Genomic DNA, 72,089 nt, shown 5'->3' on the forward strand with positions numbered 1-72,089 from the left:
CAAATCAAAATCACAATGAGATACCACCTCATGCCTGTCAGAATGGCTGAAATTAACAACTCAGTCAACAACAACAGATGTTGGCGAGGGTGCAGAGAAAGGCAAACAGTTTAGCACTGCTGGTGAGAATGCCAACTGGTGCAGCCACTCTGGAAAACAGTATGGAGGTTCCTCAAAAAATTAAAAAGAGAACTCCCCTAAGACCCAGCAATTGCACTACTAGGTATTTACCCAAAGGATACAAACATGATGATTTGAGGGACACATGCACCACAATGTTTATAGCAGCACTATCAATAATAGCCAAATTATGGAAAGAGCCCAAACATCCATCAATCGATGAATGGATAAAGAAGAAGAATGGAATATTACTTGGAGTTCAAAAAGAATGAAAGCTTGCCATCTGCAAAAACATGCATGAAACCAGAGTGTATTGTGTTAAGTGAAATAAGTCAGTTAGAGAAAGTCAAATATCATATGATTTCACTCATATGTGGAATTTAAGAAATAAAATAGATGCACATAGGAGAAGGGAAGGAAAAGTAAAATAAGATAAAAACAGAGAGGGAAGCAAACCACAAGAGACTCTTAAACATAGACAAGAAAACAAGGGTTGCTGGAGGGGAGGTGGTTTGTGGGATGGGCTAAATGAGTGATGGGAATTAAGGAGGGCATTTGTGATGAGCACTGGTGCTATATGTAAGTGATGAATCACTTAATTCTATTCCTGAAACCAATACTACACTATATGTTAACTAACTTGAATTTAAATGTTAAAATAGTGGCCCAGTTTTCCTAGCACCATTTGCTAAAGAGACTTTTCCATTGGATAATTTTTCCTACTTTGTCAAAGATTAGTTGACCATATAGTTATGGGCCTATTTCTGGGTTCTTTTCTATTCCTTTGATCTATGTCTGCTTTTGTGCCAGTACCGTACTGTCTTGATGATTACAACTTTGTAATACAGCTTGAAGTTCAGAATTGTGGTGCTTCCTGCTTTGGTTTTCTTTTTCAATGTTACTTTGGCTAGTTGGGGTCTCTTCTGGTTCCATACAGTTTTAGAATTGTTTGTTCCAGCTCTTTGAAAAATGTTGGTGTTATTTTGATAGGGATTGCATTGAATGTGTAGATTGCTTTGGGTAGAATAGACATTTTAATAGTATTTGTTTTTCCAATCTATAAGCATGGAATATATTTCCATTTCTTTGTGTCATCTTCAATTTCTTAAATTAGTATTCTATAGTTTTCAGAGTACAGATCTTTTACCTCTTTAGTTAGGTTTATTCCTAGGTGTCTTATGGTTTCAGTGCAATTGTAAATGGGATCAATTCCTTGATTTCTCTTTTTGCTCTTTCAATATTGGTGTATAGAAATGCAACAGATTTCTGTACATTGATTTTGTATACTGCGACTTTACTGAATTTGTGTACCAGTTCTAGCAATTGTTTGGTGGAGTCTTTTGGGTTTTTTATATACAGTAAAAAGTCACCTGCAGATAGTAAGATTTTGACTTCTTCCTTGAAGATTTGTATGCCTTTTAGTTATTTTTGCTGTCTGATTGCTGAGGTTAGGACTTCTAGTAGTATATTGAACAACAGTCACGTGAGTGGACATCTCTATTGCGTTTCTGACCTTTGTGGGAAAGCTCTCAGTTTTTCCCCATTAAGGATGATATTACCTGTGGGCCTTTCATATATGGCCTCTATGATGTTGAGATATGTTTTGTCAAGAGGGCTGAGTCTTTGTATCCTCACCTAGCGTTATCAATAGATGCAGGCTGTTCTGGAGACGAGAAGGGGGTGTGCGTAACATTGAGTGGGGAAGATCCTTCATAACAGGACAGTTACTGGCAAGGGAATAAGTTATGAGGCTGGACCCAGACCCACAATATTCTAGGCAGCTGTGGGAGAGTATTTGGGTTTTCATGGGGGATGAGGGTGGCACAGCATAGTATTATTTACTACATTTTCCATCCTTTAGATTTTGGTCCTCTCCCACTCCCCCACCAGTCATCCTCAAATGGTTTTTTTCACTAATTCCTTGTCTTACTCTTTGCACAATTAAGCTTATAGCAAGGTCCAGCAGATTGGACTCAATTTCTCTCATCTGTAAAACGGGAATCATAATACTGAGCCTAACTACTCCACGATGTTGAATGAGATAGCCTATATGTAAGTACTTTCCAAAGGCACTATGTAAATGCATGTGAAGGAGTTCTATTGATACAAGCAATTGGTTTCTTGCTTCCCATAATTTCAGGGATTATATCAAACTTAGAGCTCAAAACCTAAAATAAAGTTTATAATCATCTCAATTTCTACAGGAAAATTTTCCAGCTTTTGCTTTATCAGGCTTTGTAACTCCATAAAAATGTAAGCAAGAGAGCTAAATTCAAATTTGTCAATTCTGCTGCTAGTATCTTTGGTGTAGGTCTCCATCCTGCTTAATATTGTCCTTTGGTTTCCATGACCTCTCTGACCATGGAGAATATCAAGATCTTCACACATTTTTCTTTGTATCTGTTTTAGCACCTAGCAACGTGCCTGGCATATAGTAATGGCTCAACTAGTATTCGTTAATTGAATGAATGATTTCATAGTTCTGCAGGTGTGTGTAAAGAAGGCTGGATTTGAAGTCAAAAGACTGGGGTTTCTGTATTGGCTCTGCTTCTTTTTGGATATGTGATCCTGGACAAGTCACTTTAGGAAAAAAGAATCACACAGATATTATCTATAAATGGGGACTGGTAATCCTTAAGTTTTTTTTTTTTAAATTAAAATGAGAGAATGTATAGAAGCTCTTTGTAAACTACGACCCACCAAATTTTAGGTGTTATGATTAATCATTAGTGAATTGTGCTTTTAGTAGCATCTTAAATAACTAGATACATAAATTTGCTAATGATTATTGGTTAATATAAGTAAGCATATATGTGGGTATTTCCTATAAGAGTGAAACACAAGACACACTGGCAATTGTACTGTTCTAATTCCTATTCTGTGGCATTGTCAACAACGCCATTTGCCTGATGAGACACTAGACAAATATGACTACAGTGCAGTTTTGGTCTTGGAAGACCATTTTAAACACCATTTTAAATTCATTACTGCATTTCAATTACTGATAATGAAACAATAATGTACTGCAGTGTTTTCCTTTAGAGCACCCATTGGTAAAGTAGCCAGATTTGGCTTTGAAGTCCAGAGATGCTTTGAACTGCATTCTGTGCTAGGTGCAAAGATGCACAAGCTTTCAAAAGTGACTGGGATTATAATCCTAGGCTGCAATTCTTATCATCAAATCAAATTTAAACTCGATAATTACAGCTAATAGTGTACTGACCTATAGGGTCAGGAACAAAGGAGAGAAAACAGGAGTGAAAAAGAGGGAGAAAAATACCTTTAATACCAATACTGAAACAACAAACAAAAAATTGAAAATAGAGAGCCAGATCAAGGCTCAAGTCCCACCAAAGGCCTGCATATTCCTGTTGTCTGTTACTCATGTTACTCTGCATCTCTCATATGTTGCTTATGTTCCTCTGTGGAACAGGGAATTTTAAGAGTTGGTTTTTTGGAAGGCAAAATGGAATTATAGAATGTCAAGATTGTAAGAACATCCAGGGGTCAAATAGCTAATGCTTCTCACTTATAGATGGGGAAAGGCAAGTCCAGAGAGGGAAGGGGACTTGTTAAAGGCTGCTCAATAATTTTTTAGCAGAACTAGCAGGTTTCTGACTTTCGTGTTAGAGCCCTTTAAAAAGGGAGCCGGTAAATCACTCTTTCTCACAGAGCGTCATTTAAAAAAAGGTCCTAATTGCCAGGTTACTTGTTAAAAACAAAGATTCTTTGATCCCATCTCAGATCTACTCAATCAGAATCTCAAAGGCCATGAGAACTTGCATTTTAACAAGTATTACAATTGTTCCAATACACACTGGTGTTGAAAAGTACTGCCCTAGATATTCTTTCTCAAAAGAATTTAAAAAAAATGTCTTTGCAAGTACTTAAAAGAAGCTAAGTGGTTTTGGATCTGAAATGCTGTCAGGATCCCCATGGTAACTGAACAGTGTAGGTCCCAAGGAATAAAGACAAGGAACACTGTTGGTCAAGCACACTTAGGAAGCTGCAGTTTGTAGAACAGTCTAGTAGAGGGCAGGCTCTTCAGCAGCTTGCTAGGCATTTTTTTTACTTCCCCTTTTGGTTACAGGGACAAACTAACTGAAGATGCACTTACTGAAGTATAATCTCTCTGCCAAGACACACAGTCTAAAATCATGGGCCTTATATATGTAATCACTTTGTCACTCCACCCCTACTTTTTTCTGGCTCTCCCGCTCACCCAGTTTTGCATGCAGAATTCCCTAAGGGCTCCCGAAGACCCTGCAAGCAAACATCCCCAGCTTCATCCCATCTGCCTGGCTGAGGTCTGGGAACCCAGGCCGACTGCCGACTCAAAGGGTACGCTGGAGAGTGACAGGGAGAAAAGCCAATAGTGTTTCATCAGGCCGTACGTCCTGTGTGGGCGGAGCAGGGACGTAGCCCGCCTAAGGGAACCTACGGAGGCCTAGGGGTGAGAAGGCTGACCCGTGTTAGGAGTTTGAAAGTGTTACGGGGAATAGTGGAGCAAGTGAGCATCGGCCCCTTCTCCCTGCTCTCCTTTATCCTTAGGGGTCGGTAGCTGTCGGCCCAGGGCCTGGTGTATGGCCATGGACTTACGGGGTTCGGACTCCGTGCCCGGTCAAAACCATGAAGTAAATTCTGTCTTTACCCCAAGCTCCGAGCCGCTGCGACCTGGCGGCCGGATCTCAGATCAAGCCGGGGGAAACAGCGCTTCTGAGGCCAAGCCGACTCTCCCTACAGGGCAAGCTCATTCTAGTGAACCCGCTGAACGGGACCCTCAGGCGTGCAGCACAGCCAGCCTCAACTCAGAGAGCAAAGGTGGCATTGGCAACTGTGACGCACCAGCCGGCGAATCCCTCCTAGGGAACTACGAACTCTCCCAGCAGATCGGGACGCAGCTTAAACTGCTGCCGATGAATGATCAGATCCGGGAGCTGCAGACCATCATCCGGGACAAGTGAGCCGAGATCAGAGGGGAAAGGGAAGTGGAAGGTCTCTCGAGGCGAGGGAGGAGGGGACAGGGATTGGAAGTAAAAGGGCTAAGGGTTAATGTTTTTGGCCCTCGGAAACTAGTGTGTGATTAGTACCGGGCGGGGTGTCACGTGATTCAGGCCTCCTACTGCCTTCCCTAGTCCCAGGGTTTAACTGCGCTTTGAATAGGGAGGAATCCTTTTAAGTAGCCCCTGATTCCCTCTTTGTCTCTTCTGAGCGAGTACTAATCCTTAACCATTCCTGGCTGGTAAACGCGCCAATGCTATCAGTCCAGTACTCGTCTATAACCCAGAAATGGTTGTGACCCACAACCTCAGGCTACCACAAATCACCTCAGGCTCACAAATATAAATAAAGCAATTCAAAGGAAATTCCGTTGTGCTCAACAAGTTCTCTGACCGTTTACTGTTTTCTATCGCAAATAATGTCATTTTGTCTAAGGTCTTTTAGTCTTGGATTTTAGGTTTTGTTGGTCCCGTGGAAGCTTATTCAACTCTTATCAGGATTGATTTTTGTAAAGTTACAGAACCTCAAATGTTTCCTGTATAGTTAATGGAGCAAAGGGAACCTAAAGGAATCTTTGGCGCCCCCTTCTAATCCCACAAACCAAGATAGCCAAGAAATTAATGTTAAAATGCTATCTTAAGGAGATCTCAAAACTCATGTTGTAAAAGGGGGTTTTCAAGGGAAGTATGTACCATGATTAACTACAGCTGGTTTCTATATTGGCCGTACTTTAAATGAGTAGCTACAGCATGTCAAAGCACTCATTTTTCAGTGGGTGCCTTGATCTTTAAAAATGGCTACTGAGTCAAGATACCATTCTCCAAATCAGACTATAGTAACTTTTTCTTCATACTGTTGTTAATAGGCTCCCAATTTGTTTCCCTGCCTTCACTTTTTCTGCCTTCCATATACTTCCACACATTGCTGAACAATCTTAATATACAGCTTTGATTAGGTAACTGCCCTACTCAGCAGACTTCCTTGGCTTTTTAGAGCCTATCAAATAAAGTCCAGGATCCTGACCTTGACATTAAGTCCCCTGTTTATGGTTCCTAATAGTTCCTATAATAGTTCCTAGGAACTATTCTGAAACATCCCTGATTCTTCTCTCCTCTGAAATTCTCTTTACTCTTCTGCATTTTCAGATCCTACGTACTCTTCAAAGTCCAGCATTAAAGTCCACCTCTGCCAAGAAACTTTCCTTTAATCATTCTTCCCTGCTGATCATCCCTGGCTTTTAAATGCAAGATTCACCTTCTCTTTTATATATTGTTATCTGTGTATCAATCTTGTCTTACCTATTAGATTTTAAGTTCCTTGAGGGCAGAAATTGTGTCTTTTACATTTTTACATCTTTTGCATTACTTTCTGACCATGCCTTGCAAATAATAGATGCTCAATCACTAAAAGTTCTTTCTAGCTCTTAAAATTATATTTATGAAACTATACTATTTGACTGTTTTTAATGAATCAATATTGAACACTAGTGTCATGTGATCTAATAGATGGAAGTAGTGATCTTAAAAAGTCGGAGGCATAGGTTTGATAGTTGTGGTAGGGGAAGCTGAAATAAAACTCAACAGTAGAACAAAGAAAATAGGGTGGTGATTCTTGTTTCTGTAGATAAGGAGTTAATGACCTCGAGTCTTGGACACCACTGCACTTGTAGATGGGCTTCAGGGTCTTGGTGAACCGTTTGAAATTATCTGGGAAATACTGTTCATTATGTGCATTTTTATTGGTTGTTTTTTAAATAATATCTTTATTGAGATATAATTTGCATACCATATAATACACCACTTAAATTGTACAACTGAGTGGTTTTTAAGTATGCTCATAGTTATGCAATCATCACCACAATCAATTGTAGAACATTTTCATTACTTCAATAAGGAAGCCTGTACATGTGAGCAGTCACTCCTCATTTCCCCTCAAGCCACCCAACAGCTAATCTAGATAGCCACTAGTACACATTTTGTCTCTGTTAAGTTGCCTATTCTGAACATTTCATATAAATGGAGTCATACAACATATGGTCTTTTGTGTGACTGGTTTCTTTCATTTAGCATAATGTTTTCAAGTTTCATCCACATTATATCAGTACACCATTCCTTTTTTGGCTGAATGTTATTCCACTGTATTGATATACTACATTTTATTTATCTGTTCATCAGATGATGGATGTTTGGGTGGTTTCTACTCTTTGGCTATTATAAATAAAGCTACTACTAACATTTGCATATGTGCCTTTTTTTATGGGCTGAGAATTCCTTAACTTTCATTAGATTTCGCAAAGGGGTCTTCATGACAATGTAAAGGGGAACCATTGCCATAGGAGTTGGAAAAGGCATGAAGGTCAGAATTCATGTAGGACAGTATCAATACTTGATTTTACTGCATTGCTCAGAATATCGTGGCTTGTATAGTAAACCTGAGTGTAAGTGAAATCTTTTTTCTTTTGTGAGTTTGGAAAGAGACAGCTGGATCCAAAGTGATTTTAGGCAAGATGTTTAGCATCTCTGTGCTTCAACTTTACCATCTGTAAAATGAGGATGTTGGAGCTCTCATGGAGCTCCTGGGATGCCTACAACCAGATACTATCTGAACACTTGTTATAAACTGTGAAGGGCTGTGAGCATTAAAGGCATTTCATGCCTTCGTGTTTCGATTTGTGCATAGTTCTAATTGCATTCATAAGAGCTGGTTTCTTGAGCTTTCAGAAGACAGTAAAAGGAATTTTAACTCCGCATAGAACTCACATTCTTATTTTCAAAAGTAACACTGAGAGATCTTAGATCCTAGATAATTTGTATAGTATGTAGAAAGACTCACTAAAATTCTTGATAACTAATTTAGGCTGGAGACAGTGTTTTAGTTTTGTTTTTGTTAATCAAATCTGTTAACAAAAATTGGCATCCCCTCACACAAATAAGACCTGTTTCATCCCCTCTAGGGGGCCAGTTTAGTGTGCCTGTGGTAAGAGAAGCTATATTTACTTAGGTTAATTTATGGAAGTTGCCATCAGTTATCAGATCCTGTTTTCCTCAGAGTTTATGCTCTTCTCTGTTTTGATGTGACATCATGTATGTGCACTATGGAGCTGTCTGATAATAAAGGCGATTGGAGTACTTGATATTCCTTTATTGGTCCTTGTCCTTAGTATCTATCTATTGAAGGGATTGCTTTCTGAATTTGACATGGAGAAGTGGAGGTTGAGCCACCAGGACTGCATATTGTAAATATATAAAGCAGGCAAGGTTGAGAACATTAGACTGATCTAAAGTGTCTTTACTTTTTTTTTAATGTGCAGTATTTGCAATATAATATGTTGGTTGTATTATTGAATTTCAAGTAAATGGTTTTTCTCTCTGTGAGAGTGCAGTAATCTAAACATCGAAAGAGTAGATTAGTTACTCAGTCACATATGGGACGCTGGTGAACTTGAGAAGAGAAATTAGTTCTTCATTTTTAGTTTTTGTTGTTGTTGTTGCAGTGGATTAAACCACACATCCCTCTTTCTGCCTCCTTTATATACTAAACCCAGCAAAATCTCAGTGTAATGTACTTTTCCCTTGAACATTGTTCATGACCTCATTGTTAAAGCAATGCAGTGTATAAAGGATCATTTCCCCTCCCAGTTTTGTTCTTTTGTCTCCCAAAACGTTAAAGTAAAGCTGTTTCATGAGGTGTTGAATGTTTCCTTATACTTGTTGTTGGAAGGGCTTTGCCATGGCCTCAGCAGACAACTTGGATGAAAAGTGAGCTTTCTCAGAGAATTTTATTTTAGTCTGTGAAATATCACTAAAGAAGGAGCCAAATCAGCCTTGTGACTTTATTTTTTTAGTCACCTGGAGTGGAGACAACTTCAGGATGCATGAACATCCTGTTCAGCCCTATTGTGAATGCACCCTAGTGTGATTTAGTCCTCTGACTAGGTGATGTAATGTTCTTAACTAAGTCTGTGTGTCTGAATTGCCTGGGGAATCTTTTTTTGCCCCCCAAAAAAGTTTTTGGTGTCTACCCTTAGGGTGGTCTTCAATGGAACTTGAGCACCTGTAGCTTTACAAACACCACAGGTGTTGTGCCCAGTCTGGGCCACTGCCCCTGGGAGAATAGCCATTCTCCCTTGCATGGTGATTTGCCTGGCTTCTGATATGGGGTATTTATGCTAGGGATTCCACACACCAAACAGAGCCAACTTTAGAGAGCCTGGCCTGGTGTCACCCAGAGACTGGAGGAATCTCAGGTATTTTCCCTTTAACTTATACAAAACCAAAATGCTAACCACAGAAAAAGCTATGACCTGCAAGTTGTTTAAAACATGGACATGGTTTTGGTTTTACATGTGAATTTTCTAACTGGCCTTTAGGCCAGGAGGGGAGAAGTCATCTCTTTAAACTATGCATACCCCTGTTACAATATTTATTTGGCATATCCTAGTAATGGCTCACCAACTAGTTGGTAGGTACTCCAGGGATGCAGAAAGAAGATCTGGCTTGGCACAGTATCTGACACAGAAGGGATTGATATCTTGCCTGGCACAGTACCTGACACAGAAGGGAATTGATATTCAATCATTATAAAAAATAAACTCCTGAATGACTGAGGCCTGGGTTCTAAGGGAAAATGAAAACTTATCTTCGTTTCTACCTGATTTTGAATGTTTACGTTAAACTCTGCTTTGAGGTGCAAGTATATATTGACACTATTTTTTTACACTATTTTTTTTATGAAGTTTATTGTCAAATTGGTTTCCATACAACACCCAGTGCTCATCCCAAAAGGTGCCCTCCTCAATACCCATCACCCACCCTCCCCTCCCTTCCACCCTCCATCAACCCTCAGTTTGTTCTCAGTTTTTAAGAGTCTCTTATGCTTTGGCTCTCTCCCACTGTAACCTCTTTTTTTTTTCCTTCCCCTCCCCCATGGGTTTCTGTTAAGTTTCTCATGATCCACATAAGAGTGAAACGATATGGTATCTGTCTTTCTCTGTATGGCTTATTTCATTAAGCATCACACTCTCCAGTTCCATCCATGTTGCTACAGAGTGTCATATTTCATTCTTTCTCATTGCCACGTAGTACTCCATTGTGTATATAAACCACAATTTTTTTATCCATTCAACAGTTGATGGACATTTAGGCTCTTTCCATAATTTGGCTATTGTTGAGAGTGCTGCTATAAACATTGGGGTACAAGTGCCCCAATGCATCAGTACTCCTGTATCCCTTGGGTAAATTCCTAGCAGTGCTACTGCTGGGTCATAGGGTAGGTCTATTTTTAATTTTCTGAGGAAACTCCACACTGTTTTCCAGAGTGGCCGCACCAATTTGCATTCCCACCAACAGTGCAAGAGGGATCCCGTTTCTCCACATCCTCTCCAGCATCTATAGTCTCCTGATTAGTTCATTTTGGCCACTCTGACTGGCGTGAGGTGATATCTGAGCGTGGTTTTGATTTGTATTTTCCTGATAAGGAGCGATGTTGAGCATCTTTTCATGTGCCTGTTGGCCATCCGGATGTCTTCTTTAGAGAAGTGTCTATTCATGTTTTCTGCCCATTTCCTCACTGGGTTATTTGTTTTTCGGGTGTGGAGTTTGGTGAGCTCTTTATAGATTTTGGATACTAGCCCTTTGTCCGATATGTCATTTGCAAATATCTTTTCCCATTCCGTTGGTTGCCTTTTAGTTTTGTTGGTTGTGTCCTTTGCTGTGCAGAAGCTTTTTATCTTCATAAGGTCCCAGTTGTTCATTTTTGCTTTTAATTCCCTTGCCTTTGGGGATGTGTCGAGTAAGAGATTGCTATGGCTGAGGTCAGAGAGGTCTTTTCCCGCTTTCTCCTCTAGCGTTTTGATGGTTTCCTGTCTCACCTTCAGGTCCTTTATCCATTTTGAGTTTATTTTTGTGAATGGTGTGAGAAAGTGGTCTAGTTTCAATCTTCTGCATGTTGCTGTCCAGTTCTCCCAGCACCATTTGTTAAAGAGACTGTCTTTTTTCCATTGGATATTCTTTCCTGCTTTGTCAAAGATGAGTTGGCCATACGTTTGTGGGTCTAGTGCTGGGGTTTCTATTCTATTCCATTGGTCTATGTGTCTGTTTTTGTGCCAATACCATCCTGTCTTGATGATGACAGCTTTGTAGTAGAGGGTAAAGTCTGGGATTGTGATGCCTCCTGCTTTTGTCGTCTTCTTCAAAATTACTTTGGCTATTCGGGGCCTTTTGTGGTTCCATATGAATTTTAGGATTGCTTGTTCTAGCTTCGAGAAGAATGCTGGTGCAATTTTGATTGGGATTGCACTGAATGTGTAGATAGCTTTGGGTAGTATTGACATTTTGACAATATTTATTCTTCCAACCCATGCGCACGGAATGTTTTTCCATTTCTTTATATCTTCTTCAGTTTCCTTGATAAGCTTTCTATAGTTTTCAGCATACAGATCTTATACATCTTTGGTTAGATTTATTCCTAGGTATTTTATGCTTCTTGGTGCAATTGTGAATGGGATCAGTTTCTTTATTTGTCTTTCTGTTGCTTCATTGTTAGTGTATAAGAATGCAACTGATTTCTGTACATTGATTTTGTATGCTGCAACTTTGGTGAATTCATGTATCAGTTCTAGCAGACTTTTGGTGGAGTCTATCGGATTTTCCATGTATAATATCATGTCATCTGCAAAAAGTGAAAGCTTAACTTCTTCTTTGCCAATTTTGATGCCTTTGATTTCCTTTTGTTGTCTGATTGCTGATGCTAGCACTTCCAACACTATGTTAAACAACAGCGGTGAGAGTGGGCATCCCTGTCGTGTTCCTGATCTCAGGGAAAAAGCTCTCAGTTTTTCCCCATTGAGGATGATGTTAGCTGTGGGCTTTTCATAAATGGCTTTTATGATCTTTAAGTATGTTCCTTCTATCCCGACTTTCTCGAGGGTATTTATTAAGAAACGTTGCTGAATATTGTCAAAGGCCTTTTCTGCATTGATTGACAGGATCATATGGTTCTTATCTTTTCTTTTATTAATGTGATGTATCACATTGATTGATTTGCAAATGTTGAACCAGCCCTGCATCCCAGGAATGAATCCCACTTGATCATGGTGAATAATTCTTTTTATATGCTGTTGAATTCGATTTGCTAGTATCTTATTGAGAATTTTTACATCCATATTCATCAGGGATATTGGCCTGTAGTTCTCTTTTTTTATTAGGAATCAAAGGAATACTGGCTTCATAGAATGAGTCTGCAAGTTTTCCTTCCCTTTCTATTTCTTGGAATAGCTTGAGAAGGATGGGTATTATCTCTGCTTTAAACGTCTGGTAGAACTCCCCTGGGAAGCCATCTGGTCCTGGACTCTTATTGGTTGGGAGATTTTTTATGACTGATTCAATTTCTTCGCTGGTATGGGTCTGTTCAAGCTTTCTATTTCCTCCTGATTGAGTTTTGGAAGCGTGTGGGTGTTTAGGAATTTGTCCATTTCTTCCAGGTTGTCCAGTTTGTTGGCATATAATTTTTCATAGTATTCCCTGATAATTGTTTGTATCTCTGAGGGATTGGTTGTAATAATTCCATTTTCATTCCTGATTTTATCTATTTGGGTCATCTCCCTTTTCTTTTTGAGAAGCCTGGCTAGAGGTTTGTCAATTTTGTTTATTTTTTCAAAAAACCAACTCTTGGTTTCGTTGATCTGCTCTACAGTTTTTTTAGATTCTATATTGTTTATTTCTGCTCTGATCTTTATTATTTCTCTTCTTCTGCTGGGTTTAGGCTGTCTTTGCTGTTCTGCTTCTATTTCCTTTAGGTGTTCTGTTAGATTTTGTATTTGGGATTTTTCTTGTTTCTTGAGATAGGCCTGGATGGCAATGTATTTTCCTCTCAGGACTGCCTTCGCTGCATCCCAAAGCATTTGGATTGTTGTATTTTCATTTTCGTTTGTTTCCATATATTTTTTAATTTCTTCTCTAATTGCCTGGTTGACCCATTCATTCTTTAGTAGGGTGTTCTTTAACCTCCATCTTTTGAAGGTTTTCCAGACTTTTTCCTGTGGTTGATTTCAAGCTTCATAGCATTGTGGTCTGAAAGTATGCATGGTATGATTTCAATTCTTGTATACTTATGAAGAGCTGTTTTGTGACCCGGTGTATGATCTATCTTGGAGAATGTTCCATGTGCACTCAAGAAGAAAGTATATTCTGTTGCTTTGGGATGCAGAGTTCTAAATATATCTGTCAAGTCCATCTGATCCAATGTATCATTCAGGGCCCTTGTTTCTTTATTGACTGTGTGTCTAGATGATCTATCCATTTCTGTAAGTGGAGTGTTAAAGTCCCCTGAAATTACCACATTCTTATCAATAAGGTTGTTTATGTTTGTGAGTAATTGTTTTATATATTTGGGGGCTCCTGTATTCAGCACATAGATATTTATAATTGTTAGCTCTTCCTGATGGATAGACACTGTGATTATTATATAATGCCCTTCTTCATCTCTTGTTACAGCCTTTAATTTAAAGTCTAGTTTGTCTGATATAAGTATGGCTACTCCAGCTTTCTTTTTACTCCCAGTGGCATGATAAATAGTTCTCCATCCCCTCACTGTCAATCTGAAGGTGTCCTCAGGTCTAAAATGAGTCTCTTGTAGACAGCAAATAGATGGGTCTTGTTTTTTTATCCACTCTGATACCGTAAGTCTTTTGGTTGGCGCGTTTAGTCCATTTACATACAGTGTTATTATAGAAAGATATGGGTTTAGAGTCATTGTGATGTCTGTAGGTTTCATGCTTGTAGCAATGTCTTGGTACTTTGTCTCACAGGATCCCCCTTCGGATCTCTTGTAGGGCTGGTTTAGTGGTGACGAATTCCTTCAGTTTTTGTTTGTTTGGGAAGACCTTTATCTCTCCCTCTATTCTAAGTGACAGACTTGCTGGATAAAGGATTCTTGGCTGCATATTTTTTTCTGTTCAATACATTGAAGATCTCTTGCCATGCCTTTCTGCCCTGCCAAGTTTCAGTAGAGAGATTGGTCATGAGTCTTAGAGGTCTCCCTTTATATGTTAGAGCACGTTTATCTCTAGCTGCTTTCAGCATTTTCTCTTTATCCTTGTGTTTTGCCAGTTTCACTATGATATGTCGTGCAGAAGATCGATTCAAGTTACGTCTGAAGGGAGTTCTCTGTGCCTCTTTGATTTCAGTGCCTTTTTCCTTCCCCAGATCTGGGACATTCTCAGCTATTATTTCTTCAAGTACACCTTGAGCACCTTTCCTTCTCTCTTCCTCCTCTGGAATACCAATTATGCGTAGATTATTTCTCTTTAGTGCATCCTTAGTTCTCTAATTTTACCCTCATACTCCTGGATTTTTTTACCTTTTTCTTAGCTTCTTTTTACGTAATTTTATCTTCTAGTTTACCTATTCTCTCCTCTTCCTCTTCAATACGAGCCGTAGTTGTCTCCATTTTATTTTGCATTTCATTGATAGCATTTTTTAGCTCCTCCTGGCTGTTCCTTAGTCCCTTGATCTCTGTAGCAAGAGATTCTCTGCTGTCCTTTATACTGTTTTCAAGCTCAGCGATTAATTTTATGACTATTATTCTAAATTCACTTTCTGTTATGTTGTTTAAATCATTTTTGATCAGTTCATTAGCTGTCGTTATTTCCTGGACGTTTTTCTGAGGGGAGTTCTTCCATTTGGTCATTTTGGATAGTCCCTGGAGTGGTGTGGGACTTCAGGGCACTTCCCCTGTGCTGTCTTGAATAACTTGCGTTGGTGGGCGGGGCTGCAGTCAGACCTGATGTCTGCCCGCAGCCCACTGCTGGGGCCACAGTGAGACTGGTGTGTGCCTTCTCATCCCCTCTCCTAGGGGCGGGATTCACTGTGGGGTGGCGTGGCCTGTCTGGGCTACTTGCACACTGCCAGGCTTGTGGTACTGGGGATCTGGCGTATTAGCTGGGGTGGGTAGGCAAGGTGCACAGGGGTGGGAGGGGCAGGCTCAGCTTGCTTTTCCTTCGGAGATCTGCTTCGGGAGGTGCCCTGCGGCACTGGGAGGGAGTCAGACCCGCCGGAGGGATGGATCCGCAGAAGCACAGTGTTGGGCTTGAGCGGTGCAATCAAGTTCCTTGGCAGGAACTGGTTCTCTTTGGGATTTTGGCTGGGGGAAGGGCGAGGCAGATGGCACTGGCGAGCACCTTTGTTCTCCGCCAAGCTGAGCTCTGTCATCCGGGGCTCAGCAACTCTCCCTCCCGTTGTCCTTCAGCCCTCCCGTTCTCCGAGCAGAGCTGTTAGCTTATAACCTTCCAGATGTCAAGTCCCTCTTGCTGTCGGAATACACTCGGTCCGGCCCCTCCGCTTTTGCAAGCCAGACTCAGGGGCTCTGCTTGGCCAGCAGGCTGCTCCTCCGCCCCGGCTCCCTCCTGCCAGTCTGTGGAGCGTGCACCACCTCTCTGCCCTTCCTACTCTCTTCCGTGGGCTTCTCGTCTGTGCTTGGCTCCGGAGACTCCGTTCTGCTAGTCTTCTGGTGGTTTTCTGGGTTATTTAGGCAGGTGTAGGTGGAATCTGAGTGATCAGCAGGACGCGCGGTGAGCCCAGCCTCCTCCTACGCTGCCATCTTCCCAGGATCCCCCGACACTATTTTAATAGTTTTTAAAGAAGGTGTTATAGAGGGTCACCTGGGTGTCTCAGTTGGTTAAGCGTCAGACTTTGGCTTCAGTCATGATCTCACAGTTTGTGAGTTCAAGCCCCAGGTCAGGCTCTTTGCTGACAGCTCAGAGCCTGGAGCCCGCTTCACATTCTGTGTCTCTCCTTCTCTCTCTGCTACTCCCCTGCTCCTGCTCTGTCTCTCTCTTTCTCTGAAAAATAAATAAGCATTAAAAAAAATTAAAGGTGCTATAGAGCTGTGGCCTTGCTGACTTGTACCTGGCAGGTAGTAAAAGCAATATATATATATTTTGACTTTTCACATCAGATTAGTTTTGCTTCAAGTATTTCACTCGTTTTTTTTTTTTTTATGAGGGTGAAGGAATGAGGAAGAAAACATTTACAAAACATCTGCATACCATGACAAACTTTGGAATTATTCTTTATTTTAGTGATCACATAATAACAAAATAGCTATGGAAGTAGAGTTTATGTTTTCAGAGCTTTCACTAAACCTTAACTCTAAGTAAAACATTCCTTTGGATTAAACCTGCCAGAAAAGCTATTATCTTCCACCTAACCTTTAACCTGTTGCCTAAAAATCAGTATCAAAAACAATAACATAATAGAGCTGAATTTGAGTCTATTTAGTTCTTCATAACTTAGGTTACAAGGTAAAATACAGGACCCCCAGTTAAATTTGAATTCAGATAAACAATGAACTTTTTTCGTATATCCTAAACATCTCATGGGATATATTTCTGAAATAAAGATTTATCCTGTATTTTTATTTGCTAAATCTGTCAACCCTATGCTAATCCTAAATTCTCCCACCCCAAATGCTGAAAATAGTCCTTGTTTTTTAAATGACACCTAAATCAGTTCTACTGGGATTTGATTTAAATTGCACTGTTTTAAGTTATGGTTCTGAAGTTTTGATTTAATAAGTTTTGAAAAGGGTGTATTGTTGTATGCAATTAACCTTTTTACAAGCCACTTTATAATAGTGGCTTCTCCCTCTTCAGGACTATTTTAATGATGTTTTATTTGCCTACCAGACTCTATTTCATTGTTTGCATTGTATGTCCATACTAGTCTGATTTGCAGGGAGAGAAATATCATTAAAATACAGCTAAAACCTGACCTTTACAAAACATTCCCTTATTAGAGCAAAATATAAATAATGACTTTACTCAGGGACTTGGAATTGGGGAGATTCAGGCTGGGAAGTATCTTGAAGTATTTCATTTCTATAAGCCTCACTATTTCATCAGTAAAGTGGAAGTAATAAAATTTACCTCTTAAAGGTTATGTGAGGAGTAGATTAGATAGTGAGCCAAAAGTGTTTAATACTTGGCACCAAGGAAGCTCTTAATAAATTGTGACCTGTGGGAAAGAAGGGAGTAATATATGTATAATATTAGGTACCTGCTGTAACTTTCAGACCTTTTTAGAAAAGCTTTATAAGTAAATCTTTGTACACTTTGTGTGAGTGTGTGTGTGGTTGTTAAAATGGTTTTTGTTAAAAAAAATGTGGGGGCTGCCAAGTTTATTCTGAGCAGAGAGAAGTGGCAGAGAATGATCAAATGGCAATTTCTGCTGTAGAAATTGAAGTTGTAATTGTCCCAGGGGAGGACATCTTCCAACATACTAGAGGATCCCTGTAGTAATAGTAGTAGTAGTAGTAGTAGTAGTAGTAGTAAGTCCTAGAAGGAATAGGGGAGATGATCTCTTGGGGTTCTTGAGCAAATGGCTAAGAAGGAATTCTTGAGACATCTTTGGTGCAAAAAGGTTATTTTAGTAAAACACGGGGGAAGGACTCGTGGGCAGAAAGAGCTGCACTGGGGTTGTGAGGAGTGCCTGATTGTATATTTTTAAGTTTGTGGAGGGAGGGAAATAGAGGTAAATAAAGTAAGTTTCTAGGAAATTTGGAAGCAAGGCTTTCAGGACCTTGAGGGGCTAGTTATTGTTAAGATAAGGTTAGTTTTAGTCTTTAATAAAACAAAAACATTAAGGAAGTAAAGCAGCCATAAGTTGCTTGAGGAAGGTCACACTCTGCATGTTCCAGGTGTTTATCAGGGCTGCAAGCTATAAGGAGATTTAAGCTACATTTCTCTTGCCTTTGTTTTCCTCATCAATCTCTACTTGAAGTCTTAATTTTTTAATATTATAAAAACTTTACTCTCTTATAGTTCTGTCTTGTGGATGATAAGTAAATAAAGTTCAGTGAAATTCAAAAAGTTTTATCTTGGTTTGTGTTTGCTATGAGACATACATGTTTTTAAATATACATAATTGCTGAAGCCTCTGTGTAAATTTTAAAGTGCTTTCCAAGTTCTTAAGTACGGAAGAGTCAGGTTTACCAAGTACACATTAAAATGAGGATTTGACAGGCACCTGGGTGGCTCAGTCGATTAAATGACCTGACTCTTGATTTTGGCTCAGGTTGTGATCTTGCGGTCATGAGATGAAGCCCTGCATTGGGCTCCACACAGAGCATGGCACCTGCTTGGGATTCTCCCTCTCTCTCTCTTTGCCCCTCCCCCATTCATATTCTCTCTCTCTCTCTCTCTCTCTCAAAAATAAACAAACATTTAAAAATATAAAATGAAGATTTGACTTCCTGTATGATTCTCATTCTTTTGTTGTTTCATTGCGAAGGTAATTTTTTAAATGGCTGCCTTTGGCTTTTATGTTGTTGATACAGATGTATGTGTGACACATGTGTTGGGGGGGGTGTCAAAAATGTATTTTCGGATCTGATTAGGTCTGCATTGTTAATCATGTATGGGGTTTGTAAAATTTAAAAAATGCTCAGCTTGACACTAATTAGATATCCATGTTCTGAAGCAATCCTAAAATTTGTATGCAATCACAAAAGACCCTGAAAAGCCAAAGTAATTTTGAAGAAGAAGACCAAAGCAGGAGGCATCACAATCCCAGACTTTAGCCTCTACTACAAAGCTGTCATCATCAAGACAGCATGGTATTGGCACAAAAACAGACACATAGACCAATGGAATAGAATAGAAACCCCAGCACTAGACCCACAAAAGTATGGCCAACTAATCTTTGACAAAACAGGAAAGAATATCCAATGGAAAAAAGACAGTCTCTTTAACAAATGGTGCTGGGAGAACTGGATAGCAACATGGAGAAGAATGAAACTAGACCACTTTCTTATACCGTTCACGAAAACAAACTCAAAATGGATAAAGAACCTGAATGTGAGACAGGAAACCATCAAAACCCTAGAGGAGAAAGCAGGAAAAAACCTCTCTGACCTCAGCCGCAGCAATTTCTTACTTGACACATCCTTTAAGGCAAGGGAATTAAGAGCAAAAATGAACTATTGGGTACTCATGAAGATAAAAAGCTTCTGCACTGGTGCAGCCTCTCTGGAAAACAGTGTGGAGGTTCCTCAAAAAATTAAAAATAGATCTACCCTATGACCCAGCAATAGCACTGCTAGGAATTTACCCAAGGGATACAGGAGTGCTGATGCATAGCGGCACTTGTACCCCAATGTTTATAGCAGCACTTTCAACAATAGCCAAATTATGGAAAGAGCCTAAATATCCATCAACTGATGAATGGATAAAGAAATTGTGGTTTATATACACAATGGAATACTACGTGGCAATGAGAAAGAATGAAATATGGCCTTTTGTAGCAACGTGGATGGAACTGGAGAGTGTGATGCTAAGTGAAATAAGCCATACAGAGAAAGACAGATATCATATGGTTTCACTCTTATGTGGATCCTGAGAAACGTAACAGAAGACCATGGGGGAGGGGAAGGGGAAAAAAAAGAAGTTAGAGAGGGAGAGAGCCAAAACATAAGAGACGCTTAAAAACTGAGAACAAACTGAGGGTTGATGAGGGGTGGGAGGGAGAGGTGGGTGGGTGATGGGTATTGAGGAGGGCACCTGTTGGGATGATCACTGGGTGTTGTATGGAAACCAATTTGACAAATTTCATATTTAAAAAAATTTCCATATTCTGAATTAAGAGTATCTGGATATCACTATTTAAATATTTGATATTTGATCATTTGGCTGTATTTTAGAATATTCCAGGAATGTGTGTCAGTGTTTATTGCTGTGTGTTAATTTTGCATTAGATTTTATTTGGGACTGTTGTTAGATGGAACATGATTAGATAGAAGATAGAGCTTGGTTGGCTCAGTCGGTTAAACATCTGACTTTGACTTAGGTCATGATCTCATAGTTTCTGAGTTTGAACCCCACATTGGGCTCTCTGCTGTCAGCACAGAGCCTGCTTCAGATCCTCTATCTCCCTCTCTCTTTGCCCCTCCCCTGCTCATTTCCTTTCTCTTTCAAAAATAAACATTAAAAAAAGAAGGCGATTAAAATGTCTTTCAAAAATTGTTTCTAGCAAGAGAGACTTTTTTTAAAGAATGATTTTGAGGGGTGTCTGGGTGGGTCAGTCAGTTAAGTGTCCGACTCTTGGTTTTGCTCAGGTCATGATCTTGCGGTTTTGGGAATTCAAGCCTGGCATTGGGCTCTGTGCTGGCAGCATGGAGCCTGCTTGGGATTCTCTGTCTCCCTCTCTCTCTGCCCCTCTTCCACTCACACTGTCTCTGTCTCTCTCAAAATAAGTAAATAAACTTAAAAAATTAAAAAAATGATTTTGATACAAGTGAATAGAATTATAATTTGAAACAAAGTGTATAGAGTGAAGAAGACCTGGGTTTACATTAAAACTCCTTTATTAACAAACACTTTAGGGGCGCCTGGGTGGCGCAGTCGGTTAAGCGTCCGACTTCAGCCAGGTCACGATCTCGCGGTCCGTGAGTTCGAGCCCCGCGTCGGGCTCTGGGCTGATGGCTCAGAGCCTGGAGCCTGTTTCCGATTCTGTGTCTCCCTCTCTCTCTGCCCCTCCCCCGTTCATGCTCTGTCTCTCTCTGTCCCAAAAATAAATAAACGTTGAAAAAAAAATTAAAAAAAAAAAAACCACTTTAGTGCAGCATTGGACATAAAGTAGGGGCTCAGAGATTATGTATAACTTGCTGGTACAACAAGTATATATCTGTTTTATGAAACTCTAATGTTAACAGTGTTAGGGACTTAGATGTGAATATTGAAGACTACTGTGGTTTTTAAAAAATGCAATCAACTTACTGTATTCTAGCCGAAGTTTAATTTCTAAATTGATTTAAAGTACACAGTATGGGTCTTGAACAGTATGGGTCTAAAACAGCAGGAAATATGTTAGTAATTACTGTTTGTAGTGAGATGACTTACGGCAGTGAATGCTTTAATTGGGAGTCAAATAACTATCAAGAGATGACATTTCTCCTAGCGTGTACTTTTTGGAATGTAGAGAAGGTGATTATTACAGAAAATATATCAGTTGAGGCTGATATTTGGGGGGAGAGTATGAAAGATGTTAAAATGTCTGATTTTAGAGTAAAATACGTAAAACCTTGGATGGTGAGTAACTTGTTCTGTGAGTGTTCCACAAGATGAGCAAACATTTCTCATAAATTTTAACTTGATAAATAAGTGATGTCTTGCAACACAAGTAGTATGTGATGCCAAATGTCACATGATCACAACTGAGCCAATGGTTCTTGAAACTCAGTTTGATATACAAGTGCTTTGGATTACAAGAATGTTTCTGGAATGAATTATGCTTGCAAACCAAGGTTTTACTCTAATGGATTTTGGTGACTCTGATCACTTAACCAAATATAACTTTTCTATGTAATAAATTTCTGTGTAACTGTTCAGAAATTAAAAACAAATATTTCAGATGTGTTCCCAAGATATATTACTTAATACTTCTTTTAAGGCAAACCAGATTTTTCTTCCCTATTGAAACACTGTGTTCTGGCTGCCTAGATTGTATGTTTGTATATGTCTAGTAAACAGAAAGTAGTCTTCAGTTATTTTTTTGTAGTTCACTAACTTTTACTTCCTTGATGAGCATATTGTGAAGATTGATTCCAGAAATCAAAGATGCTACCGTAATAGTGTGGTTTTATTTGAAAACCACAGTACATGAAATAGTCTGTTTTATTTATTTATTTAATTTATTTTTTAAATTTGAGTATTGTTGACACACAATGTTACATTAATTTCAGGTGTACAACATAGTGATTCCACAAGTTTATATGTTATGCCATGTTCACCACAAGTGTAGCTACCATCTGTCACCATACAGTGCCATTACAGTATCATGGACTATATTTCTTATGCTTTGCCTTCTATTTGCAGGACTTATTCATTCCATAACAGAAAGCTTGTATCTCCCACTTGCCTTCACACATTTTGCCCATATCCCTATCCCCCTCCCCTCTGGCAACTATCAGTTTGTTCTTTAAATACAGCCTGTTTTAAATGGGCTCTGTGTGTGTGTGTGTGTGTGTGTGTGTGTGTGTGTGTGTGTGTGTGTAGGTGTGTGTGGATAGTTTTCTGAGTTTAGGGAATATTTATATGTAAAGAATACAGACCTGTATTCTTGCCATTGCTCAGTTTTGGTTCATATTTTAGAGAGTTATTATATGATAATATAATATGATAGAACTGTAATATGATAGAACTGTGGTTACTCTAAGAAACCAAATGCCATTTGTGTCAGGGATATTTCATTTCTTTTTCCTGTCAGAGAAAGTAATCGCAGCTTGGGAAAAAAGAGGTAGTGGTTAATGTTATACCGAGATAATATATGCTTGCATATGCCATTTTGATGCTGTGTTGGGGGAATATTTTAGGTATGCTGTGGATAGGCAGATGGGGATTTTTAAGTACATAAAGTGTAAATCAGTCTGTTCAGTCAGATCATTTAACTTATATTGGGTAGAACAATACTAGATTTTTACATACAGAAAAAAAAAGTCAGCCTTTTAATATTCCCCTTTTGGTTGGTCAGGTGGTCAGGTGCAACCCTAGATTATTATTAATTGGGCACCTCAGGATATAAAAGTGTTGACCAGAAGGGAATGTACAGGAAAATGGTAGAAAGATCTAGGGAATAAAGTATTTGATTGAGAAAACAGGTAAAAGGAACAAATTATCAAAATTTTAGAAAGAGGTCTTAGAAATTAGGTTATGCATTCTTGAAAACAATGGTAACATTAGAAGATTTGTTTGTGTCAATTAGCATTCCAAAATGGAATTAGAGAAAAAGTAGATGGGTTACTTATCTTGGTTACCTGGGTTTAAAAATTTTTTAATGTTTATTCATTTTTTGATAGAGACAGAGTGCGAGTGGGGAAGGGGGAGGGGTAGAGAGAGAAGGAGGACACAGAATCTGAGGCAGGCTCCGGGCTCTGAGCTGTCAGCACAGAGCCTGATGTGGGGCTCGAACCCACGAACCGTGAGATCATGACCTGAGCTGAAGTCGGCCTCTAAACCAACTGATCTACTTAGGCCCCCCAATTACCTGGGTTTTAGTTCAAGGTGAATGGAGGGGGAGAATGGGAAGAATCTGTTTTTCATACTGTGAAGTTTTTCTCTTAACTTGAGCTGTGGGCTTGCTGCCATCTTGCAGGGGAGCTTCATTCATCTCCTGGTTGAATAATATATACTTGGGCAGCTCAGTGGGAGAATGCATGATGTTTTCAATTCCTGTCTCTAATGTTGATATCAAGTAAGCATTTTCAACAGTATTTACTGAGTCATTCCATTTAGGTTCCTGTATGCAAGTGAAAAATATCTTGCCTCAGCAATAGTTTGTACATGTAAGCTTTTAGGCTTTTAGTATGTAATAGGTTTTAATATCAGTGTTACTATATGTGTTAAGTAATATTTTACTTTAAAGCTCTAATCTGGACTAAAACTTTTACTACTTTCTTTCTAGGACAGCCAGTAGAGGGGACTTCATGTTTTCTGCAGATCGTTTGGTAGGTAGAGGCTCTCCATTTTTGTTTCATTGTTCCTAGTGATATAATCATAGTAGGGCTAAGGGACTTTTTTGTTCTACAGCATTCTGAGGGGTGAGAGAGTTTGTGCCAAGTAAACATCATCCTGGTAAACTTCTGAAGTATTTTGTCTCTACTCTTTCATTAAAGCTGTACCTCAATCCATTTCACCTCAGAGTATTGCCCATGAACTTGTTCTCTGTAATTCTGAGGTACTTCTACCTCTCAAAGGGGATCTTGGTAACCTGATCTTGAGTAAACCCTAAATGTCTCATCTTAGAACAGTGAAGTGAAGTACATGAAAAGAAAACCAAAGATGTAGGGAGACCTAGTAGTTACTTTTGTGGTATTCATTTAATACAGAAAAACTAATACCTCTCTTGTAGTTTACATGGGGAGTTATTTATTTTGTCCTTTCTGTACTATCTTTACATGTGAAATACTGAGTTGGACTGTGTATGCTTTCCTCAGAGACTTCCTGTTAAGGATTGGCCATGCCCAATTCAGTTTAGCTAGTGTGCTCTGAAAGGATCTCAGGCCAAGTTGGGTTGTCTTCAGATGAAGCATTGCATTTTCTTCTTGTATTTACATCTAAGTGTGCTTAGTGCTTGGAATAAGCACACATTTTCTGCTGTGGTTATTAGTATTCATACTCATGAAATACATACTGAACTCAAGTCAGGCACTGGGCTAGGCTGTGTTGCAGGGGGAGAAGATACAGCAGTAAAGAATACAGACATTGTCCCCGATCTAATGGAGTTTACATTCTAAATACTGTTGTCAGTATTTAGTTTGGGAAAGAAAGAAAAGTGGCTTATTAACCTCACAGGTATAATCAGGGAACAAAAGACAGATTATTAAAGGGAATGCGAGAAGGGAAGAAAGGCACGAAACTTTTCATTTAGATTTTCCCTGGGAAAATCTTAATTCCAAAACAGTGTAGGCTTTTGGCTTTAAGTATTCTTGGTTCTTAATTAATTGACACTCCTGTAGTGATAATTAGGTCATTCTGTTGTTATGCTTTTTTTAAATTAAAAAAAAAATTAAATGTTTATTTTTGAGAGAGAGAGGGGCAGAGCACGAGCAGGAGAGGGGCAGAGAGAGAGAGGGAAAACACAGAATCTGAAGCAGGCTTCAGGCTCTGAGCTGTCAGCACAGAGCCTGACATGGGGCTCAAACCCACGAGCCATGAGATCATGACCTGAGCCAAAGTTGGACGCTTAGCTGACTGAACCACCCAGGTGCCCCTGTCTTTATGCTTTTATCAAACCAAAGGAGCAGTTTCAAGGAGGAAGGAACATGTGCCATTGGCTGCTGTGGAGAAAACAGAAATGTTGGTGTTCATTAATAGAAAGTGGTTCCTCTTTCTTTTGCTTTCTTTGCCCTTTTTCTATAGAAGGCAGGAATTAAGTTCATGGTTATTATAAAATGCTTGCCTGAAAGGGCAGGCCTTATATCTTAAATAAAAAATAAGGATCCACGACATAATTCACATGAGGGGATGGTAATTGGAACCTCTCTGTTCTCTGCATTTGGCTTTGAAGGTTCTGATGATATTGGGGGTTGTGTGTGGAGGGCCTTCTGTCATTGTGGTAGAGACTGGAGCTATTTAGGTTTCTGGTATTGAGGATTTCTAGTACATTTGTCTATTCTAGCACAAGGATACCATTACAGTTGACATTAATTGCATCATGGATTTTTCAGGATTGGCTTCCCGGGCACTTGAATCTTGAGTTCTTTATATGTAGTTACCCTTCTTCTGGTTTTATGTTCTATAAGGCTTGGACACATCCAGTTTCTGTCCCAGGGTTGCAGGAGATGGGCAGGAGGTAAGACTTTTTAGAGGAGTGTTACTGGGAGATCTAGGCTCTCCAAAGAAAAGGATTCTTTTCTTCCCTTGCTCTTAAGAAACATTAACCTCCACAGAAGGGGTGGCTAGAGATGAATGTGCATACATACACAGTATTCATGAGGTTCCTGGACCCTCTGATGCTATAGGCTGACAAAGTGCTGGCCCATTTAGCACTGATCATTTTAATGGCAGCAGGGTGTTGTGTTGTGATAACAGAACATGGAGCCTGGTGTTTCTCCCTGTTGTTCCCAATTCTTAATAATGTAATATTGATGAGAGAAAATGCATTGAAAACTGAGTACCACCTTTATTGTAGTAGGCTCTGGAAGCTCTGGGTGCTCAGAGGAATATCATATCTGGGTTTTGGAGGCTGTTCCTAGTAGTTCTGATGGATTCTTTCCTCTATACTGCACATTAAGATCATTAGGAGACTTTTTTTTTGAAAGCTGAGAATGTGAGTCTTGACCTCAGGGTCATGAGTTTGAGCCCCACACTGGGTCTAGAGATTACTGGATCCTACTTCAAACTCAGGAAATTGGTTCAGCCCCATCCATTCATTTATTTCCTCCTAAGAAGTTGCAGGCTTTATTTGCATTATGGTGAGCCTTTGATAAAAAGAAACCAACTTAATTTCAAAGTACTGAACAAGGCAGAGGAATTCCCAGTGGGCACTATTTTCAGAGTAACCAGAAGTATATTACTTCCAAGGGTGCCTGCCATGACTCTTGTCACTTGCTGTAGTTTTGCATCTCTCATAATACAGGCTGGACTAACTGAATGAGAATCAGAAGGCATACTTGAGCCTTTTGGTGGCGATCATGTGCCTAACCAAGGTTGGATACCTAGCAGCAAGCAGCCGAGCATGGGGATCTCTTTCTGCATCTAAAACTTGATAGGGGCCCCCTTCCTACCTCCATGAGCTCCACCCTTGCCTATTGCATTACTGACTTTTTGCCTAGTGTTCAGCTCCTTAAGCTAACAGCCAACACTAGATTCCTAGCAGTTTTTCAACTTATTCTTCTTTTGACTCTTAGATCAGACTTGTTGTGGAAGAGGGGTTGAATCAACTGCCATATAAAGAATGCATGGTGACCACCCCAACAGGTAACCAGGGCTGTTCCTCTCATATTCTCCTCATAAAAATTCCGAGAATCATGGGAAAATGGAAAAATAAGCAGTCTGAGTAAATCAGTAAATGAGGAGTATGACTAAATCAGTAAATGAGGAGTATGTAAAATGAGGAGTCTAGGTGAAGCCTAGACTGAGGTGGAGCCTAAGTTGTTCTTTTAAACAACTTAATAAACTCAGACACATTTAGTAAAGAAATTTATGTGGATGACTTTTTGTTAATGGCTTGCTTGTCAATTCAAGTTAAAGGTTAATAAATATGCTTTAGCATGCAAGTGTTGCCTTTGATAACAGCCCATTAGGATAAACTGGCAGCTTATCTTCACATCTGTAGGGAAGCTGCTGGTGTTAATAAATGGGTGGGCTGGTTTGGCACTGAAACTCCAGGTGAAAGAATGAGAAGTAAAAAAGACAAAGAAAATGAAAAATGTTGAGAACTGGAGAGGGTACTTTGTTTTACTCTAATAGAACACAGCTGAACATCCCTATTTCAGGAATTTGAAATTCTGATTTTTTCTTTAGTAAATAATGAAAGCTGTTCTATTCAGAGGTTGACTTTATGAAAATTGGGGGCTGAGATTGTTGCATCATAATTGATACAAAATCAGTATGACACTAAGGGTTGAACATGTCTAGGTAATAACTTCAGCCTTTGTCTTCTGCTTTTTAAGGCAGAATTGAAGTTCAGAAAAAAGGATGGAATGAGTAGCCTCTCTGCTGTGGCTCACAGTGTGGTCTCAGTTTGAATTGATGGGGTTTATAGCACTCAGAGTGCAATGATTCCACTCTGAATTCAATTTGAGGAATGTGTATGTGAATGTCATGCTATCATAAATCTTGTTCCTCCTCAGTAAAGTCTACCTCTCCCAATTATCCCCACAGGTTTCTTAGGAAGAATTAAGAAATAACTGAAAAATCATGACTCTTCTCATTACTTTCACAAGGAGTCTAAGAGGTTATACAGAATGTCTAGACAAGGATTGCTCTGTACCCAACTGCTTTAAACTATAGGTAGGCACTTTATAAAATAAGTGGATTGCTCCAGTGATGGAAGATAAATTCTTTGGTTTTGTTCCCCAACAGGGTACAAGTATGAAGGAGTGAAATTTGAGAAGGGAAATTGTGGGGTCAGCATAATGAGAAGCGGTAGGTTTGCATATGTGTGATTTTTGTCTCTTTGCATGCATAGAAACAGTTTTTTTTTTTTTCCAGAAGAGAAGTGAGCTTGTCTGTCATAATTGAAGCCTGCCTTAACTTAAATCTCACCAATTGTGTTGTCTGTCCTCATGGTGCCTTGGATGATGGCCTCTGTATTACTGAATTTGATTTTAACTGCAGGGCATCTACTCCAGTGCCCATGAGGGCAGGCCAGCTTTCAGAGAGATTCAGGGTAGGATGGGAGGATAGGATGATGAGATGATGCTGTCCTGGGGAGAACAGGGCAGTTTGAAGACTGACGGAATATGGCACAAATTCAGGCCTGCAGAGCTTTGAATACCTGACTGGAGAAATGTTTGTTCTGTTTTTGTTTGTTTGTTTTTATAGGGAACAGTCCTACCCTATCAGGAACTGGACTGAATGACTTATTCAATATTTTTAGTTTTATATTTGATGTGTATGTGACTATATGGCAAAAGCACTTAAATGTTATTAACTCTCTATGTATTTCCAAATTCTGGTCTTATAAATGCTGCATTTGTATTTGAGTCCAGCTGATTACTCTTCTAAACCAGACTTTATGCAACAAAATCACATGCCTGTAATTAGAGCGTCTACCTGTTATATGGGGAGGATTATTTTTATTCAGCAACTTAACAAATAAATTAATTTTTGCACAAAGTCCCATTGTTCCGTAGAAGCCTCACTTGCACTAGACAAATGAATTTTTTCTACATACAAGCATTGCCTTTTCTGTGGCTGTCAAGTTCTGTTTGTAAACAATTGAATACCTCAAGTAAAATAGAAGCATTTAGCTCCCTTTTTTATATAAGGTAGCTTTTAAGCAATGATCGGATTTTCAGAACAATGGTATTTAACCTTTTAAAACTGGTGAAGACAATGGAGATGGGCTTTAATGGCATTTTTTTCTTCTATTTTAGTCCAGTTCCTACCCTAACGTCAGTGGCATCTTCACACCCCTAGTACATAGCAGATGACCTTGGGGTAATGCATAGACAGGGTTATTTTTTAACCTTATTAGCTGTTGGTTGATTTTCTTATATATTAGAAACTGTTTTTATGTTTACAGTAGTGATAGAAAGTTTCCCCTTAAATGTAAATGAAAATAGTTAAAGAAAAATATTAAGTAAATAACAGTACAGGTAGAATTCTGATGTGGCCTCAAATCTTGAAGATGGTACGAGAATGATTGACTTTTGGCAAATACTTTCTAATGGAATTCAGACTCAAAATGACTCAGTGTTCAGAAACCAAGTGGGTAGTAGTAGCGTTGGTTATGGTTCTTGGGGAAGGGGAAGAAGGGAACAGTATAGTTTTTCACTGTTTGCCAGCAAACTTCTGCCATTGAAGTCATTGCTGGGGCATAGTGATATCTCCTGATGGAGATATCTCCATCTCCTCCATCCAAGGAGGAGATATCTCCTCCTTGGTCTGTAGCCCTCATTTCTTCCATAAATCTTTTATATATCTTTTCAGATGAAAATACCAGGTTTAGGTGGTTTAAAAGTCTTCCTTAAAATAATAAGAGTAAAATGGTCCTGATACTGGAAAAGCTCAGGGAGCAGCCTAACAAAACACTATTTGTTGAATTTCATGGAAGCGTGTGACATCCCTCAAACTTGAAAGCCAGCAATAAAGATAAGCTTATCCTACTTTCGTTGGCCAGCCCTTAATCTGGCTTAATTGACCTGCACTAAGTATAAAATATGAGCATATTAGAAATGAAAGCTCTTAAGAAGAATTGCTCCCATTTTGGCAATGTCCTTTTTGTATTAATTATAGTCACATGCTCTGCTTTGGCCTATTTTTGGACCTTATTTTTATCTCCCCCTACCCTTTTTTTATTTTGAAAATTTTCCTTTTTTCAAGGTGAGGCAATGGAACAAGGTTTACGAGACTGCTGTCGATCTATACGAATTGGAAAGATCCTGATTCAGAGTGATGAGGAAACACAAAGAGCCAAAGTATATTATGCCAAATTCCCTCCAGACATTTACCGGAGAAAAGTTCTTCTGATGTATCCAATTCTCAGTGAGTGGCTGGAGTTTAATTTGTATACTTTGCTTAGGGTTTAAAGCAATTCCACTTAGTGACTGCCTTTTAGGTACCCTTACATAAAGGCAAACCCCTTTCTAAATATGTTTTTCTGTTGGATTTGGAGTTGCCCTGGGCAGTTTCACTGGGGAATTTTTATTGTATAATAAGAGAATATATGTTATCTAAATTTCTTTTAGCTCCAAAGAGCTTTTGTTTTAACAGGAGTATTCACACTGAAGCAAAGGACCTAATGAGGCAGAATATATAGAACACAGAAGGTCTATTGAAATATGTCCCTTCTCTAGCTCAGTGAGCATAACAGTGATTTTCTCAAGGATTTATCCTCTCTGGAAGTAATATTTTTTCTCCTATTGTATTGTTTCCTAAGCTTACTCAGATCACACACAACATTGTCTCCTAGGGTTGGTGGTGGAGGGTGGGTGTCAAATTTGATATCTCTAATACTGAATGAATTTAGGGTTTGTTGTGCATTTGAAAATTGAAAAGTGTGTGTGTCATGTCCATTATTGAAAATAATGTCATTGGTAAAGAAAAGGTACCTGCAAATGAAGCTTTGCCTAGTGTCTTATGGTAGATTACTAAACTGCCTTTAACTTCAAAGAAACTTCAAAGACGTTTTGAGATAAATGTTAAAGTTGCTAATGCATTTGGTTGTCATTTGATTTCAGGCACTGGAAATACTGTAATTGAAGCTGTAAAGGTTCTTATAGAACATGGAGTTCAACCCAGTGTTATTATCCTACTCAGCCTGTTCTCCACTCCTCATGGTGAGTTCAGCATGAGGCAGTAACTGGGCCTTCAGATGGTCAAGGGTTGGGTAAGTGTGTATCTGCCCAGACTCTCATGGGGAGAAAAAGTTCATTTGCTTCCACATTAAATCTAAATCTAATTTTGGTAGTTTATAACTTGTGTTAATAAGCTTTAAGCTGGGTGATAGGATATTTTACACCATTCTAATGTTCAAATTGATATGGAAGGTGATGAACTAATCCCTTTGAAGGGGATTGAGATTGTTTTTGTGGTAACATTGTTTGGGTAGAGCCTGCGAATAGCTGAAATGTCTCTGTTTCTCCTGACTTCTCAGCCGAGCCTGAGAACTGCTTCCACACCACAATCAACTTGAAGATCTGGTTAGATCCTGTGGTCTTGCTGCAGTAAACTTTGCAGCATGAAGCAAAGATCAGAAGTTTTTTTTAAGTTCTATTTCTGCTCAAAGGGCATAATGGTAGAACTGTGTGTTTGTTCTCCATTTCCTCAGGAAAATAAACCTAATGTAAGGCCTTAGTTTTTTTTAACATACAATCTAGGACAATTGTGAAAGTGTCCTAAGAAAATAATCATGCATGCATGTAGAACTTAGCTTTCAGGATATTCATTGCAGAGTTATGTCTACTGTAATAAAAAATTCGATAGTATATAAATGCCTTACAATAAAGAAGTGGTTAAGTAAATATATATTCAAAGGATGTAATATTATATAACTAAATCATGTTTTTGAAAAATATTTAATAACATCAAAACATCTACATGGTAAATGTTAAAAAGTAACTGCATTAGAATAATGTAAAATGTTATCACCAAGTTTAGAGACAATTAAGACAAATTACGACTATTATCACCACCACAATCAGACTTGGATTTAACATCGACCCTAAATAAGTGTTTCCTTAGCATGAGAGGCTAGACAGATGCCCAGTACTATTTCAAATTTAATTTCAAAATACACACTATATTAATAGTGGTTATCTTAGGATGGTGGGATTCTAAGTGCTTCATTTTATTAAGTTTTGTTTTTGGTATTTTTCAGATGTTTGACAATGAATTTGTATTTGTTTCATAATTGAAAGGAAAAAGAAATATGTGGCTTCTAGTTAGAGTGCTTCCTCATGTCCAAAGGTTCCAAGTCTCAGCCAACCCTGAAGAGGCTACAGCATATCTTGTTGGGAGGGCTGCTTTCAGTAGGCCATTGATTATTTTGCTGTTTCATAATAAAAACTTACTGGTAGTTCAAATGTTGATGGTGACAAAGGGCAATTTGCTTGGTCATCCATTTATATATAGCAGAGACGGCACTGTAAACATTGAGATAACCAAATAATTATTGGGCTTTCTGCCTTTGGAAGTAGAAAAGTAACTGTATTAGTTCTAAGAGTATACATTAGAATAGTATACTATTCTTTGACATTGTAGATGAAAAAATCTTATTTCGTGACAGCATCATTATGGCTTTTTAGTTTGGCTAGGGTCCTAGCTAGACTCTTTCCATGCAACCCCCAAAGTTAGAGTCCTAACTTCTAAAAGCTAGCTCGCTCTGACATACCAAATAAGTTTTCACACTTGTTTCAGTGTTCCAGTTGAGAAACCATCCATCATCTTATATATGATGCTGTTTCTGGAAAGGAGTATATATTCTTTCTATTCTAGCTGCCTTTAAAATGAAACAAAACAGGGGAACCTGGATGGCTCAGTTGGTTATGAATCCTACACTTGGTTTTGGCTCAGGTCATGATCTCACGGTTCATGGGTTTGAGCCCCATGTCAGGCTCCACGTGACATTGCAGAGACTGGTTGGGATTCTCTCTCTCTCTCTCTCTGCTTTCTCCTCTCTCTCTCAAAAATAAACATTTTTTTTAAAGAAAGAATAATTTAAAATGAAAACAAAACAAAGACTTCAGGGAGAAAGTTGCTATAACTGAATGTATTTGTAATATCTTGGATATAAAACAATTTGATTCTAAGAATTCATTAGTTACTGGGTGAGGGCATAGTGTGATGATTGTCAAAGCTTTTCAGGTATCAGACATACAAACTAAGAGATTAGCAAAGTCTGACTAGGAGGTCCTTACTTTCTGTCTTATCTCATTTTTTTAATGTTTATTTTTTTTGAGAGAGAGACAAACCGACAGGGGTGAGTGGGGGAGGGACTGAGAGAGATGGAGATACAGAATCTGAAGCAGGCTCTGGGCTCTGAGCTGTCAGCACAGAGCCTGACGCGGGGCTTGAACTCACAAGCCACAAGATCATGAGCTGAGTCAAAGTCAGACGCTTAACTGACTGAGCCACCCAGGCGCCCCTTCTGTCTTTATTATACTTAGTGGCTATGAAATTCCTGAATTCCAGCTAATGTTACCAAAAAGTCCTGCCATAACAGCAATTTTCCTATTATTTTTTGAAGGTGCCAAATCAATCATTCAGGAGTTTCCAGAGATCACAATTTTAACTACTGAAGTTCATCCTGTTGCACCTACACATTTTGGACAGAAATATTTTGGGACAGACTGAGTTACCAAAGACAAATTAATTATCTTGTGTAATATTACAGTTAATGTTTTGAGTTTCTACCTGTTTTACGAATTCACTTGAAGAATGGCAAAGAAAATTATGCTTTATAATTTTTGGAAGTGGGTATAGTAAAAATTATTTACTGTACTTTAATGTATTTGGTTATTTCTTGACTGTTGGCACCAAATTCAACAATGCAGCACATACAACTCTTAGAAAATATTTTAATAATATTCTAATGCAAGTTGATGATCCCTCAGTGCATGGACACTGTTTCTTAATTTTTGAACCTCTCAGTTTGGTTGTTGTTTGCAGCCACAAATAAAACCCAATGGGATTCTGTCCTTTGGCCCACTCTACTTTACATTTTATTTAGTTTGCTTTTTAGTTCTAGGGAGATTTCATGTTTATGGCTGTTGTCACCTTCTTCTCCTCTTTACTTCCAAGTACTATACATGCTGGTAACTTGGGCAGGGTGAAAAAAGAATGCCTCCTGGAATTTTACATTTCGTTAATATCCTCACTCAATTAGCAGACCAAGAATATGTAGTTAGCTCTTCAGTCAAGCCATTAATGTTCTTCGTGGCTCAGTTCCCATCGTGTGCATTGTTGGTAGGTGCCTTGCCAAGCATAATGCAGTGAAGAGATGATGGAGCATTTCCAGCAACTGGAAATATAACATTAATTTACATAGATAGATTGAGTCAGGGATATCTGGATGCTGACAAGGGAGGGATAATTACTGTTAATGTCATCAATGCCCTAGAAAGGAATTGGTGATTTTTCTGAGGTATGGGGAAGAACAGTTTCTTGCTGAGTTTTATGGCCAGTAAGTACATTAAAATGCTACATTTTCAATTTGGATATTTCATATGATTTGGAAATGAGTTATTTTGCATGCCTGTCAACTGAAGATGTATTAAAATTAAAAACACCATATTTTAAAAATTCTCCAGTTATATATGTGTTCATATTTAGGCCTTGAAAAGGAAGATAAACTGTTATAGAAAACAATATTTGTGTTTGGAAACTTGCTTGTAAAATCCTGCTCTCATTTTACATTGATAATAAACATTTTAACAGTGGTTCTGGCTGGTTACTTGAATAATTATATTCTCATTGCCCCATAGGCAGTTGTTGTGAGCCTCTGTTCTAAAATATCCAGAAAAGAGCAAAAGGAAACAAAGCTGATGAAAGTCAGCAAAGATTAGGGGGCAGGAGCAAAAGCTGGTGGACAATGGATTACATTTTCCCTATAGAGCCTAGGAATGCTAAAAGGACTTCACTATATTTTTCCCTTTGTTTTTATTTTTTTTAGTTTTTATTTAAATTCCAGTTAGTTAACAGAGTGTAATAATTAGTTTCAAGAATTTAGTGATTCATTGCTTACATCTAACACCCATGGCTCATCACAAGAAGTGCCCTCTGAATCCCCATCACCTATTTAACACATCCCCCACCCCACCTCCCCTCTACTAACCATCAGTTTGTTCTTTATACTTAAGAGTCTGTTTCCTTATTTGCCTATATTTTTCCCCCACTATGAACACTTGTTTCTTAAATTTCACATATAAGTGAAATAATATGGCATTTGTCTTCTCTTACTTTGCTTAGCTAATACTCTCCAGCTTTATCCGTATCATTGCAAATGGCAAGATTTCATTCTATTCTATATATTCTCTATATATATATGTGTATACACACACACACACACACACACACACACACATATATACGTACCACAATTTGTTTATCCATTCATGAATCAATGGACATTGGGAATCTTTCCAGAATTTGGCTATTGTTGATAATGCTGCTATAAACATTGGGATGCATGTACCACTTTGAACCTGTATTTTTGTATCCTTTGAGAAAATACTTAGTAGTGTAGTTGCTGGGTCACAGGGTAGTCCTAATTTTAATTTTTTGAGGAACCCCCATACTGTTTTCCAGAGTGGCTGCACCAGTTTGCATTCCTACCAACAGTGCTAAAGGGTTCCCCTTTCTCCACATCTTCACCAACATCTGTTGTTTCCTGAGTTGTTAATTTTAGCCATTCTGACAGGTGTGAGGTAGTATCTCATTGTGGTTTTTATTTGTATTTCCCTGGTGATGAGTGATGTTGAGCATCTCTTTGTGTGTCTGTTAGCTATCTGGATGTCTTCTTTGGAAAATGTCTACTCATGTCTTCTGCCCATTGCTTAACTGTTGTTTTTCAGATGTTGAGTTTCATAAATTCTTTATAGATTTTGGATGCTAACCCTTTATCCCATATGTCATTTGCAAATGTCTTCTCCCATTTTGTCAGTTGCCTTTTAGTTTCCTTGATTGTTTTCTTTGCTGTGCAGAAGCTTTTTTACCTTAATGAGGTCCCAAAACTTCATTTTTGCCTTTATTTCCCTTGCTTCCAGAGACATATATAGTAAGAAGCTAGTGCGGCTGGGGTCAAAGAGGTTGCTGCCTGTGTTCTGTAGGATTTTGGTGGTTTCCTGTCTCACATTTAGGTCTTTCATCCATTTTGAGTTTATTTTTATTTATTTGTTTATTTGTTTATTTTATTTTATTTATTATTTTTTAAAAATTTACATCCAAACTAGTTAGCATATAGTGCAACAATGATTTCAGGAGTAGATTCCTTAGTGCCCCTTAGCTATTTAGCCTATCCCCCCTCCCACAACCCTTCAGTAACCCTCACTTTGGTCTCCATATATTTATGAGTCTTTTCTGTTTTGTCCCCCTCCCTGTTTTTATATTATTTTTGTTTCCCTCCCCTTATATTCATCTGTTTTGTCTCTTAAAGTCCTCATGTGAGTGAAGTCATATGATATTTGTCTTTCTCTGAGTGACTAATTTCACTTAGCATAATATTCTGCAGTTCCATGCACGTAGATGCAAATGGCAAGATTTCATTCTTTTTGATTGCCGAGTAATACTTCATTGTATATATATATACCACATCTTTATCCATTCATCCATTGATGGACATTTGGGCTCTTTCCATACTTTGGCTATTGTTGACAGTGCTGCTATAAACATTGGAGTGCATGTGTCCTTTCAAAACAGCACACCTGTATCCCTTGGATAAATGCCTAGTAGTGCAATTGCTGGGTCGTAGGATAGTTCTATTTTTAGTTTTTTGAGGAACCTCCATACTGTTCTCCAGAGTGGCTGCACCAGCTTGCATTCCCACTAACAATGCAAAAGAGATCGTCTTTTTCCGCATCCTTGCCAACATCTGTTGTTGCCTGAGTTGTTAATGTTAGCCATTCTGATAGGTGTAAGGTGGTATCTCTTTGTGGTTTTGATTTGTATTTCCCTGATGATGGGTGAAGTTGAGCATTTTTTCATGTGTCAGTTGGCCATCTGAATGTCTTCCTTGGAGAAGTGTCTATTCATGTCTTTTGCCCATTTCTTCACTGGATTATTTGTTTTTTGGGTGTTGAGTTTGATAAGTTCTTTATAGATTTTGGATACTAACCCTTTATCTGATATGTCATTTGCAAATATCTTCTCCAATTCTCTAGGTTGCCTTTTAGTTTTCTTGATTGTTTCCTTTGCTGTGAAGAAGGTTTTTATTTAATGAGGTCCCAATAGTGCATGTTTGCTTTTGTTTCCCTTGCCTCCGTAGACCTGTTGAGTAACAAGTTGCTGCAGCCAAGATCAAAGAGGTTTTTGCCTGCTTTCTCCTCAAAGATTTTGATGGCTTCCTGTCTTACATTGAGGTCTTTCATCCATTTTGAGTTTATTTTTGTGTATGGTGTAAGAAAATGGTCCAGGTTCATTCTTCTGCATGTGGCTGTCCAGTTTTCCCAGCACCACTTGCTGAAGAGACTGTCTTTATTCCATTGGATGTTCTTTCCTGCTTTGTCAAAGATTAGTTGCCCATACGTTTGTGGGTCCATTTCTGGGTTCTCTATTCTGTTCCATTGATCTGAGTGTCTGTTCTTGTGCCAGTACCATACTATCTGGATGATTACAGCTTTGTAGTATAGCTTGAAGTCTGGGATTGTGGTGCCTCCTGCTTTGGTTTTCTTTTTCAAGATTGCTTTGGCTATTCAGGGTCTTTTCTGGTTCCATACAAATTTTAGGACTGTTTGTTCTAGCTCTGTGAAGAATGCTGGTGTTACTTTTATAGGGATTACATTGAATGTGTAGATTGCTTTGGGTAGTATCGACATTTTCACAATATTTGTTCTTCCTATCCAGGAACATGAAATCTTTTTTCCATTTTTTGGTGTCTTCTTCAATTTCTTTCATAAGCTTTCTATAGTTGTCAGTGTATAGACAACTCTTTGGTTAGATTTATTCCTAGGTATTTTACGGTTTTTTGTGCAACTGTAAATGGGATCAATTCCTTGATTTCTCTTTCTGTCGCTTCATTGTTGGTGTATAGGAATGGAACCAATTTCTGTGCATTGATTTTATATCCTACAACTTTGCTGAATTCGTGAATCAATTCTAGCATTTTTTTGGTGGAATCTTTTGGGTTTTTCATGTCATCTGCGAAGAGTGAAAGTTTGACCTCCTCCTGGCTGATTTGGATGCCTTTTATTTTTTTGTGTTGTCTGATTGCAGAGGCTAAGACTTCCAATATTATATTGAATAACAGTGGCAAGAGTGGACATCCCTGTTTGTTTCCTCACCTTAGGGGCAAAGCTCTCAGTTTTTCCCATTAAGGATAATATTAGCGTTGGGTCATTCATATATGGCTTTTATATCTCGAGATATGCTCCTTCTATCCCTACTTTCTTGAGGGTTTTTATCAAGAAAGGAGGCTGTATTTTGTCAAATTCTTTTTCTGCATCTATTGAGAGGATCATATGGTTCTTGTCCTTTCTTTTATTGATATGATGAATCATGTTAATTGTTTTGCAGATATTGAACCAGCCCTGCATCCCAGGTATAAATCCCACTTGGTCGTGGTGAATAATTTTTTTTAATGTATTGTTGGAGCCAGTTGGCTAATATCTTGTTGAGGATTTTGGCATCCATGTTCATCAGGGAAATTGTTCTATAGTTCTCCTTTTTAGTGGGGTCTTTGTCTGGTTTTGGAATCAAGGTAATGCTGGCTTCATAGAGAGTTTGGAGGTTTTCCTTCCATTTCTATTTTTTGGAACAGCTTCTAGAGAATAGGTGTTAACTCTTCCTTAAATGTTTGGTAGAATTCCCCTGGAAAGCCATCTGGCACTGGACTCTTGTGTTTTGGGAGATTTTTGATTACTAATTCGATTTCCTTACTGGTTATGGGTCTGTTCAAATTTTCTATTTCTTCCTGTTTCAGTTTTTGTAGGGTATATGTTTCTAGGAATTTGTCCATTTCTTCCAGATTGCTCATTTTGTTGGCATATAATTGCTCATAATATTCTCGTATTATTGTTTTAATTTCTGCTGTGTTGGTTGTGATCTCTCCTCTTTCATTGTTGATTTTATTTATTTGGGTCCTTTCCTGTTTCTTCTTGATCAAACTGGCTAGTGGTTTATCAATTTTGTTAATTCTTTCAAAGAACCAGCTTCTGGTTTCATTGATCTATTCTACTGTTTTTTTGGTTTTGATAGCATTAATTTCTGCTCCAATCTTTATTATTTCCTGTCTTCTGCTGGTTTTGGGTTTTATTTGCTGTTCTTTTTGCAGCTCCTTAAGGCGTAAGGTTAGGTTGTGTATCTGAGATCTTTCTTCCTTCTTTAGGAAGGCCTGGATTGCTATATGCTTTCCTCTTATGACCGCCTTTGCTGTGTCCCAGAGGTTTTGGGTTGTGGTGTTATCATTTTCATTGACTTCCATATACTTTTTAAATTTTCTCTTTAACTGCTTGGTTAACCCATTCATTCTTTAGTAGGATGTTCTTCAGTCTCTAAGTATTTGTTACCTTTCCATATTTTTTCTTGTGGTTGATTTGGAGTTTTGTAGTGTTGTGGTCTGAAAATATGCACAGTATGATCTCGATCTTTTTGTACTTAGGGCTGATTTGTGTCACAGTATATGGTCTATTCTGGAGAATGTTCCATGTGCACTGGAGAAGAATGTATATTCTGTTGCTTTAGGATGAAATGTTCTGAATATATCTGTTAAGTCCATTTGGTCCAGTGTGTCATTCAAAGCCATTGTTTCCTTGTTGATATTTTGATTCGATGATCTGTCCATTGCTCTGAGTGGGGTGTTGAAGTCTCCTACTATTATGGCATTACTATTGATAAGTTTCTTTATGCTTGTGATTAATTGATTTATATATTTGTGTGCTGTCACATTTGGTGCATAAATGTTTACAATTGTTAGGTCTTCTTGGTGGATAGACCCCTTGATCATGATATAATGTCCTTCTGCCTCTCTTGATACAGTCTTTATTTTAAATTCTAGATTGTCTGATATAAGTATGACTACTCTGGCTTTGTTTTGTTGGCCATTAGCATGATAAATGGTTCTCCATCCCTATTTTCAATCTGAAGGTGTCTTTAGGTCTAAAGTGGGTCTCCTGTAAACAGCATATAGATAGATCTTGTTTTCTTATCCATTCTGTTACCCTGTGTCTTTTGATTGGAGCATTGATTCCATTGACGTTTAGAGTGAGTACTGAAAGATATGAATTTATTGCCATTGTGATGCTTGTAGAGTTGGAGTTTCTGGTGATGTTCTCTGGTCCTTTCTAATCTTTGTTGCTTTTGGAATTTATTTTATTTGTTTGTTTGTTTATATTTTCACCTTTTCTCTCCTCAGAGAGTCCCCCTTAAAATTTCTTGCAAGGCTGGTTTAGTGGTCACCAAACTCCTTAGTTTTTACTTGTCTGGGAAACTTTTTATCTCTCCTTCTATTTTGAATGACAGCCTTGCTGGATAAGGAATTCTTGGCTGCATATTTTTTCTGATTCAGCACATTGAATATATCCTGTCACTCCTTTCTGGCCTACCACATTTCTGTGCTTAGGTCTGTTGCAAACCTGATCTGTCTTCCCTTGTAGGTTAGGGACATCTTTTCCCTTGCTGCTTTCATGATTCTCTCCTTGCCTGAGTATTTTGTGAATTTGACTATGATATGCGTTGTTGATGATCTGTTTTTGTTGAATCTAATGGCAGTCCTCTGTGCTTCCTGCATTTTGATGCCTGTCTTTCCCCAGCTTAAGAAAATTCTCTGCTATGATTTGCTCACATAACCCTTCTACCCCTATTTCTCTCTCTTCCTCTTCTGGGACCTCTATGATTCTGATGTTGTTCCTTTTTAGTGAGTCACTGATTTCTCTAATTCTTAAATCATGCTCTTTTGCCTTAATCTCCCTCTTTTTTCTGCTTCATTATTCTAAGTTTGTCCTCTATATCTCTGATTCTCTGTTCTGCCTCATCCATCCTTGCTGCTGCAGCATCCATCCGTGATTGCAGCTCAGTTACAGCATTTTTTATATTATTCTGAGTAGTTTTTACTTCTTTTATCTCAGCAGAAAGGGATTCTAATCTATTTTGGACTCCAGCTAGTGTTCTTATTATCATGATTCTAAATTCTGGTTCAGACATCTTGTTTGTATTTGTGCTGGTTAAATCCCTGGCTGTTGTTTCTTTGTGGTCTTTCTTTTGGGGTGAATTCCTTCATTTTGTCATTTTGAAGGAAGAAATGGAATTGATGAGCTATCATAATTAAAATTAAAAATATTAAGATTAAAAAATTAAAATTAAAAAATTAAACACACACACACAAATTGAATAAATGATGGTAATCCTAGGTGTGTTTTGGTCTGGGCATTGAAAGTGGTTTGACAGATTAGGGAAAAAAGGGGGAAAAAGGAAATCATTTGAGAATTTGAAAAAATGAATACAATGAAGTAGACTAAAATGAGATAATGGGAGTAAAATAGAATTTGAACAAATTTACACAAATGTAAAGAATATAGTAGAAAAAAATTAAAGAAAAATATTTTTAATATAAATTAAAAATTAAAATCAATTTTTCTCTTTCCATATTCAAGAAAAAAGAGATGAAAAGGAGAAAAAAAGGAAATCATTTGAAAATTTGAAAAAGTGAGTATAGTGTAGTAGAGCCAAATAAAATGATGGAAGTAAAATAGAATATGAACAAATATACATAAAAGTAAAAAATATAGTAAAAAATTAAGGAAAAATATTTTTAATAGAAATTGAAATTAAAAAAAGTTTTCTCTTTCTGCATTCAAGAAAAGGAAAAGATACGAAAAGGAGAAAAAAGAAAAGGAAAAAAGAAATTGTTTGAAAATTTGAAATAGTAAATTGAAGTAGGCTGAAATAAAACAATGGAAGTAAAATAGAATTTGAAAAAATTTACACAAAAGTAAAATATATAGTGAAAAAATTAAAAATATTTTTAATAAAAATTGAAAATAAAAATGAATTTTTTTCATTCTGTATTCAAGAAAAAGAAGTGAAAAAGAGAAAAAAAAAAGAAAATTGAATAGATGGACCTAATAGATTGAAATAGGACTGAAATTACTTCGTTTTCCCCTAGAAGTCAGACTATGAAGCACTTTATAGTTGATAAACTAAGCAGGCAGTGAGACTTGTGTTCTTGAAGAGCAAGGTTGACCCAATTGAAGGGGCTCAGTGTAATGGCTCCATTGTCCACTAGATGGCGCTGCTAGCCTACTGGGGTGGGGTGTTGTGGTGCTCTAGGTGTATATGCACATGCACGGGAGCGGTGAAAATGGTGTCACCCACCTACCCAGTCTCTAGTATTGGAACTCTCTTCTCCCCAGTCAGCATTCACACATCTGTCCTCTGTCTTCAGCTTTTGTCCACTCCCCGCTTTTTCACTGTTCGTTTCCAAGCCTCAGGCTGTACCTCTCTCCCGAGTTTTGTCTCAGATGTGGCTGTTTTCCCCAGTCCCTTACTTTTGAAGGAATATGGCTTTGACCTGTTCTACCCCTCTGCGGAAGGTTCTCACTGAGCAATGGCCCGATGTCGGCTCCACCCAGGTATGCTTTCTGGACCCTGCTGCTGCCAGTGCCCCGAACCTGCAGCCAGGTGCCAGCCTGCCCCAGAAAAAGTTCTTGAGATAGTGTAGCAGCAACTTTACAGAGATTATTGAAAATCACAACACACAACTGGCACCAGGCTTCACCCTTAATGACCTTGTTCCAGCACCAGCGAATGTGGCCCTTCTCCGGGGTCTGCTGGGACCAGGTGGCCTCAATAGTCTCTACCAAGTGTCCTTCTAGCAGTGGAACCGCTTTTCCTTGTGTGGCCCAAGAACCTCCTGGACCCCACTCTGCTCCTGGGGATTCGCCCTTCCCACCAGAGAACCACCAGGTATTGAGCTGCGGAGTTGCAGACTTCGTGCTCCCCTTGTTTTCAGTCTTTTAAAAAAATTTTTTTACATTTATTTATTTATTTATTTTTGAATGACAGAGAGTACAAACCAGGGATGGGCAGAGAGAGAAGGAAACACAGAATCCGAAGCAGGCTGCAGGCTCCGAGCTGCCAGCGCAGAGCCCAACACAGGACTCAAACTCACAAACTGTGAGATCATGACCTGAGCTGAAGTTGGATGCTCAACTGACTGAGCCACCCTGGCGACCCAGCCTTGTTTACAGTCTTAATGGAATTTAAACCTTCTCCTTTCTCCCTTTTTAATTTAGTCCCTGTGGCTGTTTCCAATTTTCCACTTTCTCTCCAGCTGCTTTTGGGGAGGGGTGCTTTTCCCATATTCTCCCCCCATCTCTCTACTCTCTCCACCCAGAAAAGCACCTCCCTGCCCACCATGGCTTCTTCCTCCCCAAGTTCACCTCTCTGCGCCACATACCTGCTGAGTTCTGTGGTTCAGGTTGTGCAGATTGTTGTGTTAATCCTCCAACCAGTTTTCTAGGTGTGCAGAATGGTTTAGTGTTTGGCTGTATCTCATGGACGCAAGACACACAAAAAACTTCCATGCTGTTCTGTCATCTTGGCTCCTCCCTTGAGTTTATTTTTGTTTATGGTGTAAGAAAGTGGCCCAGGTTCATTCTTCTGCATGTTGCTGTCCAATTTTCCCAGCACCATTTGGTGAAGAGACTGTCTTTTTTTCATTGGATACCCTTTCCTGCTTTGTCGAAGGTTAGTTGGTTGTATACTTTGTAGGACCATTTCTGGGTTCTCTATTCTGTTCCATTGATATATGTGTCTATTTTGGGGTAGTATACAGATTTTAACAATATTTGTTCCTCTGATCCATGAGCATGGAATGTTTTTCCATTGTTTTTGTGTCTACTTTAATTTTTTTCCATCAGATTTTTATTGTTTTAGAGTACAGATCACTTATCCCTTTGGTTAGGTTTATTCCTAGGTATCTTACGGATTTTAGTGCAGTTGTAAATGGGATTGATTCCTTGATTTCTCTTTCTGCTGCTACATTATTGGTATATAGAAATGCAACAGATTTCTATATGCTGATTTCGTATCCTATGACTTCAATGAATTCATGTACATTTCTAGCAATTTTTTGGTGGAGTATTTTGAATTTTCTCCATAGAATATCCTGTCATCTGCAAATAGTGAAAATTTGACTTCTTCCGTGCTGATTTGGATGCGTTTTATTTCTTTTTGTTTTCTGTTGAGGCTAGACAGTCCATTACTTTGTTGAGTAACAGTGGTGAGAGTGGACATCCCTGTCTTGTTCTTTACCATAGAGGAAACGCTCTCATTTTTTTCCTATTGAGGATGATATTAGCTGTGGGGTTTTCATATATGGCCTTTATCATGTTGAGGTATGTTCCCTCTATGCCTACTTTGTTGAGGGTTTTTATCAAGCATCGGTGCTGTACTTTGTGAAATGATTTTTCTCCATCTATTCAAATGATCATATGTTTATTTTCTTTTACTAATGTGGTGTATCACGTTGATAGATTTGGGAATATTGAGGGGCATCTGGGTTAAGTTGGTTAAGCATCTGACTCTTGATTTTGGCTCAGGTGGTGATCTCATGGTTCATGAAAGCAAGCCCTGTGTTGGGGCTGACAGCATGGAGCCTGCTTGAGAGTCTCTCTCCCTCTGTCTCTGCCTCTCAAAAATAAATAAACTTAAAAAAAAGGATTTGGAAATATTGAACCACCTTCGCAATGCAGGAATAAATTCCGCTTGATCATGGTGAATAATTCTCTTAATGTATGATTGGATTCAATTTCCTAGTATTTTATTGAGAATTTTTGCAACCATGTAAATCAGGGATATTGGCCTGTAGTTGTCTTTTTTAGTGGAGTCTTTGTCTGGTTTTGATATCAGGATGATGCTGCCCTCATAGAATGAATTTGGAAGTTTTCCTTCCGATTCTATTTTTTCAAAATACTTCAAGACAAATAGGTACGAACTCTTCTTTAAATGTTTGTAAAATTCCCCTGTGAAGCCATCTGGACCTGGACTTCTGTTTGTTGGGAGGGTTTTGATTACCGATTCAATTTCTTTGTTGTTTATGGGTCTGTTCAAATTTTCTATTTCCTCCTACTTCACTTTTGGTAGTTTTTGTGTTTCTAGGGATTTATCCTTTTCTTCAGGTTGTACAGTTTGTTGGCAAATAATTTTTCATAATCTCTTATAATTGTATTTCTGTGGTGTTGGATGTTATTTCTCCTCTCTCATTTGTGATTTTATTTGTTTCCTTTTACTTTTCTATTTGATAAGTCTGGCTAGGGGATTTCAATAATTTTTTCAAAGAACAAGCTCATGTTTTCATTGATGTGTTGTATTGTTTTTTTAGTTTCTATATCATCTATTTCTGTGCTAATCTTTATTATTTCCCTCCTTCTGCTGGCATTCGGCTTCTTTTGTTACTCTTTTTATAGTTCCTTTAGGTATAAGGTATAAGATTAGGTTGTTTGACATTTTTCTTGATTCTTGAGCTAGTCCTATATTGCTATCAACTACCCTCTCAGGGCTGCTTTTTTGCATCCCAAAGGTTTTGGACTGTTGCATTTTTATTTTCATTGGTTTCCATGTATTTTTTAAAATTTCTTCTTTGATTTCCTCGTTGACCCATCGTCGTTTGGTAGCATGTTATTTTACCTCCATGTATTTGTGGTCTTCATTTTTTTTTTTATCGTGATTGACTTCAAGTTTCATGGTATTGTGGTCAGAAAATATGCATGGTATGACCTCAGTTGTTTTTGTACTTGTTAAGGCCTGATTTGTGACCTAGTATGTGATCTGTTCTGGAGAATGTCCCATGTGTACATGAAAAGAATGTGTATTCTGCTACTTTAAGATGAAATATTCTGAATATATATGTTAAGTCCATCAGGTCCAGTGTGTCATTCAAAGCCATTATTTCTTTGTTGATTTTCTGTTTAGATGATCTGTCTGTTGTTGTAAGTGGGGTATTAAAGTTCCCTACTAGTATTGTATTATTATCAGTGAGTTACTTTATGTTTGTTGTTAAGTGTTTTATATATTTGGGTGCTTTCATGTTGGGTGCATAAATATTTACAATTGTTTGATCTTCTTGTTGGATAGTCACCTTTATTATGATATAATACCCTTCTTTGGTTTTAAAGTCTGATTTGTCTGATATAGTTTGTATTGCTATTCTGGCTTTCTTTTGATATGCATTTGCATGATAAATATTTCTCCATCCCCTCACTCTCAATTTGCAGGTGACTTTAGGTCTAAAATGAGTCTCTTATAGGCAGAATATAGTTAGGTCTTGTTTTTTTATCCATTCTGACACCCTGTGTCCTTTGATTGGAGCATTTATTCCATTTACAATCAGAATAATCATTGACGTATATGTATTTAGTGCCATTTTATCACTTATTTTGTTATTTCTGGAGATTTTCTCTGCTCCTTTCTTGTCTTTGTCACTTTTGATCTTTCCTTTCCACTCAAATAGTCCCCTTTCAAATATTTCTTACAGGGCTGGGTTAGTGGCCATGAACTCTTTTAGTTTTTGTTTGTCTAGGATTTATCTTTCCTTCTATTCTGAATGATAGCCTTTCTGGATAGAGTATTTCTGTCTGCAGATTTTTCTCATTCAGCATTTTGAATATAGCATGCCACTCTTGGCTTGCCATGTTTCTGTTGAGAAATTTCTGGCTAGCTTTATGGCTTTTCCCTTGTAAGCTAAGGACTTCTTTTGTCTTGGTGCTTTTAAGATTTTTTTCTTTATTGCTATATTTTGCAAATTTAATTACAATATGTCTTGGTGTTGGCCTGCTTTTGTTGATTTTGATGGGAGTTCTCTGTGTGTCCTGCATCTTGATGTCTATTTCCTTCCACAGATTAGGGAAGTTTTCAGCTATTATTTCCTCAAATAAATCTTCTGACCCCTTTTCTCTGTCTTCTTCTTGTGGTGCTATAATATGAATGTTTTTACACTGGATGGATTCCCTGAGTTCCCTAAGTCTATTCTTGTGTTCCATAATTATTTCTCTTTTTTGTTCAGCTTGTTTTCCCATGATTTTGGCATCTATCACTTATTTGTTCCTCTGCTTCTTCTAGCCTTGGTTCATTCCATCAAGCCTGTTTCAATTTCATTTTATTTTTTGTTTCTGATTGCTTTTTATCTCCTTTTTCTCTGCAGTACGGGCCTCCCTGAAGTCTTCCATTCTTTTCTCAAGCCCAGTGAATATACTTATGATTGTTCCTTGAAATTCTCCATCAGGCATGTGACTTATATCTGTTTTACTGAGGTATCTGGCCTTGATGTTAGTTTGTTCTTTCATTTGGGATGAATTCCTCCTTCTTGGCATTTTGTCTGTGTCTGCAACTTCTCTGTGTTAGAATAGCCTGTTATGTCTCCTGCTCCTGAGATTAATGGCTTTATGAATAAGAGGTCAGATAGTGTGGCCCTTCAGGGAGTATCTCAGGTGTGTGTTGCATGTATCTGCTGTTGTGTTTTGGCTGCTCTGTCCTTTAGGCCAGTCATCTGCAGAAGCTCTCCTAAACTGCAGTGGGCAGTGTTTGTCCATGGCCATAATGTGGTGAGTTTTAACTATGTTTACTCTGGTCTGCTTGTTAAATGAGACCTGATACTACTTTCACTAGAAATGAAGCCCTGATGAATTTTCTGGTGGGGAGACATGGTGTTGGCCGAAGTTTTTCCTGCTCTTCTGAGGAAGGGGCCCGCTGCACTGGGACTGAGGAAAACTTGACTGAGAAGGGCAGTGCTGCTAGAGCGGAGGGTGTAAATAGGTTAGGCAACCAGTGTTGCTTTCCACAGGTGGCCCTGTATTAATGCTGAGGAGCTGGGGAGGGAAATGACTCTGCCCAACTCCTTTGTCCTCAGAGAGGCATCTCTCTGAACCATCTCTCAGAGACTTACTCCAAGAAAAGGAAATAATACCCCCACCCATGTGTGTTCTAAGAGTTCTTTAGATCTCTTATTTCCATCTCCCCCCAGGTTGTTATCCTATTTTCTCTCCAGGAGTAGGTAGTGCCCTCCGGGCTCTATCCCAGCCCTGCCTGCTGACCCTTAAAACTCCAGTCTTTAAGCCTTCCTGATTGCAAGAACCCACAAAAATTAGCCCCTCTCATTTTCCTTGGAAATGGCTTTGGGGAAATGTTCCCCTTGTGTGTTCCCCTGTGTGCTCCTCTCTCTGTTGCCTTTTTCTATGACCACAACTCCCTCCCCTCTGCAACACGCTCGATCTGTTTCTCCCCTAAACCATGTCTCTGCATTTCCTACCTTCTTCAATGTGGTTTCTTCTCTCCCTTTAGCTGCATTTCCTACCTTCTTCAATGTGGTTTCTTCTCTCCCTTTAGTTGTGGAGTTTGTTCTGTCAGTGGTCAGGCTTATTTCTGGGGCATTAGAATCATTTGTGAGCCAGTTGTGTTGAGGGATGACAGGAGCCTAGGGTTCTCCTACTATGCTGTCATGTTAGCTCTATCCTATGTCCTTTTATTTTTGAAAACTGTCATAATAATGAAGACTGAGATTAATTGATAGATAACCCATATTACAATTCTAATATGGCAAATGTTGCTTTCATGTTCTTATTGAAATTATCATTTACACTCGTCAGTTAATATTGTGATAGGATTTTCAATTTGTTTATTTTTGAGTAGCCGAAGCTGTAACTGAAGCCCATGAAAGTCAAAATCTTTAACTCACTGTTCTAGGAAAAATATAAGCAGAAAATTTAGGTAGAGATTGGATTTGGCTTATATTGATGTATTGAATTAGTTGGAAAGGTGATGTCTACCACTATAGTAGTCCATGCTTCTGAGTTAGTGCTTATGTTAGGGTTTCAACATTTTGAAGTAACTGTCTGGAACATCAGACAAGTTCATATTCAAGTGCAGATAATAAAACCATATTGGAAATTATTTTTATATTATCAACCATTTAGATTTAATTTGTCTTGTTTCTTTTAATCATTGAACATGATTGGGATTTGACTACACATGCTTCCCACATGGTGGGAGTTCCTACTGTAAGCAGTAAGAATTATTCAGTGGGATGATATTCCCCAGTGATGTTTGTCGTCTACTCGCCTGCAGATTTTGTGAAAAATTGTAACTCTGTCTTCTGAAATTTGGACCTTTTTAGCAAGTGAGGCATTATTTGTAGGGTTAATCACTTGCATGACTCTGGGCCTAGGAAAATTTCTAAATGGTACAAAATTAACACACTACTCAAAACAAGATTGTTTTTAATGACATGAACTTCAGAGCAGTTTAAACTGTGTAGATTCCAGAAAAAAAGCCTGACACAATAAAAATGACACTCAAATAGTATAGCAGTGTTTTTCAAATGTTGAATGTGCATCAGAATTACCTTGGTCTTACCACTAGAATTTCTGATTTGGTCGGTCTGGAGTAAGGCCTGAGGACTTGAGTTTCTAAGTTCTTGGATAATGGTGATGTTGCTGGTCTGCTGGTCACACTTTTATTTAGATACTTTTACAATACAAGCATCTCATGATATAAATTTCCTTATAAATACTAAATTAGGACTTCTTGAGGAGGACGATGACGGCATAGGAGGGCGCTGGGCGCACCTCGTCCTGCTGATCACTTAGATGTCACCCACACCTGCCTGAATAACACAGAAAACTGCCAGAAGACTAGAAAAATGGACTCTCCAGAGCCTAGTGTAGACAAGAGGCCCACAGAAGAGGGTAGGAAGGGCTGAGAGGTGGTGTGCGCTACACGGACTGGCAGGAGGGAGCCAGGACGGTGGAGGGGCAGCCCGCCTGGCAAGGCAGAGCCCCCAAGTCTGGCTTGCAAAAGCAGAGGGGCCAGACTGCATGAATTCTAACAGCCAGCAGGACTTAACATCTGGAATGCTATAAGTCAACAGCTCTGCTCGGAGAGTGGGAGGGCGAGAGGACACCAGGAGTGAGAGGTGTTGAGCCCTGGAAGACAGAGCTCAGCTTGGCGGGGAATAAAGTCGCTGACCAGCGCCATCTCCCTCTCCCATCACCCAGGTGAAATCCCAAAGGGAACCAGTTTCCGTCACCGAACTTACTTGCACCGCACAAACACCCAATGCTGTGCTTCTGTGGATCCATCCCTCTGACGGGTCGGCCTCCCTCTCGGTGCTGCAGGACCCCTCCCGCAGCAGATCAATGATAGCAAAGCAAGCTGAGCCTGCTCCTCCTGACCCTGTGCACCTTGCAGATCCACCCCGGCTAATACGCCAGATCCCATCAAAGGAGCACCACAAGCCTGGCAGTGTGCAAGTAGCCCAGACAGGGGCCACACCAGTCCACAGTGAGTCCTTCCCCTGGGAGAGGGGAAGATAAGGTACACACCAGTCTGACTGTGGCCCCAGCGGTGGACCGGGGGCAGACATCGGGTCTGACTACGGCCCCCCAACCAACACAAGTTACTCCAGACAGCACAGGGGAAGTGCCCTGCAGTTTGGTGCCGCCCTAGGGACTACCCAAAATGATGAAACAAAAGAAATCTCCTCAAAAGAAACTCCGGGAAGTAGCGACAGCTAACGAATTGATCAAAACTATTTAAGCAATATAACGGAACAAGAATTTAGAACAATAGTCATAAAATTAATCGCTGGGGTTGAAAAAAGTATAGAGGACTGCAGAGAATCTAGTGCTACAGAGATCAAGGACTAAGAAATAGTCATGAGGAGCTAAAAAATGTTATAAATGAGGTGCAAAATAAAATGGAGGCGTCCACACCTCAGATTGAAAGCCAGAGGAGAGAATAGGTGAATTAGAAGATAAAATTATCGAAAAAGAGGAAGCTGAGAAAAAGAGAGATAAAAAAATATCCAGGAGGATGAAGGGAGAATTAGAGAACTTAAGTGATGCAATGAAACGGAACAATATCCATATAATAGGAAATCTGGAAGAGGAAGAGAGAGAGAAAGGGGATGAAGGTGTGCTTGAACAAATCATAGCTGAGAATTTCCCTTATCAGAGGAAGGAAAAAGGCATTGAAATCCAAGAGGAACAGAGAACTCCCTTCAGACGTAACTTGAATCGATCTTCTGCATGACATATCATAGTGAAACTGGCAACATACAAGGATAAAGAGAAAAGTCTGAAAGCAGCTAGGGATAAACACGCTCTAACATGCAAAGGGAGACCGATGAGACTAGTGGCAGACCTGTCTACTGAAACTTGGCAGGCCAGAAAGGAGTGGCAGGAAATCTTCAATGTGAGGAACAGAAAAAATATGCAGCCAAAAATCCTTTACCCAGGAAGTCTGTCATTCAGAATAGGAGAGATAAAGGTCTTCCCAAAAAAGCAAAAACTGAAGGAATTCATCACCACTAAACCAGCCCTACAAGAGATCCTAATGGGGATTCTGTGAATGAAATGTTGCAAGGACCACAAAGTACCAGAGACATAACTACAAGAATGAAACCTACAGACATCACAAGGACTCTAAACCCATATCTTTCTATAATAACACTGAACGTAAATGGACTAAATACACCAACCAAAATACATAGGGTATTAGAATGGATAAAAAAAAAGACTCATCTATTTGTTGTCTACAAGAGACTCATTTTAGACCTGAGGACACCTTTAGATTGAGAGTGAGGGGATGGAGAACTATTTATAATGCCACTGGAAGTCAAAAGAAAGCTGGAGTAGCCATACTTATATCAGACAAACTAGACGTTAAATTAAAGTCTGAAACAAGAGTTGAAGAAGGACATTATATAATAATTACAGGGTCTATCCATCAGGAAGAGCTAACAATTATAAATGTCTATGCGCCGAATACTGGAGCCCCCAATATATATAAAACAATTACTCACAAACATAAGCAACCTTATTGATAAGAATGTGGTAATTGCAGGGGACTTTAACACCCCACTTACACAAATGCATAGATCATCTAGACACAGGATCAATAAAGAAACAAGGGCCCTGAATGATACATTGGATCAGATGGACTTGACAGATCTATTTAGAACTCTGCATCCCAAAGGAACAGAATATACTTTCTTCTGGAGTGCACATGGAACATTCTTCAAGATAGATCACATACTGTGTCACAAAACAGCCCTTCATAAGTATACAAGAATTGAGATCATACCATGCATACTTTCAGACCACAATGCTATGAAGCTTGAAATCAACCACAGGAAAAAGTGTGGAAAACCTCCAAAAGCATGGAGGTCAAAAAACACCCTATGAAAGAATGAGTGGATCAACCAGGCAAATAGAGAAAAAATTTAAAAATATATGGAAACAAATGAGGATGAAAATAAAGCAATCCAAACACTTTGGGATCGGCGAAGGGAGTCCTGAGAGGAAAATACATTGCAATTCTGGCCTATCTCAAGGAACAAGAAAAATCCCAAATACAAAATTTAACAGAACACCTAAAGGAAATAGAAGCAGAACAGCAAAGACACCCAAAACTCAGCAGAAGAGAAATAATAAATATCAGAGCAGAAATAAACAATATAGAATCTAAAAAAACTGTAGAGCATATCAACAAAACCAAGAGTTGTTTTTTTTTTTTTTTTGTCTTTGAGAAAATAAACAAAATTGATAAACCTTTAGCCAGGCTTCTCAAAAAGAAAAGGAAGATGGCCAAAATAGATAAAATCATGAATGAAAATGGAATTATTACAACCAATTTCTCAGAAATACATGCAATTATCAGGGAGTACTATGAAAAATTATATGCCAACACACTGGACAACCTGGAAGAAATGGACACATTTCTAAGCACACACACACTTCCAAAACTCAAACAGGAAGAAATAGAAAACTTGAATAGATCCATAACCAGTGAAGAAATTGAATCGGTTATCAAAAATCTCCCAACAAATAAGAGTCCAGGACCAGATGGCTTCCCTGGGGAATTCTACCAGACATTTAAAGCAGAGATAATACCTATCCTTCTCAAGCTGTTCCAACAAATAGAAAGGGAAGGAAAACTTGCAGACTCATTCTATGAAGCCAGCATTACTTTGACTCCTAAAGCAGACAGAGACCCAGTAAAAAAAGAGAACTACAGGCCAATATCCCTGATGAATATGGATGCAAAAATTCTCAACAAGATACTAGCAAATCGAATTGAACAGCATATAAAAAGAATTATTCACCATGATCAAGTAGGATTCATTCCTGGACTGCAGTGCTGGTTCAACATTTGCAAGTCAATCAATGTGATACATCACATTAATAAAAGAAAAGTTAAGAACCACATGATCCTGTCAATGGATGCAGAAAAAAGCATTTGACAAAATTCAGCATCCTTTGTTAATAAAAACCTTCGAGAAATTCGGGAGAGGAGGCACAAACTTAAACATCATCAAAGCTATTTATGAAAAGCCCACAGCTAATATCATTCTCAATGGGGAAAAACTGAGAGCTTTCCCCCCGATATCAGGAACATGACAGGGATGCCCACTCTCACCGCTGTTGTTTCACATAGTGTTGGAAGTGCTAGCATCAGCAATCAGACAACAAAAGGAAATCAAAGGCATCAAAATTGGCAAAGATGAAGTCAAGCTTTCACTTTTTGCAGATCACATATTATATATGGAAAATCTGATAGACTCCACCAAAAGTCTGCTAGAACTGAGACATGAATTCAGCAAAGTTGCAGGATGCAAAATCAATGTACAACAATCAGTTGCTTTCTTATAAACTAATAATGAAGCAACAGAGACAAATAAAAAGCTGATCCCATTCACAAAGCTTTTGAAGGAAATTGAAGAAGATATAAAGAAATGGAAAAACATTCCATGCTCACGTATTGGAAGAATAAATAGTGTCAAAATGTCAATACTACCCAAAGCTATCTACACATACAATGCAATCCCAATCAAAATTGCACCAGCATTCTTCTCAAAGCTAGAACAAGCAATCCTAAACTTTGTATGGAACAACCAAAGGCCCTGAATAGCCAAAGTAATTTTGAAGAAGACCAAAGCAGGAGGAATCACAATCCCAGACCTTAGCCTCTACTACAAATCTGTAATCATGAGGACAGCATGGTATTGGCACAAAAACAGACACATAGACCAATGGAATGGAATAGAAACCCCAGAATTAGACCCACAAAATATGGCCAACTAATCTTTGACAAAGCAGGAAAGAATATCCAATGGAAAAAAGACAGTCTGTTTAACAAATGGTGCTGGGAGAACTGGCCAGCAACATGCAGAAGGACGAAACTACACCCCTTTCTTACATCATTCACAAAAATAAAGTCAAAATGGATAAAGGACCTGAATGTATGACAGGAAACCATCAATACCCAAGAGGAGAAAGCAGGAGAAAACCTCTCTGACCTCAGCTGCAACAATTTCTTACTTGACACATCCACAAAGGCAAGGGAATTAAAAGCAAAAACGAATTATTGGAACCTCATGAAGATAAAAAGCTTATGCACTGCAAAGGAAACTATTAACAAAACTAAAAGGCAACCGATGGAATGGGAAAAGATATTTGCAAATGACATATCGGACCAAGAGCTAGTATCCAAAATCTGTAAAGAACTCACCCAACCTCACACCCGAAAAACACATAATCCAGTGAAGAAATGGGCAGAAAACATGAATAGACACTATTCTAAAGAAGACATCCAGATGGCCAACAGCTCCATGGAAAGTTGCTCAACGTCGCTCCTTATCAGGGAAATGCAAATCAAAACCACACTCAGATACCACCTCACGCCAGTCAGAGTGGCTCAAATGAACAAATCAGGAGACTATAGATGCTGGCGAGGATGTGGAGAAACGGGAACCCTCTTGTACTGTTGGTGGGAATGCAAACTGGTGCAGCCGCTCTGGAAAATAGTGTGGAGGTTCCTCAAAAAATTAAAAATAGATCTACCCTATGACCCAGTAATAGCACTGCTAGGAATTTACCCAAGGGATACAGGAGTACTGATGCATAGGGGCACTTGTACCCCAATGTTTACAGCAGCACTTTCAACAATAGCCAAATTATGGAAAGAGTGTAAATGTCCATCAACTGATGAATGGAGAAAGAACTTGTGGTTTATATATACAATGGAATACTACGTGGCAATGAGAAAGAATGAAATATGGCCTTTTGTAGCAATGTGGATGGAACTGGAAAGTGTGATGCTAAGTGAAATAAGTCATACAGAGAAAGACAGATATCATATGTTTTCACTGTTATGTGGATCCTGAGAAACTTAAAAGAAGACCATGGGGGAGGGGAAGGAAAAAAGCACAAAAGAGGTTAGAGAGGGAGGGAGCCAAAACATGAGACTCTGAAAAATGGGAACAAATTTAGGGTTGATGGGGGGTGGGAGAAAGGGAAGTATGGCTGATGGGCATTGAGGAAGACACCTGTTGGGTTGAGTACTGGGTATTGTATGGAAACCAATTTGATAATAAATTTTAAATTTAAAAATAAATTAAATACTATATTAGCTGTACCCCATAAATTATATATTTTCAATTTCATTTTGAATGAAACTCTTTTTAATTTCTGTTTTGATTTTTCCTTATATAGGGTTATTTTAGAAGTGTATTTAGTTTCCAAATTTTATAACATTTTCTAGATGCTTTTTTATTATTGATTCCTAATTTAATTCAGGGAATATACATTATATGTTTTGAAATCTTTAAATTTATTAAGACTTGTATTATGGCCCAGAATATAGTCTCTTTTGGTAAGTCTTCCCTGTGTGCTTGAGAAGTATGTGTATTCCTGGCAGAGGGTCTAAAATATCACTATAAGTAGGGAAACAAAATGACCAAAGTCACAACAACAGAGAGCAAGTAACACTCTCCAAAAAACACCTCCTGAAAGGCCAGGCCCTGGACAGTGCATGACCCTGTTTTAATATAGCAGTGCTCAGAAGTGCAGAGTACATAACAAGATTTTAAAACTTGTAAGGGACAGAAAACTTGCCAAAATGATGAAATGGAAGAATTCCCCTCAAAATAAATTCCAGGAAGAAGTGACAGCTAAAGAATTGATCAAAACAGATATAAGCAATATAACTGAACAAGAATTTAGAATAAAAGTTATAAAATTAATCACTGGGCTTGAAAAAAGCGTAGAAGACAGCAGAGAGTCTATTCCTGCAGAGATCAAGGAACTAAAAAATAGTCATGATGAATTAAAAATGCTATAAATGAGGGGCAAAATAAAATGCAGGCAGCCACAGCACGGATTGAAGAGGAAGAGGGGAGAAAGGTGAATTAGAAGATAAAATTATGGAAAAAGAGGAAGCTGAGAAAAAGAGATAAAAAAAATCCACCATCATTAGGGGGAGAATTAGAGAACTAAGTGATTCAATCAAATGGAACAATATCTGTATCATAGGAATTCCAGAAGAGGAAGAGAGAGAGAAAGGGGCTGAAGGTGTACTTCAACAAATTATAGCTGAGAACTTCCTCAATCAGGGAAGGAAACAGACATCGAAATCCAAGAGGCACAGAGAACTCCCTTCAGATGTAACTTGAATCAATCTTCTGCACAACATACCATAGTGAAAGTGGCAAAATACAAGGATAAAGAGAAAATTCTGAGAGCAGCCAGGGATAAATGGGCCTTAACATACAAAGGTAGACACATAAGGGTAGTAGCAGTCCAGTAACTGAAATTTGGCAGGCCAGATAGGAATGGCAGGAAATCCTCAATGTGATGAACAGGAAAAATATGCAGCCTAGAATCCTTTATCAAGCAAGCCTGTCATTCAGAATAGGAGAGATAACGGTCTTCCCAAACATACAAAAACTGAAGAAATTCATCACCACTAAACCAGCCCTACAAGAAATCCTAAGAGGGACGCTGTGAGTGAAATGTTGCAAGGACCACAAAGTACCAGAGACATCACTAGTAGCATGAAACCTGCAGATAACACAATGACTCTAAACCCATATCTCTCAATAATAACACTGAATGTAAATGGACTAAATGCTCTCATCAAAAGAAAAGGTTTAATAATGGATATAAAAAAAAGACCCATCTATGTCCTGTCAACAAGAGACTCATTTTAGATCTTCAGATTGAAAGTGAGGGAATGGAGAACTATCTATCATGCTACTGGAAGTCAAAAGAAAGCTGGAGTAGCCATACTTATATCAGACAAACTAGACTTTAAATTAAAGGCTGAAACGAGATGAAGAAAGGCATTATATAATAATTACAGGGTCTATCCGTCAGGAAGTGCTAACGATTATAAATGCTTATGCACCAAATTCTAGGGCACGCAAGTATATAAAACAATTAATCACAAACATAAGCAACCTTATTGATAAGACTGTGGTAACTGCAGGGGACTTTAATACTCCACTTACAACAATGGACAGATCATCTAGACAGAAAATCAGTAAAGAAACAATGGGCCTGAATGATACACTAGACCAGATGGACTTGACAGATATATTTAGAACTCTGCATCTTGAAGCAGTAGAATATAATTTTTCCTCAAGTGCACATGGGACATTCTCCAAAATAGCTCACATACTGGGTCACAATATAGCCGTCAATAAATATGAAAGAATTGAGTTCGTATCATGCACACTTTCAGATCACAATGTTATGAAACTTGAAATCAACCAAAGGAAAAAGCCTGGAAAACCTCCAAAAGCATGGAGGTTAAAGAACACCCTAGTAAAGAATGAATGGGTCAACCAGGCAATTAGAGAAGAAATTAAAAAATATATGGAAACCAATGAAAAGGAAAACACAGCAATCCAAACGCTTTACAACCATTCCCTGAAAAATACAAACAATTATCAGAGAATACTATGAAAAATTATATGGCAACAAACTGGACAACCTGGAAGAAGTTACATCACATTAATAAAAGAAAGAATAAGAACCATGTGATCCTGTGAATAGATGCAGAAAAAGCATTCGACAAAATATAGCATCCTTTCTTAATAAAAAGCCTCAAGAATGTCGGTACAGAAGGAACATATTTAAGTATCATCAAAGTTATTTATGAAAAGCCCACAGCTAATATCATCCTCAGTGGGGAAAAACAGAGCTTTCCACCTCAGTTCAGCAACACGACAGGGATGTCCACTCCCACCATTGTTGTTTAACATAGTGTTTGAATTCACTGATAGCATCAGCAATCAGACAACAAAATGAAATCGAAGGCATCAAAATTGGTGATGACGAAGTCAAACTTTCACTTTTCACAGACGACGTGATACTCTACATGGAAAACCCGACAGCCTCCATCAAAAGTCTGCTAGAACTGATACATGAATTCAGCAATGTCACAATATACAAAATCAATGTACAGAAATCAGTTGCATTTTTATACACCAATAATGAAGCAACAGAAAGAAAAATAAAGAAACTAATCCCATTTACAACCACAGCAAGAACCATAAAATACCTAGGAATAAACCTAACCAAAGATGTAAAAGATCCGTATGCTGAAAAATATAGAAAGCTTATGAAGGAAATTGAAGAAGCCACAAATAAATGAAAAAACATTCCATGCTCATGGATTTGGAAGAATAAATATTGTTAAATTGTCGGGGCACCTGAGTGGCTCAGTTGGTTGAGTATCCAACTTTGGCTCACGTCATGACCTGGCTGTTCATGAGTTTGAGCCCTGCGTTGGGCTCTGTGCTGACCGTTTGGAGCCTGGAGCCTGCTGCCAATTCTCTCTCTCTCTCTCTCTCTCTCTCTCTCTCTCTCTCTGTCTCTGCTCCTCCTCCTCTCCCACTCACACTCTGTCTCTTAAAAATGAATAAACGTTAAAAAAATTAAAATGTCAATACTACCCTGAGCAAGCCACACATTCAATGCAATCCCAATCAAAATCGCACTAGCATTATTCTCAAAGCTAGAACAAGCAATCCTAAAATTTGTATGCAATCACAAAAGACTCCAAATAGCCAAAGTAATATTAAAGAAGAAAACCAAAATGGGAAGCATCACAATCCCAGACTTTAGCCTCTACTACAAAGCTGCAATCACCAAGACAGCATGGTATTGGCACAAAAACAGACACATAGACCAATGGAATAGAATAGAGACCCCAGAATTGGACCCACAAATGTATGGCCAACTAATTTTTGACAAAGCAGGAAAGAGTATCCAATGGAAAAAAGAGAGTCTCTTCAACACATGGTGCTGGGGGAACTGGACAGCAACATGCAGAAGAATGAAACCTGACCACTTTCTTACACCATTCACAAAAATAAAGTCAAAATGGATAAAGGACCTGAATGTGAGACAGGAAACCATCAAAACCCTAGAGGAGAAAGCAGGAAACAACCTCTTTGACCTCAGCTGCAGCAATTTGTTACACAACACATCTCCAAAGACAAGGGAATTAAAAGCAAAAATTAACTATTGGTACTTCATCAAGATAAAAAGCTTCTGCACTGCAAAGGAAACAATCGACAAAACTAAAAGGCAACCAAAGGAATGGGAAAAGATATTTGCAAATAACATATCGGATAAAGGGCTAGTATCTAAAATCTATAAAGAACTCACCAAAGTCCACACCTGAAAGACACAAAATCCAGTGAAGAAATGGGAAGAAGTCATGAATAGACATTTCTCTAAAGAAGACATCCAGATGGCCAACAGGCACATGAAAAGATGCTCAACATCACTCCTCATCAGGGAAATACAAATCAAAACCACATTGAGATACCACCTCACACCAGTCAGAGTGGCTCAAATGAACAAATCAGGAGACTATAGATGCTGGTGAGGATGTGGAGAAACGGGAACCCTCTTGCACTGTTGGTGGGAATGCAAACTGGTGTAGCCACTCTGGAAAACAGTGTGGAGGTTCCTCAAAAATTTAAAAATAGAACTACTCTATGACCCAGCAATAGCACTGCTAGGAATTTACCCAAGTGATACAGGAGTGCTGATGCATAGGGGCACGTGTACCCCAATGTTCATAGCAGCACTCTCAATAGCCAAATTATGGAAAGAGCTTAAATGTCCATCAACTGACGAATGGATAAAGAAGTTGTGGTTTATATATACAATGGAATACTACTTGGCAATGAGAAAGAGTGAAATTTGGTCATTTGCAGCAACGTGGATGGAACTGGAGGGTATGATGCTAAGTGAAATAAGTCAGTCAGAGAAGGACTGATACCATAATGTTTTCAGTCACATGTGAATCTGGAGAAACTTAACAGAAGAAAGTGGGGAAGGGGAAGGGAGAAAAAATTTATAGAGACGGAGGGAGTCAAACCACAAGAGACTTAAATAGAATAAACTGAGGGTTAATGAGAAGTGGGGGAGAGGGAAAAGTGGGTGATGGGCATTGAGGAGGCCACTTGGGATGAGCACTGGGTGTTGTACGGAAACCAATTTGGCAATGTTATATTTTAAAAAATAATAAAAACAGAAAAGTATGTGTATCCTATTATTGTTGAATGTTGTATAAAATGTCAATTAGGTTAAGTTAGTTGATAGTTTTGTTCAAGTCCTTGTTTTACAGATATTTGTTAATTTGTTCTATCAGTTATTGAGAGAAGGGTGTTGAAATCTCTGACTAAATTTTTTGATTTGTGTGTTTCTCATTTCGGTTCCATCAATTTTTGCCTCATGTATTTTGAAGCTCTCATGTTAGGTGCATAAATTTTAGGATTGGTATATCCTCTTTATAGATTGGAACTTTATCATTATGGAATGTCTTCTTTTACTCCTGGTAATATTCTTTCTTCTGAAATCTACTTTGGCTGGCATTTTATATACATTCCAGCTTTCTTTTGATTGTGTTAGTATATTATACCTTTTTCTATCCTTCTTCTTTTAACCTATTTGTGTTTTTATATTAAATTGGGTTTCTTGCCCATGGGGGAGGGGAAGAAAAAAAATGAGGTTAGAGTGGGAGAGAGCCAAAGCATAAGAGACTTAAAAACTGAGAACAAACTGAGGGTTGATGGGGGGGGGTGGGAGGGGAGGGTGGGTGATGGGTATTGAGGAGGGCACCTTTTGGGATGAGCACTGGATGTTGTATGGAAACCATTTTGACAATAAATTTCATATATTGAAAAAAAAAGTATCTGGCATAAGATGTAAAATAAATAAATACATACATACATACATACATACATACATAAATAAATAGGGTTTCTTGTAGGTAGGCTAGAGTTGGGTCTTGCTTTTTTATCCAATTCAATAGTTTCTGCTTTTTAATTGGGGTATCTAGACCATTTTCTCTTAATGTGATTATTGGTTTTAAATCTACCATCTTGATATTTGCTTTCTCTTAGTCCCATTTGTTCTTTATTTGCTTTTTCTTCTTTTTCTAACTTCTTTTGGATTGAGTATTATTTATGATTCCATTTTATTTCTTTTACTGTCTTGTTAGATATAATGCTTTGGTTTTTTAATGGTTCCTTTAGAGCTTATAATATGTACCTTTAACTTATCACAGTCCATTTCACCTATAAGAACTTAAATAATATACATCCATTCCCCCCTTCCTAGCCTTTGTGCTATCATTATCATACATTTTACTTCTACACATGTGAAACCCCATAATGTATAATTATTTTTCTTTCAAGCTATTTTATTTATTTATTTATTTATTTATTTATTTATTCCTTCATTCATTCATTCATTCATTTAGAGAGTGCATGAGCAAGGGAGGGGCAGAGAGAAATGGAGAGAGAATCCCAAGTAGGCTTTGCACTGTCAGCACAGAGTCTGATGTGGGGCTCAAACTCATGAACCATGAGATCATGACCTGAGCTGAAATCAATAGCCAGACACTTAACTGAGCCAGTCAGGTGCCCCTCAAGTTATCTTTTTAAAATTTTTTTTTTTCAACGTTTATTTATTTTTGGGACAGAGAGAGACAGAGCATGAACGGGGGAGGGGCAGAGAGAGAGGGAGACACAGAATCGGAAACAGGCTCCAGGCTCTGAGCCAACAGCCCAGAGCCCGACGCGGGGCTCGAACTCACGGACCGCGAGATCGTGACCTGGCTGAAGTTGGACGCTTAACCGACTGCGCCACCCAGGCGCCCCTCAAGTTATCTTTTAAAGAGATATACAACAAAATAAGAAAAAAAGAAGTCTTTTCATTCATTTTGGGTGCTTTCCATTTCTTTGTGTAGATCCAGATTTCCATCCGGTATTATTTTCCTTCTACTCAAAGGACTTAGTTTAATATTTAGTATAGTGCAGGTCCCCTAGTAATGGATTCTTTCAGTGTTTGAGTGTCTGAAAAAGTATTTTACTGATAGAGAATTCTATATTGGAAGCTTTTGTTTCTTTCAATACTATAAAGATGATTCACTATCTTTCTTGCATGTTTATAAGTCTTCTGTTTACGTTTAATGTAATTACTGATCAAGTTGGATTTATGTCTGCCATTTTGCTATTTGTTTCCTAGATGTCTTATATATATGTTTTGTTTTCTATTCCCCCATTCCTGCTTTTTTTATGTTAGATATTTTCTAGTGTGCCTGTATCAAGGCTCCCCAAGAGCACCCCCAGGCCTCAATAGGACTCAGATTTATATTCATGGTTATGATTTTTTAAATTAAGTTTTAAAATTAATTCCAGTTAACATACAGTGTTATATTATTTTCAGGTGTGTGATATAGTGATTCAACAATTGCCTAAATTACCTGCTGCTCATCACAAGTGCATTTCTTAATCCCAATCACCTATTTAACCCATCACCCCCCACTCCACCTTTGCCTCTGGTAACTATCAGTTTGTTCTCTATAGTTAAGAGCCTGTTTCTTGGTTACTTTCTCTCTCTCTTTCTCTTTGCTCATTTTGTTTCTTAAATTCCACACATAAGTGAAATCATATGGTATTTGTATTTCTCTAACTGACTTATTTCAGTTAGCATTATACTCTCTAACTCCATCCATGTTGTTGCAAATGGCAAGATTTCATTATTTTTCATGGCTGAATAATATTCCTGCATGTGTGCACACATGTGTGTATGTGTGTGTGTGTGTGTATCTCACATCTTTTTTCTCCATTCATCAATCGATGGACTTATGGGCTGCTTCCATATGTTGGCTATTGTAAATAATGCTGCTATAAACATAAGGGTCCACGCACCCCTTTGAATTAGTATTTTTGTATTCTTTGGGTAAATACCTAGTAGCGAAATTGCTGGAGCATAGGGTAGTTCTATTTTTAACTTTTTGAGGAAACTCCATACTGTTTTCCAGAGTGGCTGTATCAGTTTTCATTCCCACCAACAGTGCAAGAAGTTTCCTTTTTCTCCGCATCCTTGCCAACACCTGTTGTTTCTTGTGTTATTGATTTTAGCCATTCTGACAGGTGTAAGGTGATATCTTATTGTAGTTTTCATGGTTATGATTTCTTATAGAAAAAGAATACAAAGAAAAATCAGCAAAGGGAGTAGGTACATGGAACAAAATCTGGAGGAAACCTGGAACAAAATCTGTAAGAAACCGGGCACAAGCTTCCAAGAGTTCTCTTCCAGTGGAAATGCACTGGATGCTCTTTATTTGTTTATCTACAAATTGTAGCAACATGTGTGAAGTGTGGTCCACTAGGGACATTTGCTTAAGCCTAAAATTCCAGAATTTTTATTGCAGTTTGGTCACCTTGACACACTGTGTATATGTGATTGATCACAGTTACCAAAACAGATGATTTAGGAAAGCAAGTGTGAAATCTGAAGTGGAAGCAAATAAATCACATTATTTACACAGATTAACTAGACATATTAGTACAGTGTGGTTAACAGCTCTAAGTATGCAAAAACACTTTTATGAGCTAAAACATTCCAAGAATTTAACTCCCAGTTGTTGGAATAGGGCAATTCATGAAACCAGATTCCTGGGAATGTGTAAGGTTTAAGCAACTTAGACCTGATAAGTCAACTTCCTGCACTTTTCAACCTCCAGCCCTTTGGCCTAGGCTCTCTTACAGGAAAATGGTCATATTTCTCTGAGAACCTACATTTAGTATAGCATTTATATAATAGAGATAGTAATAATATCAACAGGAGTATGCCCAGCATTTGGAAGAGCCAGTGTGGGATAGGGAGAGAAATAAAGAAGCAACTAATCCATCCTATAATGCCATTATACCACATATTTTTGTATTAATTTTCTCTTAGTCTACAGTTATTTGTACTTTGTGATAAATTTGTATAGAACTATTTAGCATATTAATTAACTGATGTTAACTAGATCTAGCTCCTCCTAAAGACAAGTATTTTCCATTGATATAACATTAGTTCCTCCTAAAGCCAACTATTTTCCATTGATATCACATCCTGAGGAGGCTTAATTTCCTAATACATACAATTATCAATATCTATATGACTTATTTATATAAGGTAATTGAATCTTACCAGTAATGCTGATATTACACCATATCACACTATGGTTTTAGTCCAGTTGTTTCATTGCACAACTCAGTAAGAATTAGAGAGATATTTATTTATTACACCTACCCTCTTTCCCGGTGTAATAGGCCTTTGCCCCATACCAGATGTTATGGATAGGATTATCATATTTGACCAGGAATTGGTTATTTTCTGTTTCCAACTCACATGGTTATATTAGTTTGCTAGGGCTGTCATAAAAAAGTACCACAGACTAAGTGACTTCAATGATAGAAATTTATTTTCTCACAGTTCTGGAGACTAGAAGTCTAAGATCCATGTGTTGGCAGGTTTATTTTTTTTCTGAGGACTCTTTCCTTAACTTATAGATGGCTACCTTCTTGCTGTGTTCTCACATGGTCTTTTCTCAGTGTACACACATCTCTGGAGTCCCTTTGTGTGTCCAAATTTCATTTTTTATAAGGATACCAATCAGTTTAGATTTGATTAAAAAGATTAGGGTGATTAACTAAATCACTTCTTTAAAGTCTCTATCTCCATTTTAGTCACATTCCGAGGTGCTGGGAGTTAGGGCTGCAATGTGAATTTTGGGGATACACAATTCAGTCCATAACATGGGGACAAACCTAGTCATCTTATCTCAGTTCATATGATTTTATGGAGATTTTTTCCATTATGTGCTGTTATGTATCATGGCTCATTCCTCCTAGGACAAATATAAGACCATAATTCAGAATGGTTCTTATTTCTGCTAACTCTGCTACAGGGTATATCTTATTTTGATTCATTCTTGGAATGAGTGCAGGCAGAGTGCATCAGTGTAAATTGCCCTTGCCCTCAGAGAGTGTCCGTAAATTTGGAGACCCATAAGATTTTCAGAAGTGTGCCCTGGAATGAAGAGTTATTGTTTCTTTGCTACTTCAGGCTCAATCTGTTTTAAAATAGTCAAGAGGTCCTGTTGGATCTTGGTTTAAACACTTTCCCAACATTGAGTCCTAGCATTGTCCAGCATTATTTATTAAATCTGCCTGATCCAGTTCACTAAAGCCTCATCTCTCCAGGCTGATTCTTGACCTTTTTCTTTCTCCTAGAAGAGTATTCATTCTAATGTTTTATTCTAACACTTCTTTTTCTTTTGAATGCCATTTATTGAAAGTGAATTCCATTTGTCCTTTGATGCTTAAACTTGTACCTGTCTCTCTTATAGCTTTCTTGTATCTCATGGACCAATGTTTAATCCACCAGATACGTTCTTGCCATTGTCTACTAATTGCCTGAATGCAATTAGAATAAATGTTTCGTACCCTAAAATGTTGGGCCCCATGTGCTAAGGTTATATAGGTAGAAGTCATGCCTACATGTAATTTACTTTCAGTATGCCTTGAAGGCTTACCCTAGCCTTCCTTATCTCAAGATGGAGCCATTTTCCATGGGGATTTGAGCCAATCATATAATGCCTACAAACTTATTCCTATCAGAAACCCATTCTACTTTACTTACTAGCTTTATAACCACAAAAGAAGTGTGTTAAGTGTTTATACATAGCACACTTTGGCATCATAGGTATGCAGATGCTGTATATTGTGACCATAATAGCCCAGAACCTTTCTAAGTATTTGGGGATCAAAGTTTATAGTTTTACATAGTGATCAGTCTGCCAGGAGTTGTGTCGTTTGATGGCTCAACAGAGCAATTCCTGGAATTTTCTTCCTAAATAATATCTTTTGTAGTTGATATAACCTGAAATTTAAGAAGCAAAATGTAGTGGCATATATCATTAAAATTTTATTCAGTCATCAACAGTGGATCCAGTTCATTATAGCATATTACCAGAATCTCTCCCAGAGTAATAATAATACCACGCAGCTTTGCAAGCTTCCATTCAACCTTGTCAAAATCCAAAATTAGGGGTGGTCTGGGCAAACATACAGTTTCACCCTCTTGATATCTGGTATAATTATGATGAGACAGTATTTTTCTCTTCGTTTGAGCCTCTTAAGGAAATATGTAATGTGGGATGTCCTTTGTTACATAACCCATGTATTATTTCTTTTACCTACAACTACTATCTTTATTCTTTGTATTTGTCATTGGTTTTAACCCAAACCTTTCCATCTTTAGAAGGAGTTCCAGATTCAATGACAGTGCTGGTTCAGATTGCTGGCAACAACAGTAAGAGTCTAGCAAGTGCTTTCCTTCCAGTCCATTCCCATTTGTATAGAATAGGGTTACACAGATAGATAACTAGTAGACTATCTGGACCACTGGGCAATACAACTGCAGTCATTGTCAATTCCAATTTTGCAAGATGGGGTCAAAGTATAATCCATACCAAAAGGAACTTAGAAATTCTGCCATAAAGATTTAAAGGTATAACTGGTTTCTTATGGATCATCCCTTGTTCTGACAGGCACTGTTGTAGTCCTGGTCCTAAAACCACTTTATCAAGTAGGAAAAAAATTTGAAGTGGTGTGTGAAAGGACTGAATAGCTATGTAGTATCTCCCCTATCCTTACATCCCTAGGTCCCCTACAGAAGTAGAGACTCTACAATTGGGACCATTCTTTGCTTGCCCTCATGTTGGATGTGAGCACACATTCATAAAGGTATGTAAAGCTTTCATGCTTTTTTCTCTCATCACTTTTTTTATTGTGACATTCACATACCATAAAAATAACACTTTAAAATGTTTAATTGCTTTCCAAAACCAGAGACCCCACTAAAAAGAACTATAGACCAATTTCCCTGATGAACATGGATGCAAAAATCCTCAACAAGATATTAGCCAACCGGATCCAACAATACATTAAAAAAAATTATTCACCACAACCAAGTGGGATTTATACCTGGGATGCAGGGCTGGTTCAATATCCACAAAACAATTAACATGATTCATCACATCAATAAAAGAAAAGACAAGAACCATATGATCCTCTCAATAGATGCAGAGAAAGCATTTGACAAAATACAGCCTCCTTTCTTGATAAAAACCTTCAAGAAAGTAGGGATAGAAGGAGCATACCTTGAGATCATAAAGGCCATATATGAACGACCCAATGCTAATATCATCCTTAATGGGGAAAAACTGAGAGCTTTCCCCCTAAGGTCAGGAACAAGAAAGGGATGTCCACTCTCACCACTGTTATTCAACATAGTATTGGAAGTCTTAGCCTCTGCAATCAGACAACACAAAGAATTAAAAGGCATCCAAATTGGCCAGGAGGAGGTCAAACTTTCACTCTTCGCAGATGACATGATACTCTATATGGAAAACCCAAAAAATTCCACCAAAAACTGCTAGAATTAATTCATGAATTCAGCAAAGTTGCAGGATATAAAATCAATGCACAGAAATTGATTCCATTCCTATACACCAACTATGAAGCTACAGAAAGAGAAATCAAGGAATCGATCCCATTTACAGTTGCACAAAAAACCGTAAAATACCTAGGAATAAATCTAACCAAATAGGTGAAAAATCTATACACTGAAAACTATAGAGAGCTTATGAAAGAGATTGAAGAAGACACCAAAAAATGGAAAAAGATTCCATGTTCCTGGATAGGAAGAACAAATATTGTTAAAATGTTTATACCACCAAAAGCCATCTACATATTCAATGCAATCCCTATCAAAGTAACACCAGCATTCTTCACAGAGCTAGAACAAACAGTCCTAAAATTTGTATGGAACCAGAAATGACCCCGAATAGCCAAAGCAATCTTGAAAAAGCAAACCAAAGCAGGAGGCACCACAATCCCAGACTTCAAGCTATACTACAAAGCCATAATCATCAAGACAGTATGGTACTGGCACAAGAACAGACACTCAGATCAATGGAACAGAATAGAGAACCCAGAAATGGACCCACAAACGTATGGGCAACTAATCTTTGACAAAGCAGGAAATAATAGCCAATGGAATAAAGACAGTCTCTTCAGCAAGTGGTGCTGGGAAAACTGGACAGCGACATGCAGAAGAATGAACCTGGACCACTTTCTTACACCATACACAAAAATAAACTCAAAATGGATGGAAGACTTCAATGTAAGACAGAAAGCCATCAAAATCTTTGAGGAGAAAGCAGGCAAAAACCTCTTTGATCTTGGCCGCAGCAACTTCTTACTCAACACGTCTGTGGAGGCAAGGGAAACAAAAGCAAACATGAACTATTGGGACCTCATTAAAATAAAAACCTTCACAGCAAAGGAAACAATCAAGAAAACTAAAAGGCAACCTAGAGAATTGGAGAAGATATTTGCAAATGACATATCAGATAAAGGGTTAGTATCCAAAATCTATCAAGAACATAGCAAACTCAACACTCAAAAAACTAATAATCCAGTGAAGAAATGGGCAAAAGACATGAATAGACACTTCTCCAAAGAAGACATCCAGATGGCCAACTGACACATGAAAAACTGCTCAGCTTCACTCATCATCAGGAAAATACAAACCAAAACCACAATGAGATACCACCTCACACCTGTCAGAATGGCTAACATTAACAACTCAGGCAAAAACAGATGTTGGCGAGGATGTGGAGAAAGGATCTCTTTTACACTGCTGGTGGGAATGCAAACTGGTGCAGCCACTCTGGAAAACAGTATGGAGATTCCTCAAAAGATTAAAAATAGAACTACCCTACGACCCAGCAATTGCACTACTAGGTATTTATCCAAGTGATACAGGTATGCTGTTTTGAAGGGGCACATGCACCCCAGTGTTTTAGCAGCACTATCAACAATAGCCAAAGTATGGAAAGAACCCAATTGTCTATCGATGGATGAATGGATAAAGAAGATATGGTATATATATATATATATATATATACACAATGGAGTATTACTTGACAATCAAATAGAATCAAATCTTGCCATTTGCAACTACATGGATGGAACTGGAGGGTATTATGCTAAGCAAAATTAATCAGTCAGACAAAGACAAAAATCATATGACTTCACTCATTTGAGGACTTTAAGATACAGAATAGATGAACACAAGGGAAGGGAAGCAAAAATAATATAAAAATAGTGAACATAACATAAGAAACTCTTTTAAAAGGGAGAACAAACAGTTCTCCCAGTTGTGGGAGGCGGGATGGGCTAAATGGGTAATGGGCATTACGGAATCTACTCCTGAAATCATTGTTGCACTGTATGCTAACTAACTTGGTTGTAAATTTAAAAAAATTAAATTAAATTAATAAAATACAATAAAATAAAATATTTAATCTTTTTAAATATATTCACAACTTTGAGCAACCAGCACAATCTAATTCAAGAATATATTTATTATCACAGTAAGAAAATCTGTATTCATTAGTAGTCACTTTCCATTCTGCCTCCCTCAGTCTCTGGCAATCACTAGTTTACCTTCTCTTTCAATGGATTTTCTTATTCTGAACATTTGATATAAATGTAATTGTACAATATGTAATGCATTTTCAGTTTATTTTTATGTATGGTGTAAGGAAAGTGTTCAACGTTATTCCTTTGCAGTTGTCTCAGTGCCATTTACAAAAAAGACTATTCATTCCCCATTGAATTGTCTTGAATCAATTGACTATAAATGTAAGAGTATATTTGTGGACTCGCAATTCTGTTTTATTGTTGTATATGTTTATCCTTATGCTAGTTTTGATTACTGTAGCTTTATAGTAAGTTTTGATATCAGGAAGTATGCATTCTACTTTGTGCTTTATCAGGATTGTTTTGGCTACTTGCTGTCCCTTGAAATTCCTTATGAATTTTAGTTTCTGAAAAATGGGCCACTGGGATTTTTTAAATAGGAATTGCACTGAATCTGAAGGTCACTTTGAGTAATATTGACATCTTAACAATATTGTCTTTCAACTCAGAAACATGAGATGTCTTTCCGTTTACTTCTGTTTTCTTTAATTTCCTTCAGCAATGCTTCGTAGTTTTCAGTATACAAGTCTTCTACATCCTTAATTAAATTTATCCCTAAGTATTTTTTTCATTTTGATGCGATTCTAAATGAAATTCTTTCATTAATTTTCTTTTAGATTGTTCATTGCGACTGTGTAGCTATAATAGATTTTCTGTATTGATCTTATATCCTGCAACTTTGCAGAATTTATTAGCTCTAAAGCTTTTTGTGTGTGTTTTCTTTAGGATTTTATACATAAAATACCATGTTATATGCATATAGAGATAGTTTTAGTTATTCCCGTCCAATTTGAATGAATTTTCTTCCTTTTTTGCCTAATTGCTGTGACTAGAAATTGCATTATAATATTGAAAGGCATGCGGACACCTGGCATCTTTGTTTTGGTCATGATTTTATTGGCAAGAATATTAGAATTTTATCTTTGAGTATCATTATAAAATGTACACCTGTTCATCTCTCTTAAAATGTTTTGTTTAGAGTTTATTTTGATTGGAATTTTGATTGGAATATTCCACTTCCAGGGAATATGGCAGGGTAGGAAGGCCCTAAACTAATATTATCCCATGGATACAACTAGATGACATTGCATCAGAGCAAACAACCCAGAAAAGGACCCAAAGACTGGCTGAACAAACGCCACAACAAAATGTAGATAAGAGGCCATATTAAAGAAGGTAGGAAGGGTGAGGACTTGGTGGGAACCTAAAGCCCATGGGGCTGACCACCAGAAGGAGGGAGCTGTGGGTTCATAGAATGGTGAGAAACAGATTAGTACACTGGGGAGCCTACAAAGGGAAGGGAAATCCCCACAGCATTTGACTTTGAAAATCAGAGGGGCTGAATTTCATGAATGCTTACAACTAGTGGGACTTAAAGCCTGGAATTTTAAAAATCAGTGGGCTTTCCTGTGAGAGAGCCCAGAGGACTATAGGAGCTGAGCCCTTGGTGCTAAAGAGAAAAACACAGCAAACAGCCTGTGGAGATACAGCTTGGAAGCAGCAGTTTGAAAGTTGCCCAGGGCTTATGGGAGGGAGAGTTAGTTACTAATCTCAGAGTTTGCTCAGGGACTTTACCAGGTACACAGGATCTGACAGGTGCTGATTCTCTCCCCTACCTGTCACTATAAACACACAGACACCTGCAGGAACCAACGCTGCACCAGCACTTACTACCTCACTTGCTTACACTGTGCTCTGCCCCCTTCAGCCAGACTTGCCTCAGTCCTGGTACTTTGGATACCCTCTCCCAGAAGACCCACACAAACTTTGAAAACACTGCTCCTCCTGACCTCCCATGGAGGACAAGCACACCTTGTTAAAAGTGCACACCTTGCCCACACATGCTTTGTAGAGCAGCCCAGCCAGGTCAACATAGTGGCTGGCACATCCCTTATGGAAGAATACTGAAGCCCACAGCTTGTGGCATTGTGGAGTTATTTTTAGAGAGTGTATTTTAAGCCCTGGGAAAGTGAATGGGGCAATTCCTGAAATGTCAGAGGTGTTCTGGTCTCAAGGCCGTCGAACTCGATAGCACTATGAGATCCAGAGCCCCATGATTCCCCAGGGGCCTGTTAGGGAACAGACACATTATAATTGCCTAGCAGTCCTTGAAACTATACATCTTCCCTGCATGTTTTCATGTAAACACAAGATGTGTGTTTGGTCTATGTCTGGGGTTCTTTGTGGTTTCCTCCCATGCTTCGACATTCTTTGATGTTTATATCTGGCAAACAAGAAATAAAGACTATATGCAGTTTGCTGCTGCTGCTGCTGTTTCACTGGCATAGGCAGCCCTGCACATCCTCTCAGTCTAAGTGTCTGGGAACCTTTTCTTCAGTATGTGGCTACATGGCATTGTGCCCCTGCCCAACTTTGCACACTTTGAGAAGTGCCCTGCTGGCTCTGCAAGCTTTGTGGAGCTCCTCCTCCTGCTGGAAGAGGACCAGGGCTACATAGTTAAAAGGGTACATCTGGACCACTACTTTCAAGAGCAAGAAACATAGTTGACTTTACTAACACAAATATAAAGAGGTAGGCAAAATGAGGATACAGAAGAATATGTCACAAAAAAGGACAGGACAAAACGACAGCAAGAGACCTAAGTGAAAAAAACATAAGTAAAGTGTCTGATAGAGAATTTAAAGTAATGTTATAATGATATTTATTGGATTTGAGAAGAGTAGAGAACATAAGTGAGACCTTAAGAAAGAGAGAGAAAACATTAAAAAAAGAACGAGAGGAGGCGCAGGAAGATGGCGGCGTAGGAGGACGCTGGGCTCACCGCTCCTCCTGCTGATCACTTAGATTCCACCTACACCTGCCTAAATAACCCAGAAAACCACCAGAGGATTAGCAGAACGGAGTCACCGGACCCAAGTGCAGACGAGAGGCCCACGGAAGAGGGTAGGAAGG

The 72,089-nt window shown here is 38.4% G+C and overlaps 1 protein-coding gene across 2 annotated transcripts; it reads left to right on the forward strand.

Annotated features, from left to right (window-relative positions):
* Positions 1 to 4,549: 4,549 nt before the first annotated feature.
* UPRT (uracil phosphoribosyltransferase homolog) lies at positions 4,550 to 34,219 on the forward strand. Of its 2 annotated transcripts, XM_030305933.2 has the most exons (7): positions 4,550 to 5,080; positions 23,574 to 23,616; positions 26,521 to 26,590; positions 27,698 to 27,760; positions 29,663 to 29,824; positions 30,520 to 30,618; positions 33,027 to 34,219. In XM_030305933.2, exons 1-7 carry the CDS (start codon positions 4,704 to 4,706, stop codon positions 33,131 to 33,133), a joined length of 921 nt encoding a protein of 306 aa, XP_030161793.1. In that variant the 5' UTR covers positions 4,550 to 4,703; the 3' UTR covers positions 33,134 to 34,219. The 2 variants fall into 2 exon arrangements, with proteins under 2 accessions (XP_030161793.1, XP_030161794.1); XM_030305934.2 differs by lacking the exon at positions 29,663 to 29,824 and having other exon boundaries at positions 4,552 to 5,080.
* Positions 34,220 to 72,089: the final 37,870 nt, after the last annotated feature.

The sequence above is a fragment of the Lynx canadensis genome, chromosome X, assembly GCF_007474595.2.
Source record: "Lynx canadensis isolate LIC74 chromosome X, mLynCan4.pri.v2, whole genome shotgun sequence".
NCBI lineage: Eukaryota > Metazoa > Chordata > Mammalia > Carnivora > Felidae > Lynx > Lynx canadensis.

Bases quoted from the DNA above. Each gene is read 5' to 3' on its own strand.
- UPRT (XM_030305933.2), top strand. From the start codon at position 4,704: ATGGCCATGGACTTACGGGGTTCGGACTCCGTGCCCGGTCAAAACCAT. The intron at 5,081-23,573 runs GTGAGCCGAGAT...CTTTCTTTCTAG, and splicing joins CAGACCATCATCCGGGACAA to GACAGCCAGTAGAGGGGACT. The intron at 23,617-26,520 runs GTAGGTAGAGGC...TTTGACTCTTAG, and splicing joins TGTTTTCTGCAGATCGTTTG to ATCAGACTTGTTGTGGAAGA.